General features: G+C 37.2%; 4 protein-coding genes across 6 annotated transcripts; 2 read left to right on the forward strand and 2 right to left on the reverse strand.

Moving 5' to 3' along the window:
* Positions 1-21,869: 21,869 nt before the first annotated feature.
* LOC126708099 (uncharacterized) lies at positions 21,870-22,439 on the reverse strand. Its single transcript, XM_050407920.1, has 2 exons — positions 22,128-22,439; positions 21,870-22,046 (listed from the first exon to the last, which is right to left on the reverse strand). The coding sequence occupies exons 1-2, from the start codon at positions 22,437-22,439 to the stop codon at positions 21,870-21,872; spliced, it is 489 nt and encodes a 162-aa protein (XP_050263877.1).
* A 1,896-nt stretch (positions 22,440-24,335) lies between these two features.
* LOC126708100 (protein NIM1-INTERACTING 1-like) lies at positions 24,336-24,680 on the forward strand. The gene has a single exon (XM_050407921.1). It carries the CDS (start codon positions 24,336-24,338, stop codon positions 24,678-24,680), a length of 345 nt encoding a protein of 114 aa, XP_050263878.1.
* Positions 24,681-37,742: 13,062 nt separating this feature from the next.
* On the forward strand, positions 37,743-38,321 carry LOC126708101 (uncharacterized). The gene has a single exon (XM_050407922.1). It carries the CDS (start codon positions 37,743-37,745, stop codon positions 38,319-38,321), a length of 579 nt encoding a protein of 192 aa, XP_050263879.1.
* A 9,089-nt stretch (positions 38,322-47,410) lies between these two features.
* Positions 47,411-59,499, reverse strand: LOC126709616 (ABC transporter B family member 4-like). Of its 3 annotated transcripts, XM_050409915.1 has the most exons (13): positions 57,852-59,497; positions 53,197-53,577; positions 52,878-52,932; positions 52,594-52,769; positions 52,250-52,471; positions 51,885-52,123; positions 51,145-51,670; positions 50,769-51,042; positions 49,606-50,441; positions 48,989-49,255; positions 48,593-48,856; positions 48,183-48,476; positions 47,411-47,984 (listed from the first exon to the last, which is right to left on the reverse strand). In XM_050409915.1, exons 2-13 carry the CDS (start codon positions 53,506-53,508, stop codon positions 47,628-47,630), a joined length of 3,822 nt encoding a protein of 1,273 aa, XP_050265872.1. In that variant the 5' UTR covers positions 53,509-53,577; positions 57,852-59,497; the 3' UTR covers positions 47,411-47,627. The 3 variants fall into 3 exon arrangements, with proteins under 3 accessions (XP_050265872.1, XP_050265873.1, XP_050265874.1); XM_050409916.1 differs by lacking the exon at positions 52,878-52,932 and having other exon boundaries at positions 52,594-52,767; positions 57,852-59,499; XM_050409917.1 differs by lacking the exon at positions 57,852-59,497 and having other exon boundaries at positions 52,594-52,767; positions 53,197-53,256.
* Positions 59,500-60,948: the final 1,449 nt, after the last annotated feature.

Here is a 60,948-nt window from a genome sequence, read left to right on the forward strand (position 1 = left end):
GATCTCTGAGCTGATCCTTGACCCCTGTTGTCATGGAACACGGACGCTCTCTAGTTATTCCTCCTCACTTTGATGGGAATAATTATGCTTACTGGAAAGTAAGGATGAAAGCCTTCCTGAAATCCATTGATGAGAGAGTATGGAATTCCGTTGAATACGGATGGGAGAAGCCCACTACTCCTGTTAGTGAGTGGCAAACTTCTCAGAAAGAAGCAGATTCGTTTAATAGCAAGGCTATGAATGCGATTTTTAATGCTGTTTCTATGGAGGAATTTAAGAGAATCTCGAATGTTGAGATCGCTCATACTACTTGGAATATCCTCCAGACTGTGCATGAAGGCAAAAGGCTGTCAAAATAAATAAATTGTAGCAATTGACTTCTAAATTTGAAAGCATTAGGATGTCTGATGATGAATCTTTTGATGAATTCTATGTTAAACTGAATGATATTGTTAATTCTGCCTTTAACTTGGGTGAAATCTATGATCAATCTAAAATTGTTAGGAAGATTCTTAGATCTTTGACTGAGGACTTTAGACCCAAGGTGACTGCCATTACTGAAAGCAATGATGTGGACTCCATCCCTGTTGATGAGCTTGTAGGATCTCTTCAATCCTATGAGTTGGATCTACCCAAAACTTCCAAATCCAAATCAATGGCTCTTAAGTCAGTTGATGATGTTGATAGTGGTGGATTTGACGATGAGCTATCTGCTACAGAGATTGCCTATCTTGCCAAGAACTTTAGAAACTTTCTCAGGAATAACAATAGAAAGGCAAGAGGCACAAACACTGCTGAACTTAGAAATTTTAGGAAGCATGATCCCACTAAGGTTAATAACAATGATAAACCTAGAGAAAGAGTAGGTCAATCTTCTAATAATTCTTTGGACTCTCAATGTTTTGGATGTCAAGGGTATGGACACTTGAAATCTGAATGTCCAACCTATTTGAAGTCTATGGATAAGGTTATGGCTGTAACCCTTAGTGATGGTGAAGTTTCTGATCATGATTTTGATTGTGATGAGGATGGAAACTTCATTACTTTCACTGCTACTGCTGTAGTTGATGAAAGCATATCTGTTGAAGAGAACCCTTCTGATGGGGAACTCTCTGAAGATGCAGATCTTCAAGAGGCCTATAACAAACTTTGCAAAGTTGCTGCAAAGGATGCTATGAATGTTGATCTTGGCCTAAAGAAAATTGAATCTCTTGAGCTTGAAAAGAAAAATTTGCTTGTTAAATTGTTTGATGCTAATGATCTTTCGAACAATGTGAAAACTGAAAACATGTTGTTGCTTGATAAAGTTAAATCTTTGGAACTTGATTTATCTATTGCTAGATCTGCTAGTTCTAAACTTGATCAAATGCTAAGTGTTCAAAAGTCATCTTTTGACAAAACTGGTTTAGGTTATGTTGATAGCATCTGTGTGTCCGCTCCCTATTCCACTAAGTTTGTTCCTTCATCTTCTTCTTCTGAACCTTTTGCAAGTGAGATAGTGAGTGAAACTGTCAAACCCCCTGTTTGTGAGGTTGCTAAACCCTTAGAAGGTTCATCATCTAGGAAGATTAAGGTTGATTTGAAAGAATCTAAGCCTAAGAAGCCTACTCTATCTAAGGACAAGACACATGATAAACCTGCATGGGTTTGTCACTTTTGTGGAAAGACTGGACACATACGTCCAAATTGCTACAAGCTGCAAGCTGCAAAGAGAGCAAACAAACCAAAAGTACCTGTGCCTCAAGCACTTGATCCTATGGTACTTATTGGTGATTTGGTAAAGGCTTTAAACCTTTATTCCAATCCTGGAGTTGGTAATCATTCTCAAGTGAATAAGAACTCCAATGCTCGTGGTGCATCTAAAAAGTTTTAGATGCAAAAGACTCGACCTAACTGAGTCTTTCTGACTTGGTCCTTGTGCTTCATTTCTCTACCCTTTGTGACCATTATTCTTTGGTTGTGTTTTTTTTTGTCTCTAGGATTTGCATTGCATAATATTCATGCATTTCATTCTAGGTGTTTTTATTTTTATTAAAATAAAAAAAAAAAGGGGGAAAAGGAAGCGCATTTTGTTTTTACACTATTCTTCTTGGTTTTTGAGAACAAGGTTGGTCAATTTATTTTCACATAACATGTCTTTTGTACCTTGTTTAGCTTTGATGAGCTTATTTATTGCACTTTACTAGTTGAAGATTTGTAGTGCATGTTATGTGGGAAAGATGTGTATGGTTTTTTATTACTATGTCTTAATCTTGAAGTCACATATTTTTAAATGTTGGACTTGAACTTTTAGAGAAAGGCATAAATAACCATCTCACCACTGTTCACTAGCCAATCATGAACACCTTAGTGCATATCATAAGATTTTGTGCTCGAGAAAGTGTAGCACATGCACAAAAAGAGCATAAGGTGAAGCCTCGGTAAAAGTGCTTAATTCTTAAAATCTAATTGGTGTGTACTATTAGGCTTGATGCCAAACTCACATAAACTTAAAATTGAAATGTATATTATGAGGCATAAATACAAGAAACTTACATGATTGCAAGCTTATGATCTAGGAGATGTGGGAGTTATATGATGTAACTCTTTAGGTGATAGTCTTTTTTAAATTCTTTGTGATGAATTTTGTAGACTTTGTGATTGATTACTATTCACGTATCACCTCACATGTATCTCATGTCTTTGCTAGTCGCACATACTACACGAGTTACTTGTTGCTAAACATTGTACATGTTATTGTGTGTGTTTATGGTCTGACCAACCAAGTTTTTGCAATCACTTTGAATTATGTGCAAACTAAATTTGTTGCTTGAAAATTTGTGGAGAATGCAAAATTTTGTTTTTGGGAATATTGGGCTTAAAATTCTTGTTTGGAAAATCATATCATCTCATACTCATGCATTTTTGTTCTTGAATTTCAATGCTTTGAGTTAAATCAATTTGTTTTTCAAAAATTGTGTTTTTCCTGAAAAATATGGTGAGCCTCTGCCTGTTTCGATCAGTCCATTCTGTTTTTCGACTGATCGAAATTTTTAAAATTTTAAAATTTTTAAGAGAGGGAGCCTCTGTCTGTTTCGACCGGTCGAGACTGATTTTCGACCGATCGAAACTCGTGTATCAGGTTTTTAAAAAAAGCAGAATTGAACTTTTTCAAAGTCACTATTCAAATTTTTTTCAAGCTTTTCTCTCTCTCCGCGTTGGCTCTTGGCTCCACCATCAATTTTTGTCGTTTTCCTTCAATATTTTTGCAAGGTTTTTGTCCTTAGAAGCCGGTAAGACTCTTTTACCCTTCTTTTTCAAGTTTATTTCTTGATTTCATGCATTTTTCATGCATTCTCATGGGTATTTTCGACATCTTCAAAATTATTGGGGTTTTTGATGATTCAAGACTATTCTTGTGTAATTGATCAATGGGTTTTTGTGCCATGATGTTATATTGATGTTCCCTATAGTTTAATTTGATCAATTTTGTGGTTTTTGAAAAATTGAAAATTCTAGGGTTTTGAATTTGATCCGAATTGGGGATTTTGTCAAATTGGCTTAAATTGATGAAATTGGCTTCTCCAATTGATGTAATTGGTCATTATTGTTGTTATTATATCATGTGTAATGATCAATTCGTCAATTTTTAAAAAAAATTGATCAAGTGGTTTCTATATTTTGGGGTTTTTGTGTTAAAAATCTTTTTGTGCAAGCCAATTTTGTAATTTGAATCTTTTTGACTCAATTCACTGCATTAGCACATGCATCATGACATTTAAACTTGTTCATGCATCATATAGATTTTGATTCTATTTTTTGTTTTTGTGCTAACTTGTAGTCTGCCTTTGGTTTTTGGTTTGTGATTTTTGTTCTTTCGCTCTGTGTTTTGATCCTTATCTTAGCACCATGCCTAGGAAAACTAGAGCTCATAGGACCACTTCCACTTCCTCTGAGTCTCCACCTAAAGTAGAGCTGTTTAAGAATGATAAGTGTAGAGAAGCCTATGACACCTTGAACTGTAGGCGTAAGATCTGGTCTGAGCGAGCTGTTATGTTAGATGCACTTGATCCGGCCATTAGGGCTAATTTTGAGTCTAGGGGTTGGTTGCCTCTCGTACAGATAGATCATCCACCTCCGACCGCCTTGATTAGAGAGTTCTACTCGAACCTCTCTTGCCACATCTATGATTCCAACACCCTTGTTAGGAGTTGGATACGAGGTGTAGAGTTCACCATTACCCCTCGGGTGGTGGCTGAGGCTCTTGGGGTGCCGGTTGTTCGGGATGCTGTCTATCCCTATGATGAGTCACCCTCTTTAGATGTAGTCATGTCTTACATCACTGGGTCATCTATCCAGTGGGGTTCTGATCCTCGGATCACGTCCGCTGAGCTTACCGAAACTGCCTATCTCTTCTTTAGGATTGCGTGTCATTCCTTGTGGCCTATCTCTCACTTCCACACCATCCATTTAGAGCGATGTGTGTTTTTGTACGCCTTTGCTTCTGGAGCGTCTATCAGTTTTCCTCACTTGTTCATTCGTTCTTTGAACGAGGTTCATAGGAGTTCTGCCGTAGGGCATGCGCTGATTCATCCTATTTTCATTCATAGGATTCTGCTCTATTTAGGTCTAGATGGTTTTCCGTCAAGTGAGCCTGTTCATGTGATAGCTCCTATAGGTGCCACCTTTCTTCGTCAGTGGGCTGCTCAGTAGAGGGTCCTTCCTTCTCGTCCTAGAGGTGCGTCATCTAGTAGTGTTCCCTCTCCTCCCTCTTCTACAGGTACAGCTGCTGCTGAGCCTTCAGGTGCTGCTGTTGATGCTGATGCTGCTGTTCCTCCACCGACTGCTACGGATGATTTAGACATTCGTCGCACGTTGGATCATGTCTTGACCGTTCAGGCGGCTCAAGGACAGATTTTGGTGGACGTGCTTGATGAGATCCGTGCCTTGCGTGTGGAGTTGGCGCAGTTTAGACCACCTCCCTTTTGATGATGGATATCTTGTTTGCCCTTTGGTATTCCGTCACAAAAAGGGGGAGTACTTGTAGAGTTTTTGCTTTCAGGGGGAGACTTTTTGTTTTTGGTTGGAGCTTGTGGAGTTTTAGATTGTATCTAGGTGCTTCACTTTGTACTTAACATTTTTAGCTTTTACCTTGTTTTTGATGGGATATTCATGTTAGGGGGAGTTTTATGTTTTTGTTGGTACTTTATTTGTTTCTTGTTTCAAACTGCTTATTGATTTATATTTATGAGTTATTCATTGATATATGTCTTTATTTGTGTGTTGTTTGAATTCAAGAAATTATTTTGTTTACTTGTATTATTTCCACACATGCGGTTATGCATTTTGTTTAGTGCTTCAAGAAATATACAGGTTGATTCAATTGAGCTGCTGTCTACACTTGCAACTGATGGATAGTAGTTAGGATTGAATTTTGTTTATGAGCATTATTTTGTAAAGGGCTTTTCATTTTGTAAACTTTGAGTTTCTAAGTTATGTTTTGTCACGGATTGCCAAAGGGGGAGTTTGTTAGGTTCTAAAGTGTAGGACTTTATGTATTTAGAACTCTAATTTGTATTGTTGGCAAACCATGATCAAAACAATGTGTTTAGAAGTGTTTAAAGCTAGCTCAAAGTTGTATGTCAATGTAAAGTTGGAATCGAGTGTAAAGCAGAAAGCACTGTGGCTTTCGGCCTGGCTCGATCGATCGAAGCTTAGGCTCGACCGATCGAAGCTTGGGCAGATTGCTTTTCTACAGAATTTTCCAACTCAGCCCTAGTTGTTTTAAAACGTTTTTAGGGTTTCTTATTTGTCCTAAGTATAAAAGGCAAACCCTAGCCATGTTTTAGTGTTGCTCATATTGCGGTTTGTGTAAATCTCTTGTGAGATCTAGAGGAGTTTTCCTTTACACAAACTTAGGGTTTTCAAGGAGGAGATATTCTCTACACCTTGATGATCAAAACAGTTGCTGCCATTAAAGTTTAAAGAATACACAAGCGGGGGTGCTTGTAGCTGGTGGGAATCCAAGAAAGAAGGAGTCCGTGGATTCGGAGCTTGCACGTGGTTGTGTCAGTAAGTTCTACTGGTTGGTAGCATTAGGAAGTCGAGCGGGGGTGCTTGTAAGTCCTTTTGTATGAACTTCGATTCTTTCTGATAGTGGATTCAAGTTTACCTTGAGGATAACTAGGTCAAATCCTCTCTAGGTTTTTACCGGTTTGGTTTCTTGGGTGATCATATCGTGTGTTATTTATTTTCCGCTGCTTTGCATGATTTGATCTTTATTATTGTAATAACCTAGACTTGTTTAATTGGACTAAGTAACAACTTGGCTAATTACCTAGGTTTAATCAATTGTTTAAGGGGTCTAAAAACTGTCAGAGAAATTAAGAAGGAAACACTGTAGCAATTAAGAATTGAAACTTGTAATCAAACTTGAGAGAAATACATAAGAACTGATCTCCTCGGACTATGTCGAGGATGATTTTCTTTAGATTATACCAGTCTAGCTTCATTTTCTTGTCATCTGAATCATTTTTACTTGTTGTCAAATTCATTAAAACCCAGTTTTCCAACCCACTCTCTACAAATTCATTGTATCGGGCCTTTTGGGCCTAAGTTCATTTATCCTTTGGACTAAAGTCTCAAATCTAGTCCTTACATTATGCTTTGCTTCTTGTTTCATGTGAACCTAGTACCTTTTGTTATTCTCCGACAGTGATGTACGAATTATAATTACCATTTATTTGGCTTTTAGCTCATACAAGTAGACACACTCCATGTGAAACTTTTGAAATCAAATTATGAGTTCACACATAAACTAAACAATGTTTGAATTTAGGTGTAGATTGAGGTGTGTACCTAGCATTATTCAATTATTGGGGAGAAAATTGGCAAATGTCTCTTTCACACAAACTTTCCAGCATTTTGCCTCATTTTCCAAACTAATTAGGAAATTGTCCCTGTTTTGAAACTCAATTTTTTTAAAATCGATTTTTAATTTAAAACTCGATTTTTGGACAATTGAGTTATAGCGAACTGAAAAATTAAAAAAAAAAATTTCTGGAACTCGAGTTCATGGAATTCGAGTCTCATGTAAATTACATAAACTTGAGTTCCATGTGAAGTACTCGAGTTCATGGAACTCAAGTTCCTTGAAAAAATTTAAATGGAACTCAAGTTCCATTAACTCAAGTACTTCACATGGAACTTGAGTTTCAAAAGAAAAAAAAAAAAAAATTCTCCAAGTCCATGTTCGTTATAACTCGATGTTCCAAAAATCGAGTTTTACATTTGGAACTTGATTTTTAGAAAATCGAGTTTCAAAATAGGGCCATTTCCCTAATTAATTTGGGAAATGGAGCAAAATGCTGGAAAGTTTGTGTGAAATGGGCAATTGCCAATTTTGGCCCAATTATTGGCATACTTTGTCTTGTACAGTAAAATATTCAGGACCACACTTTTTTGTACTACATCTTTGCAATAATTTTGATATGACAAATCATGAATGATAAGGAAAGAGTAGTAGGTTTATATAAAAATAACAAACAACTAGTCACAATCTACTACGTAGGAATGTTATGAAAAATAGTATGATTCCTATAATTTCCCCTTGTAAAATTGTATAATTGTTCTTAAGAATTACTTTATGATTGGGTAGCATGTTAGAATTATTCAAAGAGTAAAATGATACATCAAACTCACTATAATCGTATTCCTACACATTTTCACACCTATTTTGTTACAACTGTCTTACATAACAATGTGATGGCGAAAGACAACATATGTTAAAGGAGCAATGATAGGAACACAACAAATCCCACAAGTTGTGAGTGGTATAATTGTAGACTTAGCATTTTCCCTACACCATTCATAATTTACCATGTGATAAGTTGTAGCAAAAATTGTGGTATTTATTATGTCTTTAAAATTTTCCTATGTTAAAAAGGGATTGAGAATTGATGCAAGACTAATATTGCACCATACAATACCTTCTTAAATAGTTCAAATCAACTTTTGATACCAATTATTAAATCAAAGAAGTTAAAAAGGTAAAAAAAAAATTGAGAGTTAAAAAGAAATAAAAAATTTTAAAAAAATAAAAATGTTGTGAGAGATATTTATTCCTCCGGATTCCAATCAAGTGTGCTGCTGGAAGTTTTAATGGTTCCTGTGTTACGATGTAGAGAAGGAGAAGCGGTCGCAACACGTGTCCAGTATATCTGATTTTTTGGGTATATGAGGTGGTGGGTGAATAGAAGAAGCTGGCATCAGCAAGAGTCGTAAGAGCACCCACAGTAGATGTGCTAAATGTGCCAAATGCCAAATTTTTGGCACATTTAGCACACCAAACACAAAAACATAGGTTTATCAGATGTTCTAAATGGTAAAAATTATACAACATATGAACAGTACCGTTGCAAATTTGCAACGGTACGGACAGATGTTGTAAAATTTTTATTATTTTATATTAAGTTTTCTCTCTCCTCTCTCTCTTCATTTCTTTCTTTTCTCCTCTCTCATTCTCTGGTTCCCTCTCTCTTCTTCATTTTTTTTCTTTTCTCCTCTCTCACTCTCCGGTTCCCTCTCTCTTCAACCGGTCCGAAATGTTTACCGTCAGCGACGACGGCGTAGCTCCGACGACGACTGCGCGCTCCGCCAAGCTCGATCTCGCTCCAGCCACTCGATCTCACGCTCAGCCACGCTCCAGCTACGCTCGATCTCACCGATCACACCCACGCTCGATCTCACCGATCACACCCCGAGGCCGCCATCGATCTCACGCTCCAGCCACTCTGCCTCTCTCTCACACACACAAACATGTCTGTGACTAATAACAGAGCTCTTTCTTTCTCTTCTCTCTGCGTTTTCCTTATCACAATCTCATCAACTCTCACAACCCCATCAAACTCCGCCACAGAGTCCTTCGTCTTCAGCGGTTGTTCTCAGCTAAAGTACACACCAGGCTCACCTTATGAAAACAACTTCAACTCGCTACTCACCTCCCTGGTCAACTCAGCCATGTACAGGACTAGTACCTCTGGGGCTGTACAGGGTGTGGCGCAGTGTGTTGGGGATTTGAGTCTGAGCCACTCTGTCTTCTGTTATTTTTTTTTTTAATTTTTTTTTCCTGTTTTGTTGGTGGTTTCTGGCTTGCTGGGTGTGTGATGGTGGGGTGGTGGTGGTTGGTGGATGTTGTTGCTTGGTGATTGGTATTTGTTTGCTGTTGGTGGCTGAGATAATATATTATTTTAATGAGTAGTATATATTATTTTAATGTATAGAATTGAATGATAAAACATCTGATAAATGCGATGTTGTAAAATGATGTGGTAAAATAATAAAGTAGGTGTTTGGTGTGGCAAAATAGCATTTTTTTTACAACAGCTGCTGTGGATGCTCTAAGGGAGTCACTTTCACTACGCATTAATAATAACGCCAGGCCCCGCACAACCACCACCACCACCCACCACCCCCCCCCCCCCTTCCAACTGCTAATTTACATTTTTGTCCCTCACTTTTCTCACGTCACATTTTTCCTTTTGAAGAATTTTACATTTTTCAACGATTTTTTAGTTACAATTTTTTTTTTCAACGATTTTTATTAATGAAAAAAAAGTTAACGAATACTTTTTTTTTAAAGAAATATTAATCAATATCTTATTAATAAGTGTCAAAATTGACAAAAACATTTTTATGGAAAAAAAGTAATTAGTTTATTAACAAAAATAATGTCAAAATATTTTAAAAATAGTTTATTCACAATTGCTCTAAAGGCATCAGTTAACATGACTTCTTATTAATAAGTGTTTGGAAATTTTTTATTTTTTTATTACATTTAAATTTTTAAAATTGTGTTGTTTAGGCATAAATGTAATTTTCAACTGATTTTTTTTTTTTAAAAACTAAATAAATCAATAAAATAAATTATACCAAGTTAACATATTATTACCTAATCTTCGTATTAAATTCGTTGAATCCATTTGTGATTTAAAAAATCTTGCTTTACCAATTTAATGATTGATTATGAGTACCTTTTTTGTTACAATAATGAATAAATGATCCCCCTAAAAAAAAAAAGAATAAATGATTAAGTTTATGGGTTAAGCTTGTGTCTTGTGTATTAATGCATTGGACACACTAAGATTAAGACACGTGTCTAAAAGTGCATTAGTGCATTAACAGAAGCTCTTTTAATTGTTTAAGTTATTAGGACAGATCTAATATTAGAGTAGATGGTAATGAGTATGAGTATGAATATTGTCTCAATAGTTTACTCTCCTATTTAACATTAAAGAGAAATTTACGGTCACATGTGAGGAATATTGTTAGGATAAGCTTATTAGCTAAGTTTTTGTTTTTAAACTTTTATGTATAACTTTTTAAAACCTCACTTTTTCTTACTTTTTTTTTTCCACTTTTTTAAAATACAAGTATACTTTAATATACTTTCATCAAATTTTTTTTAGCAAAAAACTAAAGAAGTTGTTTTGGTCACATGTGCGAACTGGTGTTAAATAAGCTTATAAGTCAACTTTTGTTTTTTAACTTTTATGTATAAATTTTTAAAACCTCACTTTTTTCTTACTTTTTTTTTCCCTTCTACTTTTCAAAGAACCACTATACTTTAACATATTTTCATAAAAAAAATTTCAGCAAAAAATTAAATAACTTGTTCCAATGAGAAGTGTTATTGTATTGTTATAACGTAAATGAGAAATTAATACTATGTGATAAATGTTTCACATTCCTCAATGTGCAGTTTTAGAATAGTAGTGTGTTTGTGTATAGTCTATAAAAATTTTGGACTATGTGACAAGTAATTTATCATGATATTAGACTAGGTAGTGATTTTCAGTTTGAATCGTATCTTCCTTTGATCTCTCATTTAAAGTTAAGAGGTGTGGGGGCACGTTTTGGAGCCCAAACCCAAAATGTAAAGGGATATTGGCCCAGTGAGCCCAGTACAATAAATTTGTAGAGAGTGGGTTAGAGAACTATGCTCTAATGAGTTGGACAACAGATAGAATGAGTTTGAAAGATAATGAAACAAAAGCAAGAAGGATTGATCCAAATAAATTTACTCTCAGCACGGTCCGAGGAGGTAGGTTCTAATATAAATCAATTGAATAGATTACTAATACAATTTTGATTGCTATAGTCCTTTTTCTCCTTCTTTTTCGATCCCTTTCCTTTGGGGTCTCTACTCTCCTTCATACAACGTCTCTTCTTTCATCTTTACCCTACACCTGGATAGTTGATGGCTTATGCTGATTCTTGTCCCATCAGCCTTCTCCAAAAGTCTTTGGGGGTGGTTGTAAAGTACTATTCAGAGATCACTTCCTCATTAACGCGGCCAGAGAGTTAGCTATAGAGCATTTAATGCGGTGGTAGCAGCTTTTTCTTAGATATTTTTGAGTTCTCATCCTTCTTGTACGTTTATGAAGCACGTCTCTATCACTAGAACTTCCTGAAAAGGTCACCTTGATTATTAGGATACATATTTGAGCTACGCTTAGCTTATCCGAGGAAATATTCCTCATTGGACCACCTTCACATTCGTACCTCACTCATGAGATTCTAAGCTTAACCCAACCACTACTATTTATTTGTCCTCAGATCACCATGCTCTTGGCCAGAGCCCAAGGCCTAATATATGAGTTGGGCCTTTAACTCTATAATAGCCCCTCAAAACTCAGGTTTTTTCCTTCTCATTCGAGGAGAAAAGTGGGGTTTTGATTTTTTAAGAATTAACACTATTTTCTCCTTTGATTTACACATGTAGGAGTGCCATTTTGCATGCCCTATAATTATCACTAAAGCTTCGGAGCCCGTGAGGCGTCATTAATTGCTCTAGGCAGCGCTTTGTTCCCCACATCCAATGGTGAGACACAAATCCAACGGTGGATATTTCTCCTTGGATTTTGAGCAGGATAACTCCCACTGAATTTCGCCCTCTATATAAGGCACCTAGGGAAATAACTTTCCTCATTTCGTAAGTCCTCGAGCTTTTTCAAAGACTTCCAACTCTCGAATCTTCAACTCTTCTTAAACCTTCAAGATTTCTCGTTCCTCTCATTTTAAAGTTTAAACCTTTGAGAAGCACTAGAGGCACCACAAGTGTAACGGCCTCGCCCTAATTGTGTAGATATTGTCCGTTTTGGGGCCTCATACCCCTCACGGTTTTGTTCTCCCCCAAAGCACACAGCAGTGGGGGAAAATACATCTACACATTGAAGGAAGGTCATTCCTTATAAATACATTGTGCTTCCCTAGGCGATGTAGGATTCCATGGAATGCAAGACCCCCCTTTTGGGTCACTACAATCCACCCCCCTTACGAGCACACGCGTCCTCGCATGTGGGGCCCACACTTCTGGCTAGGGCATGGCTCTGATACCATCTATAACAGCCCAAGGAAAAGGGTTAGCCACATTTGTGTTATTCCTCAAAAGGACTAGTTGCAATTGAGGCTACTTACAGTTGTTAATAAAGCCTAGTTCAACCTAGTAAATACCCAATATGGACTCATCTCACACCCACACACATCACACAATCAATCAAATTGGGGCATCACAATCTCCCCCACTTAAATCCCTAACGTCATCGCTAGGGCCCACTTTGTGGGGTAGTGTCTTTGAGCCTACACGGGATTACCGAGCTAGCTTTGATACCATATATAATGGCCCCGCCCCAATTGTGTAGATATTGTCCGCTTTGGGGCCTCATACCCCTCACAGTTTTGTTCTCCCCCAAAGCACACAGTAGTGGGGGAAAAGGCCTCTACACATTGAAGGGAGGTCATTCCTTATAAACACATTCCCATGTGCTTCCCTAGGCGATGTGGGATTCCATGGAATGCAAGACCCCCCCTTTTAGGTTACTACAATAAGTGTTAATTTCCGTAAGTTTCTTCTTTTCCTAGGTTCATTTCTTCTCGACCAGTCTCCTCGGCCTTCCAATTCGTTTCCTTGTAGTTTGTCCAAATGGGTAGGTTTAAGCACCTTGTAGACTCCCCTACAAAAATAGAGGCCTTTAAGGCCATATGTCACATACCACAGGAAGTTACTCTGTGGTACTATGCTCTAGACCAACTATTAACATATAGAGAAGAGGGAGAAGTCATCATTCCTATGATAGCTTTTATAGAAGAAGGAATGACGCTCCCTATGGGTAGAATAACCCGAGACTACCTCATTAACTAGGGGTTGCAAAATTTGACACGACCTGTGAACCCGACACGACTAACCCGTTTATAAACAAGTCATGGATTGAGGCTAAGTCATATTCGGGTCGACACGGCTGACCCATTTAATAAACGGGTCGTGTTCATGTTCAACATATGAATCCGTCTGACCTGTTTGACTCGTTTAGATAATAAAGGTATTAAATTTTGTTATTATTGCTTAATTTTTTGTTGTAATTATATGCTTATTACTATATTTATGGTTGTAATTGTTTTTTAATTTTAGATATATAGAAATTGATAATAAATTATTTAGGTCATGTATGACTTATTAATCAAATAGGTTATTAAACGGGTTATTTGTATTAACTTTTACATGATTTATTAATTAAACAGGTTAAACGTGTTGGGTTGGGTCAACTTGTTTAATAAACGGGTCAGGTTAGGGTAGAGGATTCTTGACACGTTTACTAAACAGGTCGGGTTCGGGTCAACCTTTATAGCAGAGTACTTATGGCTCGACACGACATGAACCCGACCTGCGAACACGAATTGACACCCCTATCATTAACCATAGGTTATGTCCTCATTAGTGCGCACCTAACCTTTTTAGGGTCTTAGGCAGCGTCGATGCTCTAAGTGAGCATCTGGGTTTGGGGCTCACTAGTTATGATGTGGTCCATATGTACGAGTGCCACTCACTTGCTGATATGGGGTTTTACCTCAAGTCCAAATTGCCTATCGTTAGGCTCGTCTCATGCATTCCTAAACCTAATAAGGGTATGAAAGACGACTAGCTGATAGCTTCGGGAGTGTGGCATGATGGCCTTCACTGCCCCGTCTGAGAGGGAGAGTCAGGTGGGATACCTTAGAGTTAGGTTCCTTAGCAAGAGATTTAGATCTTTTGACCTTAACTATGTTATTATTTCTCTTTCGTTTTACTCTCTTTGATGATGGATTTTAACTTTCTAACCATGTTTTGCTCCTCGACTATTTTTGCAGACAAGAGGCACGTAGCACCCAGGCTCAGTTTAACCAACGTTGCAGCTCTCAAGTATTTGCTGAGGTCCGAGATCTTTGTAAGTGAAGATAGGCAGTTGCTAGCCATCCACTTGATCTTGGACTTTAAGCCCATCTCGGAGATATATCAAGAAATAGGCCACGCCATAAGAGCAGGTGACTCGTAGTTGGCTCAGATTGACGTGTCAATCCCAAATTTCCTAGCCTAAGAAGACCTTCCACCGATCGTATTGCCACTTCAACGGGTTCTGCCTGAGGCAACAATAGCACCAAGGAAGGAGATTGCCTCTTCACACTTATCACTCGAGGAGGAGATAGAAAAATTTCACTTTGAAGAAGAGGAGACTTAAGGAGCTTAAGTAGATCACATCTCAAACACTGAGGACGAGCTTGATAAGCACTCAGGTGTTCACGCCCCGATTCTGGTGATTGCCCGTTCAGATAGCACCTCCGAAGGAGAGGAAGACGAGATGGCATTGAATTGGGGGAATAAGAGCCTAAAAGAGCTCATGGCCGCAAGGAACAAGGGGTCAACTTCAAAAGAAGTCCCCAAGTCCCAAGTTCCTCCCACTCTTCCCCCTCCTCCCCCTCTAACCCCTACTAACCTCGAACTGCATGCTATTCCAAATCTAAAGAAGAAGAGACTAGTGTAGGAGCTTGAGGAAGGGGAGGTGGCCCCTCAGAAGGGTACTAAACAACAAAAAAGGCCAAAGACCCTAGGGACAAGAGGGCTACTTTTGTGGACAGCCGGGAGGAGCAAATTAGGGTCGAGGTGTGCCTTAAGCACTGCACTTGGTCTCCTTAACTGGAGGTGGATGGGGCTGCCATCCCTTGGAACACCTCTGTCAGGGAGTTCCAAAGAGGTCATTCTGCCCATATAACTGAAGCCTTGGAGTAGCCACTTCTTCTATCTAAGGACATGGATACTGTGAGGAAGATGAGGCAGCTAGACCTCTTTATGTCCTTAAAAAGGGACTTTGCCATGGTAAATTCACAGCCACACACTTTTTATTTATTTAAGTACTAATATGTTTTCTCTCTCTCTTTTGTTCACATGGGGTTGCTATATTGTTTTTGTATAGATCACCCATGAGGTCTTTGTGGCCGAGGAATGGGTTTAGGAGGCCCGAAATGATGTTAAGAATGAGATCTACCTCCGCCTCGAGATTGAAAAGGCCTTGGGGGCCAAGAAGGAGGAAAACAAGGAGCTGCTCTCTAAGCTGACTGCCGAGGAGAGGGAAAGAAGGAGTGCTAAGGTAAGATTAAAGAATGCCTAGACTCAAGCTGAGGACCAGCGCAAGTTGCTTTATCAGACTGAGACAAAGCTGGCCATTTCAAGGCAACTTGTGTTGGAGCTGAGGGCAGATCTGCAGAAGGCTAAAAAGGCAGCTTAATTAGCCAATAAGGCAATAGAGGCTAAAAAGCAAGCATCCTATGCTCTCGGTGTGGAAGAAACACAAGCTAGACTCACTAAGGAGCTAGCCGAGGTATGTAGGGATTACTGCATGGTAACATGGGCAGAAGCCCTCAACCTTGCAAGAGTCCCTACAGACTTGGAGTGGAGGCAACTGGGGAATGTATACTACCACCCCAAAATCTGTGAAATCCCGATTACCCTCCCATCTCCCTTTGCCACCGCTCCTAAGTCCTCAGAGCAGCCCCTGATTGCCTAAGCTGCTCTCCCCCTCCCTAAGGCTTTGAAAGGACCCAGCCAGGTTGGTGATCAAGGCCAAGGGGTTGATGGGGCCAAAGACAAAGGTAAGGGCAAGGAGACTAAGCCCTCCTTAGAGGCCAAGGATGCTACTAAGGCCAAGGCAAAGGAGACAGAGGCCAAGACCAAATTTATCCTCAAGCCAAGGATGCTGTTAAGGCCAAAGCAAAGGAGACAGAGGCCAAGACCAAAGAGATTAATCCTTAGGCCAAGGGTGTTCTTGACTCCCAGCCGAGCCAAAAAGAAGACCCCCCCAAGGCCAAGAAGTAGCACTTAGGACTTATCTTGTAGTTTCTTTTGTTGTTGTTATTGTTGTTGTTGTTGTTGTTTTTTTTTTTTTTTTTTTTTTTTTTTTTTTTTTTGTTGTGGTGGCATTTTGTCAATGTATATAATGTACTCCCTCTTCTGTTTAAGGAAAATGTTTTTCTTTTTATCTCTTGTACCTTTACTTTATGTGCTTTGAAGCTTATTACTATTACAAATAGCATTGAACTATTGCTACTCTATCTTTAATAAGAACTAACAATAATACACTGCTAATAATTTAAGTAATTTGATCAAGTACCAATAATAAAGATGTTTACCACATACTTGTATTGAGAATCGAACCTTCTGCAATGAAAGCTGAATCTAATGGAGATAAATATATACTTTGTAAAAAATAAAAGGGGCGGACAACCCTCATCCTGCTCATCACTTAGATAAATAAATAAGGATTTCAACCTACTCAAGGCCATCAATTTGAGGAGTTGGGTATAATCCTAGATCTATTTTGACACTTAGTAAAAGATCAATAGATATCACAGTGTTAATTTTCCCCAAGTATGTGATCCGGGGGACCAGATATGACTAGGGTTCTGTTTAACTCTTATAAAAATGTCATTGAGTGTTAATTTTCCCAACGTATGTGGTCTGAGAAACCAGGCATGACTAAGTTTCTGTTTAATACTTATAAAGATGTCATTAAGTATTAATTTTCCCAAAGTATGTGGTCGGAGGAACTAGGCATGACTAAGGTTTTGTTTAACACTTATAAAGATGTCATTGAGTGTTAATTTTCCTAAAGTATGTGGTCCGAGGAACTAGGCATGACTAAGGTTATGTGGTCCTAGGAACCAAACATGACTAAGGTTCTGTTTAACACTTATAGAGATGTAATTGAGTGTTAATTTTCCCAAAGTATGTGGTCCGAGGAACCAGGCTTGACTAAGATTCTGTTTAACACTTATAAAGATGTAATTGAGTGTTAATTTTCCCAAAGTATGTGGTCCAAGGAACCAGGCATGACTAAGGTTCTGTTTAACACTTATAAAGATGTAATTGAGTGTTAATTTTCCCAAAGTATGCGGTCCGAGGAACCAAACATGATTAAGGTTCTGTTTAACACTTATAAAGATGTCATTGAGTGTTAATTTTCTCAAAGTATGTGATCTGAGGAACCAAGCATGACTAAAGTTTTGTTTAACACTTATAAAGATGTTATTGAATGTTAATTTTTCCAAAGTATGTGGTCCGAGGAACTAGGTATAACTAAGGTTCTGTTTAACACTTATAAAGATAATAATGGGAAGTACGATGTATTTACACAATAAATGAGCATATGACAAAGAAAACTTTCATTAATAATAATACTTTTTCAGGTTGTTTACATTCTAATGGTGTGGTATTACATGTTCATCTAGATCTTCGAAGAAATATGCTCCTATACCAACCACCGAGGTGATGCGATATGGCCTGTCCCAGTTGGACCCCAACTTTCCCCATGCTGGGTTCTTTGCAGTACCTAGAACCTTTCTCAACACCAAGTCACCAGGTGCTAATGGTCTTAACTTCACATTGGCATCATAACCTTACATGAGCTTGTGTTGGTAATATGCCAATTGGACCATTGCATTTTCTCTCATTTCTTCAATAAAATCTAAACTCTTTTCTAGCAATCCATTGTTATCGCTCGGATTGAAAGAACTTGTCCTTAGCATTAGGAAGCTAGTCTCTAAAGGAATAACCGCTTCGGCTCCATAAATCATTGAAAAAGGGGTCTCCTTTGTTGATCTGCAAGGTGTGGTTTGGTATGTCCAGAGGACATGCGACAGCTCTTCCACTCATTTTCTCTTCACATCATCCAACCTCTTCTTGAGTCCATCCACTATGAACTTGTTAATAGCCTCGGCTTGTCCATTCCCATAAGGATAAGCTGGGGTAGAATATCTATTCGTAATTCCTAGGTTATAACAGTATCTCCTGAAAGATTTGCTATCAAATTGAAGGCCATTGTCCGAGATGAGGATACGAGGGACCCCAAACTGTGTGACAATGTTTTACCAAACAAATTTCTTGGCATCCATGTCCCTGATATTTGCCAAGGGCTCAGCTTCAACCCACTTAGTGAAGTAGTCTGTGCCAACTAGCAAATATCTCTTGTTCTCTATTGCCTTGGGGAAATAGCCAACAATGTCTAAGCCCCATTGAGCAAATGGCCAAGGGCTAGATAGGGGATTAAGGACTCTTCCTGGTTGGTGCACGTTTGGTGCAAATCTTTGGCATTGATCACACTTCTTTACATATTCTTGTATTTCCTTTTGCATGTTTGGCCACCAATAGCCTTGCGTGATGGCTCTGTGAGACAAAGATCTTCCTCCTGTGTGGCTACCACAAATCCCTTCATGTAACTCCTCTAGGAGTAGTTCTGATGTCTCAGGGTGTACGCAGAGTAGATATGGCCTAGAAAAGGAGCGTTTGTACAGTTTTTGGTCCTCGGATAGCCAGAACCGAGAAGCCTTTTTCGTATCTTGTCAGCCTCTAATTTCTCCTCGGGTAGGATATCCTCCTTCAAGAATAGTACCACGGAATCCATCCAGTTAGGCCCTACTTTAACTTGGTGAACATGGACCACCTTTCTTCTTACCTCTGTGGGTTTGCATAAGTCCTCTACAAGTATGACCCGAGGTAAGCTCCGTGCCGAGGAGGTTGCAAGCGTGGCTAAGGAATTAGCATGTGTGTTTCCACTTCTAGAGATGTGTAATAGGTTGAAAGATTGAAAGCCTGATTGCAAATGACTGACTTGACTCAAGTATCCGTACATTCTCTAATCTATTGCTTCTAAATCTCCCTTCACTTGGCCTATGATCAATCTTGAGTTCGAGAACATCTCTACTGCTTTTCTGCCTATTCTTTGAACTATGGCCATTTCCATCAGTAGAGCTTCATACTCAGCTTCGTTGTTTGTGGCCGAGTACCCCAATCTTAATGATTTCTCAATGGTGATCTTCTCAGGTGAGACCAGAACTAGCCCCACTTCGGATCCCCTTTGATTCGTCATGCCATTAATATATACCTTTAAGAATGAAGGTTCTTGTAGGGTGATTGTGTCAACTGATTTTCCATCCATGTGTTTTGTTTCTACTTCTTTCTTAAATGGGGATTTAGCGAACTCGGCTACCAAATCTGCAATGACCTAGCCCTTAACAAAGGTATGAGGCATGTATTTGATGTCAAAAGCCCCTAGGATCGTACCCCACTTGGCAATCCTCCCTGTGTAATCAGCACTTTGAAGTAGAGCTCTAAGCGGAAGCTAAGTTAGGACAACAACTGTGTGTGCTTGGAAGTAATAGGGGAGTTTATGTGTAGCATGTACCACCATTAAAATGGCCTTCTCAAGTGGTAGATAACGGACCTCGGCTTCATGTAGTGACTTACTCACATAATAAACTGGCCTTTGTATGTTGCTATTAACTCGTACCAACACCAAGCTTACAACATGAGGGGCCATGGCAATATAAGCAAACAGAACTTCATCCATCTTAGGATTGGACATGATAGGTGGCCGAGAGAGATATTCCTTAAGCCTTTGGAAGGCCAAAGCACACTCCTTAGTTCATTCAAATCTCTTCCACTTATTCATCAACAGGAAGAAGGGTCTGCATCTATCCACTGACCGAGAGATAAACCGGTTTAGGGCAGTAGTCATTCCAGTTAGCTTTTGGACTTCCTTGGGATTCCGAGGTGGTTGTAAGCTATTAATTGCCTTGATCTGATCGGGGTTAACCTCAATTCCCTGGTGAGTCACCATGTAGTCTAGAAACTGGCCTGATCCCACACCAAAAGAGCATTTAGAAGCATTGAGGCGCAACTTGTGTTTTCTCAAAATTTCAAAAATGTTCCCGAGATCTCCTACATGCTTGGACATGACCTTACTCTTCACCACCATATCGTCTATATAGATCTCAATACTTTTGTCCAACTGTGGTTCAAACATCCTAGTCGTCATCCTTTGATAGGTAGACCTTGCGTTTTTCAAACCAAAAGACATCACTTTGTAGTGGTAGTTTCCAGTTGGAGTGACAAAAACTATCTTTTCCTGATCACCCAGGGCTAGTGGTATCCTTGAATGGTATCTAAGAAGCTTATCCGAGGATGGCCTATAGTTGCATCCACCAGCTGGTCTATCCTAGGCATAGGGAATGGATCCTTTGGGAAAACCTTATTTAGATCTGTGAAGTCAACACACACTTGCCACTTGCCACTTGCCATTCTTCTTCTTCACCATCACAGTATTGGCCAGCCACTCAGGGTAGAAAACCTCCTTGATAGCTCCTGCCTGCTTAAGCTTCATCATCCAGTCCTTGACAGCATCAGAATGATCCTTGGATGAGCGCCGAGGTGGTTGCTTTTTGGGGATGACAGATGGATTAATGTTTAAATGATGGCAGATGAAGCTCGGATCCACCCCTAGGGCTTTGTAAGTGTTCCATGCAAACACATCAACATTTTTCCTAAGAAACTCTATCAGCTCTTCCTTTTCTAGAAGAGGCAGCTGAGCTCTGATCTGAAAGAACTTCTCTGAGTCATCACCAACAACAACCATTTCTAAATCTTCACATTTTGCCTCCTCGGCTGATCCATTGATAGGCAACTCTGGAGCTTTTAATTGCTATAAAACCCTTTCAGTAAAGGCCGAGGACTCAGCTTTGGGCTGATGTAGGATGGCAGCCACTGGGCACTGTCTAGCCGTGGATTAACTCCCAAAAATCTCTTTAATCTGGCCCCTTGCCAGATATTTCACTTTCTGGTGCAGAGTAGAAGAGACGGTTCTTAGGGCATAAAGCCAGGACCTAGCCACAATGGCCGTGTAGGGGGAATTAGCGTCCACCACGATGAAGTCCACCTCCACCAATTCTAAACCAACCTACATGGGTAGTCTAATTAGACCTCTCGGAATGACAACCTTCCCATCAAAACTCACCAAAGGAAAATCGTAGGCTGTTAAGTCTTTGGGTCTCAAGTTCAGCCCCTTGTACAAGTCGGGGTACATAATCTTAGCACCACTGACTTGGTCCACCATCACCCTTTTTACATCATACCCCCCAATCCTAAGCGTGATCACCAAACCATCATCATGGGGTTGTATTGTCTTCATCCGAAAATCTTAACGCCGGTTGGATACTCACTTGAGCCCTCTTTGGCTCAGAATTTGAGTCCTCAGTGGACAGCCGAGTGACAGATATTACTCTGGAGGGACAGGACTCAGTCCTCCCTAGAGCGGCGAAGATGACATTTATCGTGCCTAAAGGAGGTCTTAAAAAAGCATCTTTTCGGGGTTCGAACCTGTCTGGTTCCCCTAGCCACTGGAATGATGCAAAAGCTGCTTCAACTTTCATTCTCGGATCAGCTGGTTTAAATGGTCCCATAAATTTCTACAGTCTTTTGTAGTATGTCCTTGTTCTTGGTGATATTAGCAATAAAAGTTCTGATTCCGCCTTATGGGGTTTCCTGTCGTCTTATTTGGCCATTTGAAGAATGTCTCATTTTTAATCTTCTCTAGAACTTGATGCACCAGTTCCTGGAACACCGCATTAACCGCCTGAGTATTGGCAGACCCTGCTTGCCTAGCAAAGTCCCTCTGAGGTTGGTTGTTGTTGTATCGGTTTAACCTGAAATCCCTCATCTCTTGAGGGATAACTTTAGCATTTCCTTTCCCCTATTGCTGGTCTTCCTCAGCCCTCTTATACTTATCAATCCGGTTTATGAGTTGGTGCACATTGGTGATAGGTTTGTCGGTCAGAGATTTCCTTAAACCGTGTTCGGCTGGGAGGCCGACCTTGAAAGTACTGATGGCCACGTTATCAAAGTCACCATCTATTTCATTGAACATCTCCTAGTATCTATCCGAGTATGTCTTCAGAGTCTCCATTTCTCCCATGGATAAGGACAGTAGGGAATCTAAGGGCCGAGGAACCTTGCTATAGGTAATAAAACGAGAGCCAAATGCTTGGGTGAGCTCCTTGAAGGAATCTATGGAATCTGCCCTTAGGCCGTCTAACCATCTCATTGCCACAGGTCCTAGACTGGATGGGAACACCTTACACATCAAGGCTTCGTCTTTGGAATGGACAACCATTCTCTGATTGAAGTGGCTCACATGCTCCACAGGGTCCTTTCGACCATTGTAGATGGTGAACATTGGCTGATGGAACCATCGAGGAAGTATTTCCCCTTCAATCTTGCGCGTGAAGGGCGACTTGGAAATCTGGTTCAATGCTTTGCTCATAGCGTCATTTCTCAGGCCTCTATGAGGCAGGCTCTTGTCTCTATGTTTATGATGGTGTTCTTCATCGTAGGAAAAAGACTTGTTGGGTGGAGTTCTTGACCTTTGCCTATAACTAGCATCCTTTTCACCCTCAGAGGAAACGTCAGAGTTGGAGGGGGTTTGTTCTCACCGTGCATGACGCAACTTCCTTTTTAACTAGTCAATCTCCAGTTGCATGGCTCTGTTATGTTGCTTTTGAGAGATGTGACTTCCAACTCGAGAGTGGCTTCTACTTGTATGCGTAGTATGCACGCTACCCTCTTGATCTCTCATACGTTCAAGATTAAGGAAATCATCTTGTCATTGGGACCCCGTGGACTCTTGCTAATGGGGACCTGATCCTACCATAGTTGACCGTTGCACTCACTATCACACAAGTTCTTCCCACAGACAGCGCCAATTGTGGGGACACATTTTGGAGCCCAAACCCAAAATGTAAAGGGATATTGGCACAGTTAGCCCAATACAATAAATTTGTAGAGAGTGGGTTAGAAAACTAGGCTTTAATGAATTGGACAATGGATAGAATGGGTTTGAAAGATAATCAAACAAAAGCAAGAAGGATTGATCCAAATAAATTTACTCTCGGCATGGTCCGAGTAGGTAGGTTCTAATATAAATCAATTGAACAGATTACTAATACAATTTTGATTGCTACAGTCCTTTTTCTCCTTCTTTTTCGATCCCTTTCCTTTGGGGTCTCCACTTTTCTTTATACTACGTCTCTTCTTTCATCTTTACCCTACACGTGGACAGCTGATGGCTTATGCTGATCCTTGTCCCATTAGCCTCCTCCAAAAGTCTTTGGGGGTGGTTGTAAGGTTGAAAAAGTACTGTTCAGAGATCACTTCCTCATTAATGCGGCTAGAGAGTTAGCTATAGAGCATTCAATGCAGTGGTAGCGGCTTTTCCTTAGATATTTTTGAGTTCCCATCCTTCTTGTACGTTTATGAGACATGTCCCTATCACCAGAACTTCCTGAAAGGTCACCTTGATTATTAGGACGCACATTTGAGCTATGCTTAGCTTATTCGAGGAGATATTTCTCCTCAGACCTCCTTCCCATTCGTACCTCACTTATGAGATTTTAAACTTGACCTAGCCAATAGTATTTATTTGTCCTCGGATTACCACGCTCTTGGCCAGAGCCCAAGGCCCAATATATGAGTTAGGCCCTTAGCCCTACAAGAGGAATTTTGGACCCATTTGAGAATGAAAGTGTTAAAATAATGGTATAAATTGTGGGGTATGATTATTAAGAATGATAAATTTAATTATTTAATAATTATTTTAATATTATTCTTATGCCAACACTTTTCACTTAGTTTTTTTTAGAATGTAGTAACTAGTAAGATTACTATTTTATTTTTTAAAATTATCTTCTAAAAAACATTCTTCTAAAAAAAATCTTCTAGAGAATATGATTTAAACATGCGATTTGTTTAATAATATTGAGCTTATTTTGAGCCAAGAAGGTAAATGTCAAGCAGATAAAATGTTACATTCTAAACTACAAATTAATAAATCAAATTCAGTACAAATAATCACAAATAGTTTTCTTTTTTCTTTTTTAGAAGAAGAAAAATCAAATCAATAAATAGTTGAAGTGTAATAAAATCATAAGTTGGTCCCATTAAAAAAAAAAATTTCATAAATTGGTCGCCAACGCCCAAGGGCCCCTTGAGTCCTGACACTCGAATAATGTTGGCCAGCTTACCGGCAGGGCAGTTTTGTCTTTTGGCTTACCCAGAAAACCTCTATAAATTGAGCATTTGGAAAATTCGTAGAGACATCGATCAAGCATATATAGAAAAAGCTGTACACTACAACATTATTTTTTTTTGTTTGTGATCATCCATGGAAAATGACAAGAGTTTCAGAAATGGGGAAGATGAGCAAGAAGAAGAAGAAGAAGAGGCTAAGATGGAGAAGTTTTTCGCGTTGATTCGAAGCTTTCGAGAGGCTCGTAATTATAGAAGAAAGGAATTAATGAACGATTCTCAGGTGATGAATAACAAGAAGAAGATGAAGAGGGTAGGTGGAGATCACTCAAGTTGGGTTCCTAAATTTGAGTGGGAGGATTTTACTAAAGAAGTTGAGTTCGTAAGGCCTCCTCTAATCTTTCCTAGTCCATGCAACAACAAAGAGAAAGACAAGGAAGAACGAGAAGACACTGGCTTAGACCTCAGACTCACCCTCTAGCTATAGATTCAAATCAATTTAAATGTGATCTTCTCTTATATTTAAATATTAGTCTAATAATATTTATATTTAGATTTTTTTTTTCATTTACTTTTTTATTTTTCTTTATTTTTTGAGATAAAAATTCCTCCTCATTCTGTCTTTGTGTCCAAGTTCTGTAATATAGATAATTTACTTAATTTTTCTTGTGATATATTTGATCCGATTTTAATTTTGAGTAAAACAATAGTAAAAAAAACGTATTAAAGGACTTAACGTTGTCCATCAGAAACTATTAAGTTAGAGACACACGAAAGTGTCTTTTCTACCAGGGATACAATATCTTCATGGCTACTCTCTGTTACCCTTGCTTGCAACTACTGAAATCTCATGTAGCAGTTATATAATTTATATAATTTAGTATGATGGTAATTAGTGGAGTATTTCATTTAAGTAAAACTTCTTTTAAAACTTTTAATTCTAAAAATAAATATTAACCATGAGCATTGAAATAAGGATTTTTTTGCTATTTAGCATGATTTTGCTAATAATTTCATTAGTTGTTAGGTTTTTAAAACTAGTTTATGAAATTATTTTGTAAACTAACATCTCAAGTCTAAACTAACATCTCGAGTCTCTAAGACTCAAGTTCAGTGAAAAATTTGGAGCCTTTAAAACTCGAGTTCCAAGTGTTGATGGAGGCTTATTCACGTGGAAATCGAGTCTTTAATACTTGAGTTCCATAAAGCATAAATCACAAAGAAAAAAGGCTAGATCTAGAGGAGAAGAACAAAGACGAAAGCAAGTTACAGATCTGATGAAGAGAGAAACAAACATGGGAAGCGAGATTAGATCAAAGGGCAAAGCAAAGCAACACATATACAGATCTGGAGAAGAGAAAAGATCATTCCAAAAAGAGAGGTTTAGAGAGAAGGAGGATTAGGACAGAAGAAGAAGGATTCACTTGGTTTTCTTTTAAGGTAGAGACTCGAGTTCCAAGCGAGGGTTTTTTTTTTTTTTTTTTTTTTTTTTTTTCACATAAGATTTTGCCACCTTAGAACTCGAGTCTTAGAGACTCAAAATGCTACTTAACAAACATGTTTGCAAAACTTGTCAATTCACAAAATTGTTAGCAAAATTATGCTAAATGAGAAAAAAAAAATCCATTAGAATAAATATCAAGTTTAAGATAGTTCTCTCTCTTGCCAATGTTAGACTTCAGGTACTGAACATTGGAGTTCAATAATAAGTTTTTCTAGAAAAATATTAATCATGGTTTTAATTTTGACATTGAAAAAAAGTATTCACAATCCATGTGTTTGGGAGATAGAAAATTTTAAAATGTATTAACGTAGTGCACATCATTTAAAAAGAGGGTAATTTTTCAAAAATAATTTTAATCATTATTAAAAATTTTGTGTCGTAATTAAGATTCTTAACTTTAGGAGAGATAGACAAAGCAATTTGATTAATACTTTTTTGCTAGGCGAAGGGCTTTACTTTTATTATTATTATTTTGCTATACTATGAGATAGATAGATAGATATAATATATTCTATTGTATTAGGGCCTTAGGCCTAAATGGACAAAGGGTTAAGCTGCCCTGTTTAGAAATAATTTTTTATTTTTTATTATTTTTTATTGTAGTTGTTTATTCTAATTAGGGACTTTTGTTTTTAGGGATGGTTTTTACAAATATCACATTACATCTTGATGTGAGTGTTTATGACAAATCAAATATTTTATTAGTGTTTTTTAATGCAAAAAAAAAAAAAAAAAAAAAAAACCTCCTAGGGTTTAAGTTAGTTGCAAACTAACTCCCTAAGTTATTAATTTTGTAATATTGACCCTTGAGGTTTAACAATTATCCAAATTGACCACTCCATATCAACTTTCGTTAATAATAACTGACAGCATGTAATCATATTATTATATTAAAAAATTATTTTAAAAGTAATACATACATAACTCATGACCATTATCTATCAATTATTATTTTTTTTATGTGATTTTTTCTATCAATTATAGTTAAAGGAATTGCGTTGAAGCAACTAATTTGGACAAATTTTAAATCTCAAGGTTTAATAATATAAAATTGATAGTATAGGAGTCAATTGGCAACAAACCCAAATCCTAGTGGGTCTTTTTGCATTTTACCTTTAATTATTTTTTGAAAGCTAATAATTTAAAATGATTTAATAATGTCGTTTGTACATGATTTCTATTGTATTATCAATAATTTTGAAATTTCATTATTATCATATGCACATCATCATGACTCAATTTGTTAAAAAATAAAATATTGGTTAATGTACAAATCTGGTCCTCCATGCTCCAATTATTGGACAAAATTCAATATGGTCCTTAACTACTAATTGTGTTCTTGATTTTAAAAAACAAGTCATTGTTATCCTTGGTTCTTTTTTTTTTTTTTGTTTAAATTTTAATGAAATTAATGGTTGAAATTGATTTAATTTTGAAATTTTTCACTTTTCATAATAACATTTTTTTTATAAGCATCATAATAACATTTTAATATGTGCTCTATTATCCACATTGATTAATTTTATTAAAATGTAAATGAAGATGAAATTTGATAGTATAGGAGTCAATTGGCAACAAACCCAAATCCTAGTGGGTCTTTTTGCATTTCACCTTTAATTATTTTTTGAAAGCTAATAATTTAAAATGATTTAATAATGTCGTTTGTACATGATTTCTATTGTATTATCAATAATTTTGAAATTTCATTATTATCATATGCACATCATCATGATTCAATTTGTTAAACATTAATTAAATTAAAATACAAATAAAATATTGCTTAAAGTACAAATCTGGTCCTCATGCTTCAATTATTGGACAAAATTCAATACGGTCCTTAACTACTAATTGTGTCCTTGATTTTAAAAAACAAGTCATTGTTATCCTTAGTTCTTCTTTTTATTTAAATTTGAATGAAATTAATGGTTGAAATCGATTTAATTTTGAAAGTTTTCACTTTACATAATAACATTTTTTTATAAGCATCATAATAACATCTTAACATGTGCTCCATTATCCACATTGATTAATTTTATTAAAATTTAAATGAAGATGAAATTTAAAGATGAATTGACTTATTTTGAAATATGGTAGACTAAATTAACACAATTAGTAGTTCATAATCAGCGGTGAAAATTAATTGATAATTGAACTTTTAAATTATTTGATTTGTCCCAAATGTAAAGTATTATGGATTAATTATTCAAATTAAAAATCCAAGATTGATACTCACCTTCTAGTCCAAGTTAATATTTGTAAAAGTCGTTTGTTTTCATTAGTTAATTAATGGAATGTAGCATGAAACAACCCCAACGTGAAATGGTGCTTGCTGTGAACGTTACAATTTCGTTTTAGCTAAGCAACAACGCTAAGTATCTGTTTGGATAACCCTGAAACGTGCATTGTGTTTTTTTTTTTTTTTTTTCAAAGCTGCAGCAGGAGAAAGTGTTACTGTTCACAGGGCACAGTGATTACTGTTCATAAACAGTAACAACATTTTTCTTATTTTTTCACCCTTTATCACATTAGTGGGTCTCATTTACTGTTTACAGAATCTACAAATATCACTTTTTAGCAATTTTTTCATTAAAAATAGTTCTTATGATACTATTCACATATTTAAAAATTATTTTGTTACTGTATTTTAATTTTTAATTTCATCAAAAATAAACTCAATCCAAACATAAACGTGTTAAAATTTCTTTTCTGATGAAAGCAAAAGAGCAGTAGATGTGAACAAAGTGATTGTACTTTATTTTATTTTATTATTATTATTTTTTCCGAAGTCATTAATTATGGGGAAACTCAACAGTCCCAGATAGCTAGTTAGCTAGGTACTTTAGAAAACAGGAAAAGTGGTTTGGTTTGGTGGTTACGGAATCGATAGGCCCCAAATTTATTTATTTATTATTATTATTTTTTTCCTATGATAGAAGTCATTAATTATGGGGAAACTCACAGTACCAGATGGCTAGTTAGCTAGGTACTTTGGAAAACAGGAAAAGTGGTTTGGTTTGGTGGTTACGGAATCGATAGGCCCCAAAATGAAAGATATTATTATTATGAATGGTGTAGCATCATATTCCAGTTTTCATGATTTATATCATTCCAAAAACATTCCAGTCTGTCACATAGGCCCTCCAAACTTAAAAATTAGCAAACATGGCCACTTTTCTCTTTTTCTTATTAATCTGTTTGACGAATTATGCAGAAAGTCTATGTTTATTGTTATGGTTTTTCAAGATGCTGTACCATGGGGCCATGGATTTGAACTTTGAAATAATTTTTCCATTTCATCCGTGTACCTTATGGACCAAGATTTGGTTCGAGAATAAAAGGAAAAAATGAAAAAACGGAAAAAGAGAAAATAGTGAAACTGATTGTTATTTTCTTTTGTTTGGTAGAGAAGAAAACTTAGTAGAAAAAAGAGATGTAGATGAGTATTTTCTCCTTGCTAGGTTTACAAGTTTTTTTTTTTTTTTTTCTCTCCAAGAATGTAAACACACACAATCAACCAAATAAAGTTAGATTCATTTTCTATTGTTCCAATTTTCTATTTTCAGTACTAAACATCAAGGCTTTTAGACCTAGACCATTGATTTAATCGTAAAAGGGAGAGGTTCAAGGTTTTTGAGGTTGAACCGAGATCGATCGAAGTCGAACTAAGGTCGAATTGGTGTCAAACCATGATAACGTCATAATTAATTTAATAATTAATTGAAGCCTAAATATAGATATTAAATTTATAAAACTAGAAAAATTGACAATATATCTATATATGTGAGGGAAATTTAATGATTTTCAAGCATATATTTAATAATTAAATAAGAAAGTTAATAAAATAAAATAATAACCATGAAAACATTAAAATTTATGATTAATTTTTGAAGTAAAGTTGAATATCTTTGAAGGATTTTAATTATAATTTTTTTTTTTAATTCCTTGTAAGAGATGGTAATTTAATTAAGTAGAATAAAATTGTGTTAAGTTGTTTTTATAAAATAAAAAAAAAAAAAAGGCTAAGGGGTTCACGGTTCTTGCCACCGGTTCATACGGTCCAACCCTGGTTTTAGGGGTTCATGGAATTAACAAAAAATCTGGTTCTTTATGATTAAAAAACCGATTTTCATCCCGGTTCCTGGTTTTTATGGTCTGATCTCCTGGTCCGGACCGGATCTGAAAACCTTGCTAAACATATCCTTATGAATGGAAGATTTCACAATGCTTGTGTGTTGAATTTTTGGATTTGAAATCAAGGGATTAAAGAACATATACTAGTGTAAATTATGACGGTTATTTTAATGTTGGCTAATTCCGTGTCAAAGTCTTGGTTGTAATTGTAATGATCTCTATATATATATATTTTTTATTTGAGTTGTAACAAATTGAGTAATCAAGAAAGAAGAGCTTAAAGAAGAGTTCAAGTTGTTGCTATAAAAACCTTGATCAAGCGAGACTTACAGTGTTAAGTAAGAAGTAGTGTGAGGGCCTTAAAATGGACTTACATAGAAACGCACTCGACACACTCCAGACACCTTGGTTGAGTGGGATTCTATGTAAATGAGGTGATACGTAAGGGAAAAAGGAGGATGAGAGAGAGCACAGAAACGCACTCGACACACTCCAGACACCTTGGTCGAGTGAGATTCTATGTAAGTGAGGTGATACGTAAGGGAAAAAGGAGGATGAGAGAGAGAGAGAGAGAGAGAGAAAAAAAAAAAAAAAAAAAAAAAAAAAAAAAAAAAAAAAAAGGGAAGAGAATGTAATTTTTCCTTCTTTGACAAGTGGTCAAATTTTTTTTTTGAGAAGAAGGTGATACATATAATCTTTTGAAAGGTAGGTGTGTAAAAGATTAGAAATATGAAAGCCAAAGTTGAAATAAAAATTTTCTTCTTCGACAATTGGACTTAACTTTCTTGAATTTGTATAAAATATTACACATTAATCTCTAACGACAATCTCATAGTCCACTTTGTAAGATTTGATAAAGTGCAAATAAAACTCACCATCAATAAACTTCGCAGTAATTAGTGGAACCCCTCTAATGTCTTTTTTTTTTTTTTTGACAAATCTCATTGAGGAGGTGGTATCATGAGCCTCATAACTTCGTGCATTGGGTCAAATATTGGCCCATATAAGCCTAGTAGTCTAGTTAGAATTGGCTAGAGGTCCAATTGGGTAGGGTTCATATTTGATCCAATTAGGTTTGGCTCATTGTTATCATGATTCAAATTGGTCATTATTTTAACACATATGGTGGAACAGCTCGGGTTTGGCCCACCCCGCGGGCCTTCTCTTGTTTTCTCCTTATCTTTAAAAATAGATTAATTATTAATATATAAATTAATTAAAGGTAAAAATATCATTTTAGTCCTTATATTTTGGAGTCACAATCAATTTAATTTTTGCTATTTTCAACTTGAAATCAATTTGGTCTATATTGTCAACTCACTAACGGAAAATGATTACGTAACAAATGATGTGCACATGTGTTATACTTGAAGATGACATCATTATAAAAATAATAATTAATTCACGTTAAAAATTCCACCTCAGTATTAATGTTTTTTCCCTTGTAAAAAAAGAATTGTTTTTTTTTTTTTAAATATTCAAAATCTTATTTTCTTCTTCTAAAAGAAAAACTTATTTTCTTCTCTTTTCCTGCCCTTTCTTACTAACCAAACATATCTAAATTCATTTGCTCGCATGTTTTTGCAAATCCAATAATCACACAAATTCTTACAAAAATAATCACACAAATCAACATAGGAAGAATAGTTTTGGTTTGAAAACTCCGGTATTACTTGAGACTCCCATCCCAATCCCAGACCATAGAAAAACAGATTTATTTTATTAAATTTCTTCTTCTTCTTCTTCTCTTTTTTGTATTTTATATACACTTTAAAATTTCTCTTCCATGTCTTTTAGAGGAGTAAAATTTTTTGCTGCAAACAATTTCGCCTTTTTCCTTTTTAGTAGATTTCATCTAACTTGGGTTTAGCACTTTTTGAAGTGAAGATTCTTTGTTACGTTTAGGGTGTGTTTGTTTGAAGGTGAAATATGGTGGATGGAAAACTATGAATAGAAAATGGAAAGGAAAACTTTTTGGAGTGTGTTTGGTTGAGTGGGGAGGAAGAAAAATAAATGGTGAAACCCAGATGTTTTCTCCTTGGGCCCACCAAAAAGTTTTCTCCCCAAAATGGAGAGAAACTTGAAGAGAAAAATTGGAAATCATTTTTGGACAAAAATTCGGCTTGTCTACGTTGCTTTGCTTCATTTTTTTTTTTTTCTTTTTCTTTCCTCCTGGTCGTTGACCTAGGTGTTTTCTCTCCAATCCTACCAAAAAATTTTCTCCCCAAAATGGAGAGAAAATTGAAGGAAAAAATTGGACATCATTTTTGGACAAAAATGCCAATGTGCAATTGCACATGGCCTTGTCTCCGTTGCTCTTCTTCATTTTTTATCTTTAATCTTTTTCTTTTTCTTTCCTCCTGGAAGTTGCCTCTTTTTTTTTTGTTTTTTTGTTTTGTTTTGTTTTTTTTTTTTTATGTGATTTTGTTTTTGTTTAGATGTGATTTTTTTTTTTTCTAGACATGATTTTTATTTTTTTAATAAATTTAGGTGATTGATTTTTTTTTTTTTTTTTTTTTTTTTTTTTGGGGTTGTTTATCCCTTTTTTGGTTTTAATTGGGCATCATTTTTTAATAAGGATATATGTGTAAATTTATACAAACTCACTTTTTCTATTCTTTTACTTTTCCACTCCCAACCAAACAAAAATGAGGGAAATTAAGGTCTTTTCTATCCTCCCACTATTTTCTATCCTCTCACTTTTCCACCCTTCCAACTAGTCTGCATGTCATTCTATGACCAAATTTGAGATTGCAAATTGAAACCACAAACGAGTTCATGAAGGTCCATGAACTTAGTTTCTTGGCTAGGTCAGAAGAATTGGAGCAAATGAATTTAAAGATCTTTTTGGTACAATAAGAAAGGGTAGGAAAGATTAAAAGAAAAAAGGATTTTTATTTTTATTTATTTATTTCAATGACAAGGTGTAATTTTTTAATGTCAATTAATTTTTATTATTATTATTTTTTAGCTACATTAGCTTCAAGTGTGCCACTTATGCACACCATTTGCCACATAGGTAGGGACCAAATTGACTACAAATTGATAATAATAAGAATCAAATTGACTAATGCCAAAATGCAGGGATCAAATTGAATGTGACCCTAAAATGTAAATACTAAAATTGTATTTTCACCTTAATTAAACATCAAATATTTTAATTATTAGGTTTTTTTTTTTTTTTTGGCTGTTGGAAGAAGGTGGTTTATATCATTCTAGTAAAATAAATTCAACAATTTACCACCATAATGAGAAAAAATATTCTAAATATTTCTAAAATATAATTGTGAAAAATACGAATCATTTTATGAATTGAATTTCTTATTTTTTGTGTCATGTATCATATTTTATGTCATATAATAAATTTTTTTCCATCCACTTAGCAATAAAGTTTAACAAATCTAGTTGATTATGTAAATTAAAAATGCATTTATATTATCAAAAATAAATTGATAACACTTAAAAGTAATGTTTGAATATATAATGTTCTACGTATATTCAACGACGCTAACTACCAAGCACCAAAAAAAAAAAAAAAATTAGTAGGTGGTCTATGACTATCACAAGATTAATACAATTTATTACTATAAAGTAGTAAGTTCCAGTTAGTTCAACTGATAAAATCTCTTATTTTTGAATAAGAGATCTGAGATTTGATTTCCCATCAACACCAAAAAACCAATTGGTGTCTTGATATGATGATAAAGAACTATCATCAGAAAATTTACCATAATTCAGTATAAATTGCGCGATTGTGCCCTATGATTTTAGGTTTTCTCAAGGTTTTCAATTTCTAAATGGAAATTGATACTTTTGCACCCTTCCCTTCAACACCCTTATTAAAAAGTAAAAAAATGTTTGTCAAATTAAAGTTTCATTAATTGAATGTGGACTCTCTCTCTCTCTCTCTCTCTCTCTTATTAAAAAGGAAAAATGTTTGTCAAATTACGTCTCCTCTCTCTCTCTCTCTCTCTTTTTTTTTTTTTTTTTTTTTTTTTTTTTTTTTGTTGGTAAAATGGAATTATCATTAAGAAAAACTAACGAGAAAGCAACAACTCAGGACAAAGCCTGTTGAAAAACATCCCCTGGCAATAAGCAGCAACAAGAGGAACCAAATCAACAGGTGGACAAGAGTAGGAAATGAAATCTAAAGATTGACAATTGCCTAAGTTAGCTAAAGGATTAGCACACCTATTAGCTTCACGATAGATATGGTTGATGCTTAGGTGGGGAATCTGTACAGCTAGACGTCTACAATCAACAAATAGCAAGGATACTATGGTATTAGCATATGAAGGATTGTTGAGAGCATCAACTAGAGCTTTGGCATCAAGCTCAACCATAACAACATTCAAGTTTAGCTGGTTACACGAGAGGAGACCATCACATAGGGCCCAAGTTTCAACTAGGAAGCTGTTAGCTTTACCAATTTTCTAGTGAACTCATGATCCAATTGCCCTGATCATCTCTAATCAACCTTCCTCCTCCAACAAACCCTGAAGAAGCATCCGCAGACCCATTGGTATTGAGCTTAACCCAACCCGTGCTTGGCTTTTCCCATCTAACTTGTCTAATTGCCATGCGGTTGCTGCACCTTGGCTGAGTAACACAAAGCACATACTCCATTGCTTGCATAATTATAAAATTGGTAAGGTATTGACTCCTTTGTTGTTGAAGACAACCTAATTCCTTTGCTTCCATAATGACCATATGGCAAAAGAAAATAGGGAGTACCAAGGGACACCTTTGACATGTGAGAAGACTTTGAACTAGCATTAGAAGTCAGCCAAACCTTAAAGTCTTGAGAAAAAAATTAGCATTGAAGTTATGAGTGCCCAGTTGATGCCACACCGGTTTAACTAGGCAATAGTCTCGAAGGACATGGGAAATAGACTCAGGTTGCTCAAGGCACAAGGGGCAAGAAGTGTCTAAAGGAATACCTCTTTTGGCTAAGCACTCCTTGACACCAATGCTGTTGTGCATGTACTTCTAGATGAACATTTGGATTCTAGGCAATGTTTGAAGCTTCCAAATCCATGAACCCGAGAAAGAATCAGCTTCCATCTGATTTGTGGCTAATAGATAAGCACTCTTCATATCAAAACTTCCCTTAGCAGAAAACTTCCAAGCCAATTTATCACTACTTCTAGCAACTACTGGCAATGGAACTGCTTAAATGTCAGCTTTTATTTCTGAGGGAATTTCAAAGGGTATGGCAGCCCAGTTCCAACCATATGGTGCACATAGTGAGGCTAGCCGAACCTTGGGGAAGGGGGCCTTGAATACTTGATCTGATGGGACCACTATTTAACCAACATTCCGACCAAAAATTAAGATTACTCTCATGCCCTAGCACCCATTTAATCCTTTTTCTGAAGACAGATTCACCTTTTTTAAAACTTTTCCAAGTAGAAGAACTTGGAAGTTTTGACTCATTTCTAGCATTAATCCGCTGCCTCGAGCAGTACTTGAATCTGAGAACTTTGGCCCATTAAGATTCCTTTTCGGTGTGGAATCTCCAATTGAGTTTAGCTAGGAGAGCCGTGTTTCTACCTTTTGCAGATTGGAGACCCAAACCGCCTCAATCTTTGGGCTTGGTTACAATATCCCAGTTGACCTAGTGCATTTTTCTTGTATGATTAGAGGACCCCCAAAGAAAATTCCTATTGACTCTATCTATGCCATTGAGAATTTTATTAGGTAAAAAATTACTCTGCATAACATAGCTAGGAATGGCTGAAGACGAAGCTTCAATAAGGATCATTCTACCCGCCATGGAGAGCAGATTGGCCTTCCAACCAGCAAGTTTCTTTTTAACCCTATCCAAAATGGAACCAATCTCATGCCTCTACCTCCCCAGGTGTTTTATAGGAAATCCCATGTACTTGCCGAGGTTGATGGTTGAGTTGAAACCCAAAATGCTAGTCAAAGCTTCTCTTTCATCAAGGTCGACATTAGGAGAAAAGAAAACACGGGACTTTGCTTCACTAACTTTCTGCCCAGATTTAGTACAAAATTCTTGGAGGGCAGAATTGATGGCAACACAGTTTTCTGAATTTGCACTGCCAAAAAGGACCAAATCATCCGTAAAAAAGAGGTGCGAAAAAACTGGGCCGCTTTGAGATGCTTTAATAGGTTTCCATAACTTGGCAGCACATTTTCCCTCAATTAAATGGCCCAAGAACTCCATGCAAATGATGAAAAGGTAAGGGGAGAGGGGATCGCCTTGCCTAATACCTCTCGAGGGTAGGAAAGGGTCAAGGCTACCACCATTAAAGAGAAGGGAAGTGGACATTGAAGTAACACAACTCATGATGAGCTTAATGAGGTTCTTTGGGAAATTAAAAAGAGTGAGCATCTCCCTAATAAAGCTCCACTTAATTCTGTCATAGGCTTTCTCTAAATCAATCCTGATGGCCATGAACCCTTTATTTCCTTTGGCTCTCCCAATGGTGTGAATTAATTCTTGGACAATGATTGCATTATCAACACCTCTCCTACCTGGGTCGAAAGCAGTTTGGTAAGGAGAGACAAGAGTGTCCAAGTGTGGTTTGATCCTAGCAATAATAATCTTAGTGATGATCTTGTAGACTGAGTTGCATAAGTTGATTGGTCTGTAATTCCCAATAGTTTCTGGACCTTGTATCTTAGGAATGAGGATAATATGAGCATTGTTGAGATACTCGGGAACTTTCCTTTCAATGAAGACTTTTTCAACTTCCTTCCTCATTGAATCCCCAAATATGAGCCAAAATCTTTGGAAGAAACCAGCATGCAACCCATCCGGCCTCGAGCCTTGTAAGGTTTCATGGACCAGAGAGCCTCCTTAATTTCTTTAGTGGAAACCATGGCATCTAAGGATTGCTTCTCCTCCTCTGAAAGCTAAACATGTCATTGATCCAAGCAAGGGGGGGTTCCAAGAGACCGCCTCTTGGGTAGTGGTGTACAAGGTAGGAAATCCTTTCCTAAAATGCTCCATTACCTCCCTTTCCTTAGTGAGCCACAACTCCCTATCATCTTTGACTGTTGCAATGTGATTTCTTTTCCTCCGGGCAAGGGTGGAAACATAGTAAAAGGAGGTGTTCCTATCCCCTTGGATCATCTAGATCAGCCTAGACTTCAACATTTAGAGATCACGCTCTTGGTCTAGAATAGTCTCCAGCTCTTTTTGGAGTTGATTCTCAAGATAATAAGAGAGGTGCTAGGATTGTTAGACAGAGCCTTCTGGGTACCATAAATTCTAGCCTTTTTTTTTTTTTTCCCTAATGGATGTTACCAAAATGGTTTCTATTCCACGCTGTTGCATCCTTCGAAAAACAATCAATAGACTCTGTGCTAATTCCCCATTCCCATTCCAAGCTTTAGAAATAATGGTGGAAAAGGAGATGTCGGACAGCCAAAACTCTTGAAACCTAAAAGGTTTGGTGAGCTTGATTGAATTGACTAGTAGAGCTTCCATGAGAATAGGGCAGTGGTCAGAGTGACACCTAGGGAGATGGGTTACTTTGGAATTTGGGTAAATAACACACCAATCCAGGTTCATGAAAAATTTATCAATCCTTTCCAGAATCAAGTTACTGAAATATCTTTTGTTAGTCCAAGTATATCTAGGACTAGAAAATCCCATATCTACCATACTGCATCTATCAAGGCAATCCTTAAAAGCCAAAGATCGATTGATGTTTACACCTCTGCCTCCAAATTTATCCTTATCAATTAACGACTCATTAAAGTCTCCAGCCATAACCCACGACAACTTATGTAATTCTGCAACTTTAGTTAGATTCTCCCACAAAATGCTTCTTTCCTCACTCCTAGGAACGCCTCTTCAAGCCCCCTTTGGGCACCATTAACATCATCTTTGCTGCTCTTGGGAGGACCGGTTCGCAACCCTTCAGGGTGATGTCTATGGCTCGACTACTTGCCGAGGACGTTAACCTTGTGCCGAAGAGGGTTAGAGTGGAGGTTCGACCGGCATTGAGTTTTTCAGATGAGGATAAGGTCGGAACCATACAGCCACATGATGATGCTTTAGTGATCATGCTCAGGATAGGAGGATACGATGTGAAGAGAGTGATGGTAGACCAAGACAGTGGCATAAAGGTTATGTTCCCTGATCTATACAAGGGGCTAAACCTGAAACTTGAGGATTTGACAGCATACGATTCACCTCTGAGAAGTTTCGATGGGAAAGTTGTCATCCTAAAGGGTCAGACCAGACTACCCATACAAGCAAGATCAGAGGTGGTGGAGGTGAACTTTATTGTGGTGGACGCCTATTCACCCTACACAGCCATCGTGGGAAGACCCTGGCTTTATGCCCTGGGGGCTGTTTCCTCCACTCTGCACCTGAAAGTGAAATACCTAGCCGGGGACTGGGTCGAAGAGCTCGTTGGGAGTCAATCCATGGCTGTGCAGTGCTTGGTGGCCACCATTTTGCATCAACCTAGGGTTGAGCCCTCGGTCTTCACTGAGAGGAGCTCATAGCAATCAAAGATCCTGGTGTCACCTGTCAGTGAGCTGGTAGAAGGGGTGAAATGTGAGGATTTGGAGAAGATTATTGTGGGAGATGATTCAGAGAATTATTTTTAGGTCAGAGCTCAGCTGCCTCCCTAGGAGAAGGAAGAGCTGATAGATTTTCTCAAGAGGAACGTCGATGTGTTCGCATGGAGCCCTTACGAAGCTCTAGGGGTGGATCCGAGCTTCATCCACCATCATTTGAATGTCAACCCATCCGTCATCCCCAAAAAGCAACCTCTTCGACACTTATCCAAGGATTATTCTGATGCTGTCAAAGACGAGGTAATGAAGCTCAAATAGGCGGGGGCTATTAAGGAGGTTTTTTACCCTGAGTAGTTGGCCAATATCGTAGTGGTGAAGAAAAAGAGTGGGAAGTAGCGAGTGTGTGTGGATTTCACAGACAGGGTCTGCTTAAAAGACCCTTTTTCCCATGCCTCGGATTGACTAGTTTGTGGATGCCATTGTTGACCATCCTTGGATGAGTTTTCTAGATGCATTTCAAGGCTACCACCAGATACCTTTAGCTTTGTATGATCAAGAGAAGACAATTTTTGTTACTCCTACTGGGAATTACCATTACAAGGTGATGCCTTTGGTTTAGAGAACGCGGGGGCAACCTATTAGAGGAAGATGACTAGGATGTTTGAGCCCCAGTTAGGGAAAAACATCGAGATTTACATAGATGATATGGTGTTGAAGAGTAAGATAGAATCCATGCATGTTAATGACCTTAGGGACATCTTTGGGATATTGAAGAGACACAAACTGTGCCTTAATGCTTCTAAGTGTTCTTTTGGTGTTGGGTCAGGAAAGTTCTTGGAGTACATGGTTACACACCGTGGGATTGAAGTTAACCCCGACCAAATTAAGGTGATCAATGACTTGCAACCACCTCGAAATCCCAAGGTGGTCCAAAAGCTAACAGGGATGACTGTTGCTTTAAACCAATTCATCTTTCGGTCAGTAGACATGTGTAGACCTTTTTTCCAGTTATTGAACAAGTGGAAGGGGTTTGAATGGACTGAGGAGTGTGTTCTTGCTTTCCAGCAGTTGAAGAAATATCTATCTCGTCCCCCCATTATGTCCAAACTCGAGGTGGATGAGGACTTATTTGCTTACATTGCGGTGGCTCCCTATGTGGTAAGCTTGGTGCTGATACGGGTCGACGCTGGCATGCAAAGGCCAGTCTATTATGTAAGCAATTCATTACATAAGGCCGAGGTCCGTTACCTACCACTAGAGAAAGCCATTTTGGCAGTGGTGTGTGGCACTCGAAAGGTATACGTTGATGGTGCGGTGAACCATAGAGGATCTGGAATGGTGCAATCTCCTGAGAGGATTACAATTGAGAAATCCTTGAAATTAGGGTTCTCATCCACCAACAATGAGACTGAGTATGAAGCTCTGTTAGTCGGGATGACCATGGTTCAGAAAATGGGAGGAAAAGCTGTGGAAATATTCTCGGATTCAAGACTAGTTGTAGGCTAAGTTCGAGGAGAGTTAGAGGCTAGAGATATCAGAATGCAGGAGTACTTGAGCCAGGTTAGACATTTACAGTCAAAGTTTGAATCCTTTAACCTATCACAAATCCCTAGAAGTAGGAATACCCATTCTGACTCCCTTGCCACACTGGCAACTTCCTCGGTACAAAGTTTACCTCGGGTGATTCTTGTAGAAGACTTGTACAAGCCTACTGAGGTTGGGAGCAATGTCGTTCATATTCATCAAATTAGGGTAGGACCTAGCTGGCTGGATTCCATAGTATTGTTCTTTATGGAGGATGTCCTACCCGAGGATAAGTCCGAGGCTGAAAAGGTACGGAGGAAGGCTCCTCGGTTTTGGCTGTCCAAGGACCAAAAGTTGTACAAGAGATCTTTTTCTGGCCTATACCTGTTGTGCATATACCCTGAAGCAGTTGAGTTACTCCTAGAAGAGTTACATGAAGGGATTTATGGGAGCCACACAGGGGGCAGGTCTTTGTCTCATAGGGCCCTCACACAAGGCTATTGGTGGCTAAATATGCAGAAGGAAGCATAAGAATATGTGAAGAAGTGTGACCAGTGCCAAAAATTTGCACCAAACATTCATTAACCAGGAGGAGTCCTTAACCCATTGTCCAGCCCTTGGCCTTTTGTCCAATGGGGATTGCACATTGTAGGCCCTTTCCCTAAAGTGGCAGGGAATAAAAGATACTTATTGGTTGGCACGGATTACTAAGTGGATTGAAGTCGAACCTTTGGCAAATATCATAGATGCGAATGCTAAGAAATTTATTTGGAAGAATATTGTCACTCGGTTTAGAATCCCTCATACGCTCATCTCGGACAACAGATTGCAATTTGATGGCAAAGCCTTCAGGAGGTATTGCTACGATCTGGACATAACCAATAGATATTCCATCCCGACATACCCATAAGGGAATGGGGAGGCCGAAGCTGTCAACAAAGTCATAATTAGTGGGCTTAAAAAGAGGTTGGATGATGCAAAAGGAAAGTGGGTGGAAGAACTGCCACACATCCTTTGGACATACCGAACTACACCTTGTAGATCCATAGGCGAGACCCCCTTTTCAATGACATATGGGGTCGAGGCTGTTATTCCTCTAGAAATTGGATTCCCAACACTGAGACAAGTTCTTTCATGCCAAGCAGTAATGATGGGCTACTGGAGAAGAGCTTGGACTTAATTGAAGAACGAAGAGAAAATGTCATAGTCCAATTGGCCTACTATCAACACAAGCTCAAGCGGGGTACAATGCCAACGTAAAACTAAGGCCTCTAACAGTTGGAGACTTGGTCTTAAGAAAGGTCTTAGGAACTACAAAAAACCCAACATAGGGAAAATTGAGACCTAACTGAGAAGGGTCATACCGTATCACATCAGTGGCTGGAATAGGTGCATACTATCTTATGGACCTAAAGGAAAGGGTTATACCATGCCCTTGGAATGTAAATAACCTCAAAAGATACTATTATTAATAAAAGTCTCCTTTGTCACATTCTTGTGTATTACATTATTTATTGAGCTTCATGTGATTATTTTTCTTAGTGTTAAATAGAACCCTAGCTACATCTGGTCCCTCGGACCACCTACTTTGGGTAAATTAATACTTCCATTATTTTCCTAAGTGTTAAACAGAACCCTAGCTACATTTGGTCCCTCGGACCACCTGCTTTGGGTAAATTAACACTTCCATTATTTTTCTAAGTGTTAAACAGAACCCTAGCTACGTCTGGTCCCTCGGACTACCTACTTTGGGTAAATTAACATTTCCAATTACTTTCCTAGTGTTAAACAGAACTTGAGCTATGTCTGGTTCCTCGGACCACTTGCCCTGGGTAAATTAGTACTTAATGATATATGTTCATTTTTCTTGAGTGTCAGAGCCTACCCCAGGTTACACTCAGCTCCTCGGATCATTGGCCTTCGGTAATTTAATATTTTTGGATGTTTACCTAAGTGTTGAACATAATGAAAGTTTTCTGTCTCTAATAGGGGTAAGTGAAAATTCTCTTCATTCATGGTACTTATTCTGTTAGCAAGGTATTACTGTTAATTTTCAGTAAAAGGATAGCTGCTGTTAAATTGCTGTTTGCAATTGAAGTTAAAAGATACATAGAGTAAAAGGAAAAGTCTTTTCATTAAATGAAATATAAAAAGTACATTGCGTCCAAAGGCAGAATGCCACTACAAAAAATAATACAAAGAGAAAACTACAAAAGAAAATCCTATGCCTATATCTTGGCTTGAGGAGGGTTCTCTTTGGAGTCAGCAACCTTGGACTTGGACTCCGCTTCTTTAGCCTTGGAGACCACGTCCTTGATCGTGAGCGTGTCCTCGGACTATTTGGCCTCGGCTGGTGGCTGAACCTCCTTACCTTTTTCAGCCCCTACTGGGACCTTATCAACATCAAGAGGAGGGGCTTGGACGGTGGGTAGCTGCTCAGGAGGAGGGAGCGTTATTGGAACTTCCCAGATGTCCTCCGGGAAGAAAACATTTTCAGCCCTCCTGAGTTTGGAGTCCGTAGGGATTCTCGCCCGATTGAGCACCACGGCCCATGTCTCGATGCAGTAATTCCTGCACACTTTAGCTACCTCTTCTGCCAGCCGAGTCTCTGTTTCTAGCACCACACGTTGGTTTGACGCCGTCTCCGTGACCTTAGAAGCTTTGTTGGCCACCCAGGTTGCATCCTTAGCTTCCTCCAGCTCGGCCTTGAGATCTAGGACCAACTGTCTCGAGGTGGCCAGTTCTATCTCGATCATGTGGAGCTGTTTCCGTTGGTCCTCGGCCTACATCTCCGCACTCTTTAGACCTGCCTCGGCACTCAAGCGAGCCTTGTCCGCTTCTTTCAGCTTCTCGGACAGCTCCGTTTGTTCTTGTTTGAGGGCCTCTAAGGACTTCTCAACATCAGCACGGGAACTAGCCTCATTACGGGCGTTATGGACCCATTCCTCGGCCACAAAAACTTGTTGAGTAACCTGCACAAAAACAATGAAGGAATCCCATGAATAAAAATGTAGAGAAAGAACGGAAGTGTAGCTTGGCATTTAATTCAAAGAAACGTTAGATTACTTACGATAGCGAGGTCCCTTTTTAGGGAGAGGAAGAGGTCAGGCTGCTTTAAGCGCTTGTAAGCCTCCATGTCTCTGGGGAGGAGAAGGGGCTGCTCTAGGTCTTTAGCAATGTAGTCCGAACCCACCTTATAGAATTCTCAGATTGAAGCATCCCAAGGGATGGTGGTGCCATCCAGCTCCAGCCTTGGAGCCCAAGTGCGTTGTGACCGGCCCACGTCGGCCCCCAGGGAATCCTCTTTGCTCTCCACAGAGGAGCCCCTCTTTTCTCGGACAGTCTTTTGCTACTTCATCCCTTTTGAAGGAGCCACCTCACCTTCCTCCAACTCCTGCACCTTCCTTTTCTTCATCAAGTTAAGATAAGGGAGCAGGCCGACTGAAGTCACTAGGAGAGGAGGAGGAGGCTGGAGGTTGGCAGGAACTTGGGATTTGGGGACATCCTTGGATGACCCCCATTTGTTCCTCGCAGCGATGAGACCCTTCAATCCCTTCCTTGGGTTAATGTCCATCTCTTCTTCCTCCTTGGAACTAGGGTCAACACGGGTAATGATGAGCTTAGGAGATTGGGCAGCAGATTGCCTGTCCAACTTGTCCTCGAAGTCCGGGAGTTGGATTATAGGATTTTCCCTTTCTTCCTTGTCTTCCTCGAGGTAAAACTGGTCAATCTCGACCTCGAGGGATAGATGTGAGGTAGCTGTTTCCTCCCTCTGTGTGACTACTACTCGCGGAGAACGTTGAATGGGAAGTTCAACTAGTGGAAGGTCCTCTCGAGCCAAGAAACCGAGGCGCGAGACGTCTATCTGGTTGATTCTTGGATTGCCTGCCTTGATTGCATGACCTACGTCCTGAAATGCAGTTGACAAGGGCTCGAAGTCTAGAACTAAGTGGATGGCTCGCAGTTGTCAGTCTTCGCTCATAAAGATCTCGGACCGCAGCACCTTGTTGAAAGCCGCTACGTTGACAAGATTGAGTTTGGGAGCAACGTGCGCTTTATCTGCAAAAACATCGGAGAAGTAAACCATGATTAGATTGACGAAATCCATTGTCGAAGTAAAACGAAGTGTTAGAAAGAAAAGATGGTAAGGCTAAGGGAGCTAAATCCCATGTCGAAGGACCTAAACCTAGGGTACCCCACTTGGATCTCCTTCCTGAGTTGGGCAGTGAAGACCGTCATGCCATTCCTTGGAGGCGATCAGGTAGTCATCCTTCATGCCTTTATTGGATTTGGGAAGACACAATATTAGTCTAACAACATCGGACCGAGACTTTAGGTAATATTCGGTGTCGAAGAGCTTGTGGCACTCATACATATGAACTACACCATGCCACGTGAGTCTCAGGCTCATTTGCTCGTTGAGAGTGTCTACGCTACCCAAGACCCTAAATAGGTTAGGGGCGCATTGATGGGGGGTCAACCTATGGTTGATCAGATAATCCCGGGTCACCCTACCCATAGGAAGGGTCATTCCTCCATCTATGAAAGCCATCATTGGAATGACAACCTCCCCTTCCTTCCTATTTGTTACCATTTGGTCAGGAGAATAATACCGTAGTGCTACTCCCCACGAAATGTGGTACCTAGCTTTAAAGCCTTCCATACCAGCATTAGAATCTATGAGGTGCTTAAACCTACCCATTTGGTCAAACTAAAGGGAAGTGGGTGAAGTTTTTAAAGAAAGGAGTCAAAGAATGAAGGGCCGAGGTGAGAAAAACCTAAAAGAAAAATAAAAACTTACGGGAAAATGAGTGAGTGACACTGTAGGATGTTCTTGAAAGATTGAGAGTTCTTGAGAGTTTGAGAGTCCTTGAAAGTTTGTGAGTTCTTGAGAGTTTGAGAGTTTTTATAAAGTAAGAAAAAAGGAGCCCTTCAGGTGCCTTATATAGGAAGAGGAATTGAGTGGGAGTTATCCCGCTCAAAATTCGAAGAGAAATGTCCACCGTAGGATCTGCTCCTCATCATTGGATGAGGGGAACAAAGTGCCGCCTAGAGCAATTAATGACGCATCGCGGGCTTCGAAGCGTCAGTAACAATTATAGGGCACGCAAAGCGGTACTCCCACATGTGTAAACCAAGGAAATTGGTAACCTTAACTCATAACTAATCAAAACTCCGCTTCTTCTCCTCGAATAAGAGGGAAAAACCGGAGTTTTGAGGGGCTATTGTAGGGATAAAGGCCCAAAATTGTAAATTGGGCCTCGGGCTTTGGCCGAGGACATTGATTGGTTTGAGGACTAATAAACAACAGTAAGGATGTCAAGATCGAAGTTCTATAAGTAACATGTAAGTGGAGAAGTCGAGAAAGGTGGTCCGAGGAGGATTATTTCCTCGGATGAACAAAGCACAGATCAAATGCCTATTCTACCGCCCAAAGTGACCCTACAGGAGACTCTGCTGAGAGGGGCGTGCATGTTAAAACGAGCTGGAAGAATTGGAGTTAGGAAATATCTAAGGAAAATCTGCTGCCACCGCATTAAATGCCTTGCAGCTAACTTTCTGGCTGCATTTATGTGGAAAAGACCCTTGAACAGTGTTGCCTTGGCTACCACAACTCACAGAAGGCCTAAAAGGGTGTCTGATGGGACAAGCACTCGAGTAGCAGCTTGAATGATCGACAAGTGTAGGATTAAGATCGTCCAAAGGGAACTATATAATGTAAGAGATCCTCCATGGATGGGGATGGAGAAAATCACAAGACAAACACCATAGCAATCAAGAACCAACTCTGTAATCAAACTTGAAAGGAATATATAGGAACTAATCTCCTCGGATTGTGCCGAGGATGACTTTCTCTAATTCAATTGAACTTGTTTCCCTGTTCCGGTCAACTGGGCCCACTTTTTTCACGATCCAACTCACTCTCTACAAATTCATTGTTTTGGGCTTTTTTGGCCTAGGTCCATCCATCATCTGGGCCAATGTTCAAAGTTTGGCCCTTACATATATATACACACACACATACACAGATTTCTATCTTTTCACTCAAAAAAATTTTTTTTTGGAGGTTTAGAGGGGTTGTTGATGAGAATGGTTGTTTGACGGTTTTGGTAGATGAGAAGGTTGGATTTTTTTTTTCCTAGTTTTGTTTTGGAAGTATGGTTCTCTTGCTTGGGGTTTTTGGTTTTATTTTGGGAGTTTGTAGTGAGGTTTGGCTGGCAGCTGTTTTGTGTTGGTGAAAATGGGAAAAATGAGGGATTTTTGGGTTATGTTGGGAAGGGGTTTCGTTGGTGGTTTTGGGTTGCTTGTTGTTGCTGTTGGTTGTGGCTTCGGGTTGGTGAAGGAAAGGAGGGAAGTTTTTGTAATTTTTTTTCCTAGGAAAGGGTTCTGTTTATGGAGTTTTAGGTAGGTGAAAAGGCAGTGAGTGTATTTCCTAAAGTTAAAGGTAATGTCAAGGGAGTGAAATGAGGTAAGGTATAGAGAGTCCTCTCATGGCTGGAAAAAGAGTTATGCTTGTGCCACATAAAGTGGCATAACTTGTGCCATAACTCACCCACATGGCAAGTTGTGAATGGTAGAGAGGTGATGGTGGGCAAATTGTGAACGGTAGAGAGGTGATGGTAGGAACACCCCTCTACTATTCACAACCTACCATGTGGGTGAGTTGTGGCACAAGTTGTGCCACTTTATGTGGCACTAGCATAGCTTTTGAAAAAATGGGAAGGGGTATTTTTAGGGTTTTGTGCCTCCAAAGAAAGGGCTAATGATTCTTATTCTCCTTTCAATAGGAAATAAAAGGTATTTGTATGGGGCATAGAAGGGGCATGGATAAGATGAGTGAGATGACTCATTGGAAAAGATTATAAGAATGAGTGAGACTAGAATATGACAAAGTTAATAACTTGATATGCCCATTAATTAAAAGAAATAAACTTGACTTCTAAATATATCACATGTATAACCTGATAAAAATAAAGAGACCAAATATGACAAAGTAAATGAACTCGAACAAAAAATAGGATACTTAATTTATGAAAATCTGTTAAATTCATTAATCAATTTGATAGTACTAATTTTCCATGGAAATCACACTTAATTTTAGTCTATGTCACATAGAAAATTACATACTTTTTTCACAATTAAAATATGACATGGTTAATTACATTCAATCAGTAATATCTAACCAAATTCATACCTAATCATCGTCTTGCATAACACCAAAATTAATCCAATCACATGGTTAGATTTCAAATGAAGCTCAATCATATTTAGTCAACCACGTACGTAGAAATTGATAAAAAAAAAAAAAAAAACAAAAAAAAAGGGTATAACTATTAAAACAATGAAATCCTTTAATTTTAGACTAAAACTTATAATGAAATTTTCTTCTGGACTAAAATGGTTTAGTCATTGACTTCATACACCAAACTTTTGTATTAGATGAAACCATATGTAACTCTCTATATAGTTACTGCATTTGCTTTGAAATTCAAAGAAATTGTATAAAATACAATGAGATATGTGGAAACACATACTTTGTCCACTAGCACTATCATAAGGCAATTTTTCATCCTCTACTCTTTCTTATTCATCCACAATAAATACATTATACTTCAAATTTCTAACATTTGATATTACAAATATGGATAAATTATTTATGAAGAAAAGCATAAATAATTCAAACTATGAATTTAAAAGAAGAGAAAATAACATACATTTATGTATTTCATCTATTTAAGAGAGTAGTTAAAAAAAAAAACTTGAAGATCAAGCAGTTGAAGCACTTGTGTGCAGCGCAACCAAGGAGGTGTAAAAGCCATCCTTGATTCTAATCAAATTGTCGTGCTTTCCTTTCTCTGCAATAACTCCATTTTTAACCACTGCGATTACATCTGCATTTCTGATTGTGGATAATCGATGTGCCACAACAACTGTAGTTCGGTTAACCATGACACGATCCAATGCATCTTGGACCACCCTCTCAGACTCAGCATCTAGTGCACTAGTGGCTTCATCTAATAATAATATCTTTGGACTTTTAATCATGGCACGTGCAATGGCTACCCGTTGCTTCTGTCCGCCAGATAATTGAACTCCGCGTTCTCCTACTATTGTATCATAACCCTGCATTTTGCATTGTAAGAATGATAGGAAAAGAAATTACAGTCCATTATTTGCACATTAAAATTAACTACCAACAGTTGTAGAAGTCAAAGTGATGTTATCCTCTTCAATTATATAGTTTGTTAATTGACTTAATTACATGTAACTTTAGAAATGATAATGAAACAAATACCGGGAAATGCTTTTCTTTGTTCTAACCTGTTGTAAGCCACTAATGAACCTATGAGCATTGGCTAACTCCGCTGCAGCTATGATTTCTGACTCAGTTGCATTTCCTCCCTTTCCATATGCAATATTGGCACGAATAGTTTCATTAAATAAAATTGGTTCTTGAATCACAAGACCCATCTGCTGCCTCAACCATTTCACTTGAAATTCCTTAATTTCAATTCCATCTAGCGTAATATGACCGGAATCAGGATCATAAAACCTTTGCAATAATGCAATCACAGTGGATTTCCCACTCCCACTTTCTCCAACCAGAGCAATTGTCTAAAAAAAAGGAAAATAGATTGCATACTAATATAATTTTTGTATAATGGCAAGCAAGAACAAATTTTGTGATTATATCTTGTGCTAGTTGCTTGGAATTAATGATGTAACTTTACCTTCCCAGAATGAATTGTCAAGCTAAGATCTCGGAAAATTTGAATATCTGGCCTACATGGATATTTGAAGCTTACATGATGAAGCTCAATTTCTCCCTTCAGATTCTCCAATGTCATCCCAAACTCATTACTTGGGTCTATCTTCGACTGTCGGTCCACTATTGCAAATATGGAACCAGAAGCGTTCTTGGCTTTGCCAGTATCAGGACCTATGTTGTTTGAAAGAAAAATTCCTATAGATGTTATGGTCAAAGCAAAGAAAACCTGCAAGCCAAATATCCATCTTTAGATAAGGTAATTTGGTGTGAAACAGTCTTGTTTAAATATTATCTGTTAGTTAGTATACAACACTTTCTGAACGCTTATCAAATATAGTTATATAGAAGGAATGTTTACTTGAAAAACATCTAAGAATGTTGCTTTCCTAGCCTGAACGAGACGAGCACCTATATAGAAAGTTGTAGCATAGACAACATACAACAAGCCAAAAGAAGTCCCAAATCCAATTCCAGTGATCAAGCCTTGCCTTATCCCTGCCTTCGTTGGGCCTTCACATTTGCTTCTGTACAGCTTCATCACCTTGTCTTCAGCACAGAAAGAAGCAACTGTTCTGATACTTCCGACTGCATCATTAGCAACTTGGCTTGCTTCCTCATACTTCAACTGCAACCACATAGATTTACATCAACTACAAGTAATGAATAATTTTATGCAACCGTATAAATTGTGAATTAATTAGCTGTGTTTAAAGTGGCAGCTTAGAGTTTTTAAACTAAAAAGCCTCAAGTGAGTAGATTGTTCTCTGCGTGACACTCTTCTTTTTTTTTATTTCTAAACACAGAAAATTGTTGTTGTATTTTTAACCAAATAGGCTCCAAGTATTTTTAAATGGTTTGAGTCCATTTTCTCCAATCAAAAATTAAATTTTACTTCATTTTCCTTTGAAAGTCATAATGTATATATCATGCCATAGCCACACAGAGGAAAATGGGGTTAGTAGTTTTAGAGCAGACCTTTGCACCTGCATTGAATCCTTTCAAGAACTTTACTTGAACGTATCCATTGACTCCGATGAGAGGAGTCAATGCAAGGATAATAAATGTCAACTGCCAACTTGCAAGAAATGAAATGACCAAACCTGCAGCTGCTGAAGTAATAACATGAACCGTCAGACGAAGAGTATCTCCAACAAGGGCACGCATTGTTGCTGCATTTTCTGAGAGCCTTGCACCAACTGAGCCACTTGAGTGCACAGGCGCATCAAACCAACCAATCTCCATGTGAATCAGCTTCTCAAAACACATCAATCGAATTCGTGCTATTAACTTACACCCAGCTACAGCAAAGAGGTATTCTCTTGCTGAAATTGCCAGAAATGATACCATACCAAGGGCCACAAACATTAGTGACCAAAAGTTTGAATCCTTTTTCAATTTAGGAGGTGGTTCATAAAATGATTTGATTACCCTAGTAAGCAGTATACTAAATATAGGGAGTATTACGCCGTTGATAATTGCAGCTATAGTCCCAAGAAGAAGTACAGGAATCTCTGACTTGTTGAGGTAGGCAATGCGGCTGATTGGGACCTTGGGATAGTTTTCTTCTGTTTCTGCCAGTCGTTCATTAGGGAGGGTAACTTCTGTTGGCACGACTGATGATGCACGACTAAAGCTTTGTACTAATGACATTCTCTGACTATGTCTAAGACTTGACTGTCTAAAAGATTCAGCAGAAGTTTCTGATCTGTTTTGATCATCTGCATGTTGTTCTGACTCCTTGTCTACTTCTTGCAAGCGTATAAGCTGAGAGTATGCTCCATTAGGATCCTTAATTAGTTCTGAGTGTGATCCTGATAGAGTTACAGATAAATTTTCAGGTGATATGCATCTCCCATTTAGGTCTAATCCAAGGTTTGAGAGTTGATAAAAAATTCAATTAGAAGATTTCAAGACAAATTTGAGAGGCAATAAGTTCTGGAAGGCAATATCTTTTTCCTTTTGCAAATTGTAATTCTATTTAACATCCAAAATATAAACCAGTGAATCAAAAAGTTGCTGAAATTATGCACAATGATGTATATGCTTAATGAAAATTGTTGATTTACTGTCCACCTAATGTGGGACAATTTGCAAAGATAACAGATTTAGGTTATGAAGGAAAGAGTCAAATAGCATACCTTTCTCTACCGTCTTTCCCATATGAATGACTTCAATTGTATCAGCATTCCTCACCGTGATCAAACGGTGGGCAACAATGATGGTTGTCCGGTTGACCATAATCCTGTCCAATGCCTCCTGCACTACCCTCTCAGACTTTGCATCAAGTGCACTTGTAGCTTCATCGAGGAGTAAGATTCTTGGGTCTTTCAGAATTGCTCTTGCAATGGCAACTCTTTGCTTCTGACCACCAGACAGTTGTGTTCCGTGCTCACCAACCAGGGTATCTAGTCCCTGGAAGTCAAATTCAAATTAGAAAGTAAAATTAACAAATTTTATGGGAATAGAGGAGAAAATAACCTCTTATATTCCAATGAATGGAGGATAAGACAAAACCTGAGGCAATTTATCAATAAATTTAAAAGCATTTGCGAGTTCAGATGCAATTCTGATCTCGTCATACGTTGCTTCATCTTTTCCATATGCAATATTATCCTTTATGCTGGATGAAAACAAGACAGGTTCTTGGCTAACAAGACCAATTTTCTCCCTAATCCATTTAAGCTGGAAGTCTTTCAAGTTAATGCCATCTATGAGAACCTCACCAGCATGTGGGTCATAGAATCTCTCAATTAGACTAATCACGGTTGATTTTCCACTTCCACTTTGTCCAACCAAAGCTGTAGTTGTGCCACTAGGAATATAAAGAGAGAATCCACGTAATATTGGCTCATCTGATCTAGTTGGATAACTGAAATAAACGTCTTTAAACTCTATATCTCCACGAATATCATCCAAAATTTTTCCCTTTGAGTTATAAGAATCTATCTCTGGCCTCCTCTTGATAGTCTCAAACATCTTATAAGCCGCAGCTTTACCAGCAAAAAAGGCACTCATGCAGGGAGATGCCTCGCCTAGGGACCTGAAACATCCACATGATAGCAAAATGAATGAAATAAATAATGAATAAGCCAAAAAAGTTACTGATACCTCTTTACATAAGTTTATGAGTGTGCATGTTTCCACCTTAATTAGGGAAGAAAATAGATGAAATTTTCCACATGAAGCATGAATTATGTCTTTATTAGCATGTTTACATACAATTGGAAGCTTAAAAATTTCAAATTGCAGCTTACATGGATCCAATTATTATAGCCATGACCACGTTCAGCACATCACCCCCATTGTACTTTTTGCTCAGTATCAATTTTGATCCATACCATATAGCCAAACCATAGCTGGTGTACATCACTGACGTAACAATGGCGAAACTTAACCCTGATACCAAACCTTCGTAAACACCAGATTTGTAAGCAGTTATAACGTACTTTTTGTAATTATTTATAGCTTGCTTCTCCCCAGTAAATGATGCAACCTAGAAAAGAACCAAATGGTGGATATCATACATTTGCTAGAAAAACCAACAATGCAAAACGCATTGTATTGAGAGCTAAATTAGAAGTTTTCTCTGGCATGTAGATAGTTTGATGACGTGACATACCATTCTTATTGAGCCAATTGTTTGTTCAACTACATTTGCTGCATTTGCATAAGCACTTTGTCCACGGGATGCTGTCTTGGATATGATGATGGACATAAGACCACCAGATGCCACAAGAAGAGGAATTGAGGATAACAAGACAAGGGTAAGGAGCCACCCTTTGAAAATTGCTACAGAAAATCCCCCAATGAATGTTGATACCAGTTGCAGAAATCTTCCAACCTGTACAAGCAAACATACTCTTTTATCACCAGGAACACATTTAGATGCATAATATGAATATAACTCAGGCTGACTTTTGGCCAGTTGTGAGTTTTAATGTTGTTGGTGCAACAATATAGTACCTTCTCACCCATGGCATCTTGTATGAGAACAGTATCACCTGACATTCTCCCAACAACCTCTCCAGTGTTTGTTTCCATATCAAAGAAAGCAACATCTTGTCTCAAAATTGTCTTCAAATACAAACCCCTTATTCGTGCAGCCTGGCGCTCCCCTGTGACCATCCAGCAAGCCACCTCTAACAAGAACAAAGACAAGTTTACCATTTCTCAATGCCTGATAGATGAAAGGTTTTCTTTTATGCATAAAAAATCTGCAGTGATTTTTGATCATGGAATGTACTTACGGAGGAATCCTGCAACACCTATCCCTGCTGCCACGTAGAGAATTTTTACACAAACCTAAAACAGTACCAGGGTACTAAATGTCACCTTCTATCAATAATAGCATATCAGAAAGGAAAAGGAAGGGTTCACATACATCTTTAAAATCAAGATAAGTTTTCAATTGAAGAACTAAATGATAACATTAATAGAATTTAGATGGGACTTTTTAATTGTTACGTCAAAAATAAGTTAAGAATAAAACGAAATGTTCAACTACACTTTCTAGTGATAAAGATTGAAATTGACATCATAAATTAAGCTTTTGGAGCATATTTTTACCTTGGAAACTTCACGAACCATGTCTTTGTCATTCTGATTATTTCCCGCAGCATTAATCATTTCCCCAAAGAGTATTGTCAACATAGGCGTACCTAGCCCATTCCCAATGGCACCTATTGTGCCAATGATCATCAAAAGAACATCAGTGGAATCCGCAAATGAGAACAGCTTGAGAAATGAAACAGTGTTGGTATTCTTCTCTCCTATATTATCTTGATCATTAATCATGGAAGGGCTTTTCTCTGCTTCTTCATTGTTTTTTATTGCAGCGTCCTCATTTGTATTTCCATTCGAGCCTGTCCTTACCTCCATTTTACCAACTCCAATATGCTGGTCCAATTGTGGGCTACCTTACTTGGAATATTTAGAACAAAACAGCACCTGCTCAACAAAATGAAGGTAAAGTTAGCAGCTTACAAGCCAAGCAGTCAAAGTTGAACTAGCGGTCAGTTTCAAAAGATACTAGATAAAATCAGGGACTAACAAGATGATTATTAATTATAAATTGCCTCTCACGGTATCATGAAATATAATTCTAAAAGCAGCTAAAAGATGAACATGCGAAAGATGATTGATAAGGAAAATTCTTACTATAATAGACTAGAGAATTGACAAATTTTATATTTATATAACTTAGAAAGTCAAGAACCTTGCTTGCATTCTATTTTCTGTTTTCATCTTCATCTAGAACTTAATGCACTTCCCAACGAAGGAGCTGGTAAAAGAAATTAAGTAGTAATATATATGGATTTCCCTTTTCTTTGCTTTTTGAAAGTCAATTATAAGAAAAAAAACATACCAGAAAAAAGTAAATGAATAGATGTCGAATATGGTGATGTCTATCAAGGCCCTTGTTAAGTAAAAAATTTTCACCTCTAGATCAATATACAACAAAACAATCTAGCAGAATTAATTACGAAAAGTGCCAATTTTGAGTATTTTTATATGTAAAATCCATCCTTTGTTAAAATCAATTAAGAAAATTGATTATCAAAATTTTCCCATCAACCTTAACAAATAACAATTAAGCATGTTATCCCAAATTAGTACTGCACCACGAGCTCTATCCTGAGTATTTCTTAGCAAAGATTGCGAAAGAGACCCTAATACAAAATATAAATGTTTGATATTTTCTCAAAATTGCAAAATAAGCCGGCATGAAATTTGACGGTTGATGAATAAAATTTGATATTGGAGATTTTTCAAATAGTTAGACTTTATGGGTTTTAGTTAGCTCAATTGAAAAAGTTTATAAATTAAAGATAATCAATTGGTAAAGTTTCCAAATTGAAGATAACAGGGATCAAATTGCTTCCAAGTTGATAATAACAGTGAGCAATTTGACTGCTATCAAAATGTAAGGACTAAATTAACTGCAAGTTAAAAATAAGAAGCACCAAATTGATAGTGACTCCAAAAATGTAGGGACCAAAATGGTATTTTGCCAAAAAGAAATTGGTATTTTAGCCTAATTATAATAACAATCATCGTAAATTGTACACCAACACCGGATCTAGTTATAAATAAAGCCAATGATTTGGCCCAGACATTAGCCCAAACCATGTATTTTCCAACAAATACAAGACCCAATCCATGAACCCATTGGAACCTTATCTGAAGTAGTGCAAAGCCAATCCCCCCAATATGATCAATTTAGAGCACCAGTTTGCAATCCAGGTTCCTATTAAAATTCTTTGTTGAAGCTTATCTATTTATATATATATCTAAAAGCTGAAGCGTAGAGTTTAATGTTACCGCATTCCTGTTGAGCCACATTAGCGCCACATTATCAACCTATTTTCAATATTTTCTCTCTTTATTTAAATTATTTTTTCCTTATTAATTTGCCACTTTACAATTATACATTCTCCAACATTTACTTATTTTTACATTTTTATCTCCCCACTACTCTATACCTTAACCTAATTACAATTTCTCCATCCCTTCATCTTCCTTTTATTTTGACTCTTCTTCTCCCCATTTTTTTTACTATAAAATTTTGTTATTTTCTATTCCATTCAATCCATATTTTGCTCACACAAAAAGGTGAATTCTCTCTCTCTCTCTCTCTCTCTCTCTCTCTCTCTCTCTATATATATATATATATATATATTCTTTCTTTTGGTGGATGTTTAGTTTTGAATATTCTTCTACTCATCATTTTCTTTTATATAATTTTGTTATTTTTCTTACATTCTCTTCCAAAAAGGTGATTGTTCTCTCTCTCTCTCTCTCTCTCTCTCTCTCTCTCTCTCTCTTATTAATTCTTTCTTGTAACTCTATTTCAGATTGATGAATTTTTTGTTTTTTATTTTTTTTATTTTTTTTGTTCCTCTTCTTTTGGATGATACACTTTGGTGGTGTGTTTTTTGAGTTATATATCACATGTACTCTCTATCCCTCTTATAGTTTTGGTTTGAGTTAATTTTTAGATATTTTAGAAGTGAGATGATTATGTATTTGAATGTCTCTATAAATTATTTGAATAATATCAATTGTAAATTTGTGATAAGGTTTGGTTATCATGAAAATCTCTTAAGAGAATGAGAAATTCAAATAATTAATTTTGGAACTCAGGAAAAAAAAAAAAAAAAAAAAAAAACTATACACAAGTTTGAATAATATAGATCACTCGAAAAAAGAATACTATTTCTATATTTTATCTCAAAAAAAAAAAAAAAAAAAAAAAAAAGGAATAATATTAATCAAATGCACCTCAGCTTTTTTTTTTTTTTTTTTTTTTTTTTTTTTTTTTAAACTCAAAATAATGAATGATATATTTGTAGAGATGGAGAGATGAAAAATAATTTTAGAAATAATATCTCTAGTACATTTTATAGAATAAATCATACATTATATCACGTTACAAAATAGTTGTATATTCCCACGCATCGCATGGGTTTGTGACTAGTTATTTATTATTCTAGAGAACCACGGTAATAGTTGAGCCAACTATTTTTTATTGTTATCAAGAGTTAGACCCATGGAATTTCAAGGTTTTTGAGATGGACCGGCTCTTTGAATGTTTGGGTTTATCAAATGAGCACAAAAAAGTTGGTCTTGCAAGAAGATGTTTTACTGGGATTTTCATTTCAAATGGTTTGGTTGTGTAATTACTTGGGAAAAAAAGAAGAAGATAGCCAGCCTTAATAAGAATATATATGCATCATAATGTTCTCAACAGAAATTATCCATCCTAGTTTCATCATGGCAATTTTGAAGATCTAAGAGATAGTGTGCGGCAATAAAATGGACAACTAATTGCACAATTTGATGAAAAGAAGATGAATGTTCATGAAATTTCTGGTCCTCAGCCCACTCTAGCACAATCTACCTTTCATCAAGACTTAAATAAACTAAAGAAATCAAAATATGCCACGGACCAAACATTCGAAAATTTCTTGAAAGCTTTTCAAGACTTGGTTGTTGAGATTAATCCAGATCATCAAAAAATTAATACTTGACTTGATTCAGTGGGGGTGCCATGGATGACATATTAACATGAGGTTACTGCTTCCCATACAAAAGACAATGTTGGTGATGAGATCTTTTTTTTTTTTGAGCAAATGTTGGTGATGAGAACTTAGTAATGGAAACATCAAGTGACACCATAGACTTATGTTGACAACAAGGTACAATCACCAACAAGTGTTGCTTTAACGTGTGCAATAAGACAAATCTACTATAGAGTTTCAACAAGAAGGTGAGAAATGTGAACAAGAGAGTACAACTTTAGAGGGTGCGCACAACGTAAATGTTGAATTTGATAATTGTGCTATTGATCAACCCTCTATGTTACATAAAGATCTACAGTTTGATTAAGTCGAAAAGGTTGATACCAAGTTGCTTCCTAAGGTTCATTAGTTCAAGATAAGATGATGCATTTCACACATTGATTTTGTGATTCTAAAAGAGTTTAATGATGTGATGGAATGCAAGGTTTTTCTATTCTCAGTGCTCTCTAAGGTGATTTCCAAATTGAAGTGTTATATGCCAAAGTCCTAATTCTATAACACTTCAAAACTCGTTGTCAAGTTTTCTCCAACTAAGGTAGTATGATGCGAGAGCACAACCAACATTATTTCAAATTTGCATTGTATTATTTTAGATTTTAGGATTTTATTTATTATGAGTTCAGATAAGTTTAGATAGGGATTAGTTTCTAGATTAGCTTTAGTTTTTTGCTAGGATTATCTTTTATTTCTAAAAGCTCTATAAAAGGGCTTTAGGTGGTTTTATCTTAAGGGGACATTTGATGAATAAAATTTGATATTGGATATTTTCCAAATTGTTGGGTGTTGATTCCTAAATTTTTGTGCTTTGTGTAAATTCTAGGTTGTTGGGTTAAAATAGATTGATCCCGGTTAATTAATTCAATTATCAAAGTTGATTAATTATGTCAAATTACATGCAAATCAGGGAGACACCAACAAATCACCAAATAAACTAAATGCAGCAGAAATTAAATTGACACGGTGATTTGTTGATAAATGGAGAAAACTTTCGCAAGGCAAAAACCCCACCGAGTGAATTTAAGGACACCACTCTCAAGAATCCACAAATCAATAATCAAATGGTTACAAGTATAAGAAATCTTACCATTACCCTAGCTTATCCCAAAATACTAACCTACAGTTGAACTTTCATTTCAATACCTAATTGGACTTGATCTTGTAGTAGCATTCTTTCTTTTGATGCACAAATCTCCAATCCGTGACTAATCTTTTGCATGGATCCTAGTACGTGACTAACTCCAGCAACTTGAATGATTGTTGTTAGTTGCAAAGTTCTTTACTTTATCAACAATGAAGATCAAGAAGAACTTGGTTACAAAACCCTATAGCGTACAAACGCAGCAGCTTCTCACAGAGAAAATTAAGCTCTTAGTCATTGTATCCGTGTGTGACGGCTCTTAAAATAAGCCTTATATATGTCTAGGATTGTAAGAGAAGAAACCCTAAACAAATACATCAGCATGGGCCGAAATTCAGATCTGGAATTTCTGAATTCGTAAAGCTCGATAGATCGAGCTAATGTCAAGCTGGTTCCGACGTTTCAACCGCCAATTCTCCGGATTTAAGTGGTTTTTATGAATTTTCGATTTCTATACATATTCTAACCAGTATTAGTATCGGTTCACGGTCAAACCGAATGGTCCAGTCTAGTTTTAAAAACCGTGGATTCATATGTAAAAATTCTAAAATAATTAAAACTAAATTATTAAATAAATAGTAATAATAAATTATAAAATAAATAAATAATTTTAATAAAAAAAATTACTTCAATTTATGATGGTTTAGAGTTTAGTCTTTATTGGTGTTTATCTATTTTTATATTTTAAAATTTTCTTTGTACTTTATGTTAATTTCTTAATATGATATATGAAATGAGTTTAATCATTCTTATTTGGGTTATATTTGATTTATGCCATAACCAACACAAACCATAATAAACAAAATAATTCCTCAATACTAATTTTTTCCAAGTGATAGTCTAATTGAAAAAATCAATACACTCACAAATTAAATAAAATAACCAAAACCGAAAATCGCAACATGCACAAGAGAGTTCAAAAATTGAGACCCAGTAGTGTTTGGCAGCCAAGAAACCAAAAGGAAAAGCTCCTTAAAAACCAAACCCTTTTGCTCCTCTACAAAGAGACCTAGTAAAAACCAATTACACAAGCCAAGTCCTAACTCCACAAAGTTGCCATCAACCCCCAAGCAAATATCAAATTCCTAATACCCACAATGGCCAAACCCAAATCCAGTAAATCCAATCACCATTAACCCATAGAAAACCATTGAGCGTTGACCCACCACCACAAGATCTCCATCACCGAAATAGAGAGATGAGAGAGAAAGAGGATCCATAATCAACAAGATTCGGTAGGCAAAGGTAAAGAAGATTAAGAGTGAAAGAAAGAGTCAGGTGAGATTAGGAAAAAGAAAAGAGAAGAGAGAGGCGAAAGAGAGAGTTAGATTCGGACAAGCAAAGTAAAAGAAAAATTGAGAGAGAAAGAGACAGCCAGGTGAGTTACTGAGATTATGAAAAAAGAAAAGAGCAGAGAAAGGGGTCAGATTTGAGTGACGGCAGCTACTAACACCGTTTGTGTTAAGGATTAAATTAGTCATCTTCTGAAAGTCTTGGATGTATTTGGTATACCCAAAACCTCTAGATAGTTTATTGTATTTTACCCCTTTTTTTTATAACAGTCATCACTGTAGACTTAGAGCTTATACTAGTAGACTACTGAATCATTAGTCACCCAAATCCAACAATTAGTGCACTGTTCCTTAAAGAAAAAAACTACGCCTAAAAGAATCTTGCACCCAAAAAAAAAATCGGTAGTTTCAATAACAATTAAACACAACAATCACGGAGGAGACTAAAGATTTAACACCCAATTCCATATATTTAAGCCTAGTTTACATCATAAAACTCATAAGGTATTTAGATAGTCTCACTACTGGCCAAAATACCCACATAAAATTTTCTTTTAATTTCTTATAAAGCTTATAGATTCAATGAAGGATGAAATTTCTTAAGCTCTTACCTCAAGTGTGGTGTCAGTCCTTCTCTATTTGAATATACTGAGAAGTCCTCCTACAAAAATATCTATAGTTATACACTAACTTAATTAGCTTATATACAGCTAGAGTTTCAATCTTATTTTCTAAAAACTCCTTTAATAATACAAATTATAAAAATTGGCCCCACAAAGAGGTTTACTTAAATACGCCTCTTGTTAAGTCCTTTTTTTCGAGTATTATAATATAAGTTCTGAAATTTTTGATAATTGACTTTTTTTTTTTAGAGAGTTTCAACCTATAACATCCGCTCTTGATGATACATCTTTATCATCAAACCAAGATACCAATCAGATTTTAGTGTAGGCAGGAAAACCTGTACCAATTAGTTTTTGATAATTGACTTTTAGTTAGAATAAAATTTAAATTTTAAAACTTAGATGATAAACCTTTATCTAAATTAAATTATTGTTAAATCTTATCCCTTAGTCAAAAGCTTTGTAGCTTAATATCCTAATAAAATATTAATTTAATAAGATGCAACTTGAGGAAAAAAAAAACAAAAAAAACAAAGCATGGGCTGTGTGGGATTTAAGTTTAGATTTTTATTATTTTTTTTATTTTTTATAATAGACTTTTAGTTTGAATAGAATTTAAATTTGTTTTAAATTATTATTATTAAGTCATGCAACTTGAGGGAAAAAAATAAAACAAATGCGTGGGTTATGTGGGATTGAAGTTTTAAATTTTTTTTATAATAGACTTTTAGTTTGAATATAATTTTAAAATTTTGTTTTAAATTATTTTTAAATCATGCAACTTGAGGGAAAAAAACAAAAACAAAAACAAAATCATGGGTTGTGTGGGATTTAAGTTTAGAAAATTTTTCTGAGAAGAAAGTTTAGAAATTTTTTATAATAGGTGTGGGGGTCGGCTAATCAATAAATTATTAAAGTCGTGTAAATTGGGCCTGTGGCCCATCCAAGGGCGTAAAACTGTCCGAGGAGGCCCAAATAAGGTTGTAAGGGTAATCAAACGAAAGGAAGAGTAGATATCACGTAAGGCGAGTTCAGTATTCGTTCGAGGACAAAATCCTTCTCGACAATATGAGTCCGAGGACGACTTGAACGCCACCTTGCTATAAACATACTTCGGAACTGTGTTACTACTAAAAGTGGGATATGGAACCAAGGGTAAGAAAGAAAAGGGAAACAAATATCTA

Source organism: Quercus robur, chromosome 12 (assembly GCF_932294415.1).
Source record: "Quercus robur chromosome 12, dhQueRobu3.1, whole genome shotgun sequence".
Lineage (NCBI taxonomy): Eukaryota > Viridiplantae > Streptophyta > Magnoliopsida > Fagales > Fagaceae > Quercus > Quercus robur.

Coding starts and splice junctions, on each gene's coding strand:
- LOC126709616 (XM_050409915.1), bottom strand. CDS start 53,508: ATGGAGGTAAGGACAGGCTCGAATGGAAATACAAATGAGGACGCTGCA. Junction 52,770..52,877: donor AGGTGTTGCAGGATTCCTCC/GTAAGTACATTC, acceptor TGTTCTTGTTAG/AGGTGGCTTGCTGGATGGTC. Junction 51,043..51,144: donor TTATTGATAAATTGCCTCAG/GTTTTGTCTTAT, acceptor TTTGACTTCCAG/GGACTAGATACCCTGGTTGG.
- LOC126708099 (XM_050407920.1), bottom strand. CDS start 22,439: ATGAGCAAAGCATTGAACCAGATTTCCAAGTCGCCCTTCACGCGCAAG. Junction 22,047..22,127: donor GTTTTATTACCTATAGCAAG/GTTCCTCGGCCC, acceptor GATAGATACTAG/GAGATGTTCAATGAAATAGA.
- LOC126708100 (XM_050407921.1), top strand. CDS start 24,336: ATGGAAAATGACAAGAGTTTCAGAAATGGGGAAGATGAGCAAGAAGAA.
- LOC126708101 (XM_050407922.1), top strand. CDS start 37,743: ATGGCTCGACTACTTGCCGAGGACGTTAACCTTGTGCCGAAGAGGGTT.